Raw genomic sequence first — 72089 nt, forward strand, 5'->3', positions numbered from 1 at the left:
GTGAGATTTCTTCCCTGTGGGTTTCTGCTGCTGTTTCTTGAGGTGTTCTGATGTGGAAAGACTCTTCTCTGCCTTGTCAGCTTCATGATGTTGTTGAGGCTCCCCAGAGGATCCACGATAGTCACGTCTCTCTTCTGTGTGAACAACAAAGTCAGACAGATGGTTAAAGTCCCACAACAGCAGAAATCCACTGTTTATTTGAGCTAAAAAGGTGATGTCCATGATGTTGTACATCAATTTACGTCTGTAATTCACGTTTAAATGCTTTTACAAACTTATTTGACAATTGTCTTAATAAGACATCAAGTGAGCAACAACAGCCATATTCTGTCTTATTTTTTCACTAGTATAGTGAATGATTCTAGGCTAGAAATGAGTTATTAAAGTTTCTGAAACCCTAAGCACTTTGCCAGATGACTTTTGATCACCAATATAGGCCCATTTCTGTGATTGCAAGAATTGCAGCATTAAGATCTGTGTCGGTATTCCCAATTTCACCACCGTGGGGTAAACTCAAGGAGTTCTCAGAGGCTGCCAGCAAAAATAGCCTACATTTACAGAGTGCATTTCACACTACTTTTGGATTATAATTGTAAGGCTCGTTTGAACGTCCTGTTTAATATAATGTTTGTGCCATCGTCTCAAATCAACTGCTTTATACTTTAAAAAACACTTCAACTTCAACCAGTAAAATGCTCTTCGGCTAGCTTTGCTACCAGCCTGTTAATGAGCGTTAGCATTCAAGCTAACAAGTGCTGCATCCAAAATACATATTTTGCAACTATCACAACCAAATATGTGACCCACCGTCCCTTTTCAGTCTCATGTAGTTACATATATTTAGAAAATGAATACTTTCACCAAATTGCCAAAATGGATTCTCTGAACATTATCTCACCAGGTTACCTGATTAGGCAAACCATTAACATTATTACATTGTCTACTGTTGTATAGCTACAGTACTGCTCTTTGTTAGGGTTAGATCATCAGATCCTTCTACTGTTGTATAGCTACAGTACTGCTCTTTGTTAGGGTTAGATCATCAGATCCTTCTGCTGTTGTATAGCTACAGTACTGCTCTTTGTTAGGGTTAGATCATCAGATCCTTCTACTGTTGTATAGCTACAGTACTGCTCTTTGTTAGGGTTAGATCATCAGATCCTTCTACTGTTGTATAGCTACAGTACTGCTCTTTGTTAGGGTTAGATCATCAGATCCTTCTACTGTTGTATAGCTACAGTACTGCTCTTTGTTAGGGTTAGATCATCAGATCCTTCTACAGTACTGCTCTTTGTTAGGGTTAGATCATCAGATCCTTCTACTGTTGTATAGCTACAGTACTGCTCTTTGTTAGGGTTAGATCATCAGATCCTTCTACTGTTGTATAGCTACAGTGCTGCTCTTTGTTAGGGTTAGATCATCAGATCCTTCTACTGTTGTATAGCTACAGTACTGCTCTTTGTTAGGGTTAGATCATCAGATCCTTCTACTGTTGTATAGCTACAGTACTGCTCTTTGTTAGGGTTAGATCATCAGATCCTTCTACTGTTGTATAGCTACAGTACTGCTCTTTGTTAGGGTTAGATCATCAGATCCTTCTACTGTTGTATAGCTACAGTACTGCTCTTTGTTAGGGTTAGATCATCAGATCCTTCTACTGTTGTATAGCTACAGTACTGCTCTTTGTTAGGGTTAGATCATCAGATCCTTCTACTGTTGTATAGCTACAGTACTGCTCTTTGTTAGGGTTAGATCATCAGATCCTTCTACTGTTGTATAGCTACAGTACTGCTCTTTGTTAGGGTTAGATCATCAGATCCTTCTACAGTACTGCTCTTTGTTAGGGTTAGATCATCAGATCCTTCTACTGTTGTATAGCTACAGTACTGCTCTTTGTTAGGGTTAGATCATCAGATCCTTCTACTGTTGTATAGCTACAGTACTGCTCTTTGTTAGGGTTAGATCATCAGATCCTTCTACTGTTGTATAGCTACAGTACTGCTCTTTGTTAGGGTTAGATCATCAGATCCTTCTACTGTTGTATAGCTACAGTACTGCTCTTTGTTAGGGTTAGATCATCAGATCCTTCTACTGTTGTATAGCTACAGTACTGCTCTTTGTTAGGGTTAGATCATCAGATCCTTCTACTGTTGTATAGCTACAGTACTGCTCTTTGTTAGGGTTAGATCATCAGATCCTTCTACTGTTGTATAGCTACAGTACTGCTCTTTGTTAGGGTTAGATCATCAGATCCTTCTACTGTTGTATAGCTACAGTACTGCTCTTTGTTAGGGTTAGATCATCAGATCCTTCTACTGTTGTGTAGCTACAGTACTGCTCTTTGTTAGGGTTAGATCATCAGATCCTTCTACTGTTGTATAGCTACAGTACTGCTCTTTGTTAGGGTTAGATCATCAGATCCTTCTACTGTTGTATAGCTACAGTACTGCTCTTTGTTAGGGTTAGATCATCAGATCCTTCTACTGTTGTATAGCTACAGTACTGCTCTTTGTTAGGGTTAGTGTAACCCTAAGCCAGGACATGTAATTTCCACGGCCTTTTCATTGCAAAAGTCCTGCTCTTCTCAGAAATATATGTTTGCTGGGTTGTGTCTAGTCCGGGGGATGCTTTCACGGCAGAATGCACTGGCCAGCTCAGCTATCTGTCTTAACGTTGCTTCATCCCGCAACGAGACATCTGTAAACAATGGCTTGTTGCTATAGGAACTTAGAAGACTTCTGTTAACAATGGCTTGTTGCTATAGGAACTTAGAAGACTTCTGTTAACAATGGCTTGTTGCTATAGGGACTTAGAAGACTTCTGTAAACAATGGCAAGCTATAACGGTACCTGTATGCAACTGTCTAGCTAGCTAGCTATATAGCTAATATGAAAATGACTTTATGATACAGTTGAGACAATAACGTATGTACATGTAGCTATTTTAGCATTTTACCTGTAGACTCTTACCGGTGTATGGATTATGATAATTCATGGCAGACAAACACTTTCTAAATAATCCTTCCCACTCAGCTTCAACCAGTTCAGACTGCTTTAGCCACAGTAGACAGAACTGTGTCGATACCAGCGGCTGTATTCAGGACAACACTGGTATTGAAAGCTGTAGATACACTTTGCATGTAGTCCATGATGAAAATATTAGTAAATCCAATGGATCTTTGAAATATCTACGGTAGCAGAGAGCAGGACGTGCCATTTGACAGAGAAGCCTTGAGTCACAGAATAGACTCTCTTTCACCTGAATGTCCCACATCCTCATTATCTCAACCAATCATGGCTAGGCAAGATTCTGTAATTTCTCCATGTCTAATCAGCTTAGAGAGTTCACATTTTATTTATATTTCCAGATTACATAAGAGTTTGTTATTAAGGCACATGAAAGTTCTAGTTTTTCAGCAAAAAAAAATAGGCTTTTTGATGTTGATGTTTTTTTTTGTTTATGTTCAAATGCCTCTCCTGTGAAGTAGTGACGCGTGACACCCAGCTTTCGGATCACATATCTTAGCGACTGTTCAAGCAATAATCAAGACAACAATTGTAAGTCTACGAGAACGCAAAAAAAGTGTCTATTGTTTAGAAGTAATAACCTGGTAAATCTAGGATGTTGAATGGTCCCAGATGATGAACAGCAGTTTGTTTAGAAGTAATAACCTGGTAAATCTAGGATGTTGAATGGTCCCAGATGATGAACAGCAGTTTATTTAGAAGTAATAACCTGGTAAATCTAGGATTTTGAATGGTCCCACATGGTGAACAGCAGTTTATTTAGAAGTAATAACCTGGTAAATCTAGGATGTTGAATGGTCCCAGATGATGAACAGCAGTTTATTTAGAAGTAATAACCTGGTAAATCTGTATGGTTGAGAGGCATGACGCAAAAGGAATGGCATATAAGTCTGGCTGCATAACCGATTAGCATATGTACTGAAAAAAAAAAAAAATTATGCACTCTGGATAAGAGCGTCTGCTAAATGACTAAAATGTAAATGTAAAAAAATGTACTGCAAATTGAGAAATCATGTGAATAAACTGAATAAAAATAAGAAGAAACTAGCTTAAATGACGTTTTAGACAAAAATACAAACTCGGCTCCATCATTCATTGAATCAGTTGGCTCATTCATCACAAAACCCACTGATATTGCCAATTACGTTAATGTTTTTTTTCATTGGCTAGATTAGCTAATTTATGCATGACGTGCCAGCAACAAACGCTGACACTACACATCCAAGTATAACTGATCAAATTATGAAAGACAAGCAATTGTAATTTTGAATTCCGTAAAGTGAGTGTGGAAGAGGTGAAAAAAGTATTGTTGTCTATTAACAATGACAAGCCACCGGGGTCTGACAACTTGGATGGAAAACTACTGAGGATAACAGCGGACGATATTGCCATTCCTATTTGCCATATCTTCAATCTACGCCTACTAGAAAGTGTGTGCCCTCAGGCCTGGAGGGAAGCAAAAGTCATTCCGCTACCTAAGAATAGTAAAGCCTCCTTTACTGCCTCAAATAGCCGACCAATCAGCCTGTTACCAACCCGTAGTAAACTTTTGGAGAAAAAAATGGTTTGACCAGATACAATGCTATTTTACTGTAAACAAATTGACAACAGACTTTCAGCATGCTTATAGGGAAGGACATTCAACAAGCACAGCACTTACACAAATGACTGATTGGCTAAGATAAATGAATTATAAAAAGATTGTGGGTGCTGTTTTGTTATACTTCAGTGCGGCTTTTGACATTATCGATCATAGTCTGCTGATGGAAACACGTATGTGTTATGGCTTTACACCCCCCTGCTATATTGTGGATAAAGAGTTACCTGTCTAACAGAACACAGAGGGTGTTCTTTAATGGAAGCCTCTCCAACATAATCCAGGTAGAATCAGGAATTCCCCAGGGCAGCTGTCTAGGCCCCTTACTTTTTTCAATCTTTACTAACGACATGCCACTGGCTTTGAGAAAAGCCAGTGTGTATGTATGCGGATGAAATCACTGCAACACTTAACAAACAAAGAGCTGCAGATAGTTTCAGAATGGGTGGCAAGAAATACGTTTTTTTTAAAAACTAAAAGCATTGTATTTGGGACAAATCATTCACTAAACCCTAAACCTCAACTAATTCTTGTAATGAATAATGTGGAAATTGAGCAAGTTGAGGTGACTAAACTGCTTGTAGTAACCCTGGATTGTAAACTGCCATGGTCAAAACATGTTGCTACAACAGTAGCTAAGATGGGGAGAAGTCTGTCCATAATAAAGCGCTGTTCTGCCTTCTTAACAGCACTATCAACAAGGCAGGTCCTACAGGCCCTGGTTACAAATACATGGGACCAACACTTTACATGTTGCGCTTATATATTTGTTCAGTGTAGTTCAATGTCGAGACCTAATTTAACTGTTAAATGCTTAATACATCATATGACAAGCGTAACGGTATGACTATAACTACTGTTCCCTGAAGGAGGGAAACTAGGTGCAACATACTATTAAATCCACGCCTCGCTGGAAGCCCCGCCTTCCACAGGTGATGAGCGTGAGGCTTGGATTAATTCCTTCAATTTAATACCGTTGGGGGGGACTAAATGGACATATGGAATCGTTTTAAGATGGTCGTACTATGGATTACTTAGGTTACTTAGACTGAAGCAAATTTGCGTCAATCGACTCTAAGGGGTTAATGATATGATCACGTATGATCATGCTCTCCTTAGCCGATGGGAGTAAGACCTTTAAACAGGTTAACATTCACAAAGCCGCAGGGACAAACGGATTACCAGTCTTCACTGACATTTTCAACGTCTCCCTGACTCAGTACCTACATGTTTCAAGCAAACCACCATAGTGTTCCACACCATAGTGCCCTCAAAGCTCATCACTAAGCTAAGGACCCTGGGACTGAACACCTCCATCTGCAACTGGATGCTGAACATCCTGACAGGCTGCCCCCAGGTGGTGAGGGTTGGCAACAGTTGAACTAAGCTCATGAGGCATGTGTTATATTCTTCAAGAATCAATGGCTATACATAAATCATTTAAATAATTTAAAAGTCAAAATATGGATGTAGCGACTACAGATTCCCCCTTTAACACCACACATCAGTTCAACAACTGCAGAGGTTGTGCCTCTGTTTTTAAGACAGTACTTACTAGTGTTAATCAGGGCCCGGTTTCTCAAAACCATCTTACTGCTAAGTTCATCATTAGAACCATTGGATGCCTTAAGATGCCTTTGGGAACCCGGAACCAGATATCCAGTTTCCTCCTCTTCTTCCTCCTCCATTTTCGATGTGACAGTCATCTCCCCCTCCTCCTCTTTCACTCCAAAAACGGGAGCCTCCTCTTCTTTCACTGCAACATCCTCCTCCTCTTTCACTCTGAACGCGTCTTCCTCTTCTTTCACTGTAACATCCTCCTCCTCTTTCACTCTGAACGCGTCTTCCTCTTCTTTCACTGTAACATCTTTCTCTTCTTCTTTCACGGTAACAGCTTCACCCTCTACTTGTTTTTGTATTGTAACATCCTCCTCTTCCTCCTCCTCTTTCACTAGAGCTTCTTTCTCCGTCCAGCAGACCTCCTCTTCTTTAGCAGGAGGAGAGTAGCTTAGTGAGCTCATGGTCGGGGATGTTAGCTAGCTAGGCTAGTGCTAACTTAACCAGCCAGCTAGCTGACCAATAACAACAATATGAAATTAAATGGGATAACTAACTAGACGACTGAAGTGGGTTTAAAACACAGTGGCTAATATACACGAAAGCGTCTAAAGAGCTTTATTGGTTCGGCTATTTTGTCTAGCAAGCTACCGAGGTGTCTGACTAACTGTTGCTGCTGTTGAAAGAAGCGTCCCGTCCACTAGATTATACGTCACACTAGCAGCATAGCCTTAAAGTCCCACATCGCCATCTGCTGACTGGAGTGGGTAACGAAGTTGAGTAAAATGTAGATTTTATTTTCAGACAAAAAGTTAAAGGGTAGGAAGCATGAGTTTTTACTCACCAATGTAACAACACAGTGTGGTTAAAGACTTAGGAACTTAGCTGTAGTCACGATCTGGTTACCTTTTAAATTCAAACAGTTATGTTTTTGCGTTATTTCATATTTATTAACTTATTTCCGGATATCTTCTAAACTACCCACAATGCACTATTTCTCAACGTCATATGGAGGATCTACTCTTTGCTACCGAGTTTGTATGCTAGCTCGGTAGCTAGCTCAAGCTTGCAAACGTTAGCCACACCTCATGTTTTTCATGCACTGTGTGGATGTGTTATCTAGTGTGAACCTGTTAACACAATAGGCTCTGGTGCCTTCTTGCTGTGGGCTCAAAACCAAAGAGAAAATCAGACCTGGCAATGACATTTTAGACCCTGGCTGTAAATCTAATACTTAGGTGCTTTAAGTCATGCATGAAAGGTCTGGGGTGGTTCCGTGGTTATAAGTTACTGACCTAAAACTCACTAGTTTCTATAACTCTCGTCTTGCTAAAACTCACTAGCTTCTAGAACTCTGGTCTTCCTAAAACTCACTAGCTTCTAGAACTCTGGTCTTCCTAAAACTCACTAGCTTCTAGAACTATGGTCTTCCTAAAACTCATTAGCTTCTAGAACTCTCGTCTTCCTAAAACTCATTAGCTTCTAGAACTCTGGTCTTCCTAAAACTCACTAGCTTCTAGAACTCTGGTCTTCCTAAAACTCACTAGCTTCTAGAACTCTGGTCGTCCTAAAACCCATTAGCTTCTAGAACTCTGGTCGTCCTAAAACCCATTAGCTTCTAGAACTCTGGTCTTCCTAAAACTCACTAGCTTCTAGAACTCTGGTCTTCCTAAAACTCATTAGCTTCTAGAACTCTTGTCTTCCTAAAACTCATTAGCTTCTAGAACTCTGGTCTTCCTAAAACTCACTAGCTTCTAGAACTCTGGTCGTCCTAAAACTCATTAGCTTCTAGAACTCTCGTCTTCCTAAAACTCATTAGCTTCTAGAACTCTGGTCGTCCTAAAACTCATTAGCTTCTAGAACTCTCGTCTTCCTAAAACTCATTAGCTTCTAGAACTCTGGTCTTCCTAAAACTCACTGGCTTCTAGAACTCTCGTCCCCTTGGAACGAGCCCAAACAAAACTCATCTCCAATACAGAAAAACGTGCAGTCAAAATAAATTGTGATCCATGTCAACGCACTGGCTAAATGCAAAACACAAATCCTTTTGACTGCCCACCCTTGAGACAATCAGCAACCAAGTTGTCCTTACCACGGACATGTCTGATTTCAAGAGGAAACTCCTGCAATATCCTCAGTAACTTTACACCACACTGCAGAGCTTCTCTCTCTTTTCAGGGTTCACTCGATAGGCATGTTGTTGGATCGGGGCCGAGTCCCCAATGTCATGCTCTAGTACATTTGGGTTGGCACATCTGAGAATGAACCCTGATATTCTACAAGCAGTGCAACAATGTCAATATAATTGTACCCCAAAATGGTCAGTTCGTTGCATAAATTATGATTACTAAATGTTGCATGAATTGTAAATATAAAATATCAAAACCAAATGATCACCCCTTTGTTAATATGTATTGGCAATAATTCACTTAAAGGTGAGGCATTGAATAATTAAAAATGTATATTTTGTCAGGCTGGATGTTTGAAATATGAGTAGGTGATTTGAGTCATGCTTCTTCAGTAGTGGAATAAAGACAAGTAGCACTTGAACGTTGTAAAGAAATACTGGAGTGATGTAAGATTGTTAATAAAACTGATTATAGACCAATTTATTATACTGCGTCCATGTGTAAGCTGCAAGTACGTTGAAATTAAGTTGTTTTCAAGTCGTTGAAAAAACGACCTGAAAATACATATTTTCAACTAAAACCGAATGTAAACTCAGCAACAAAAAAAGTCCTCTCACTGTCAACTGCGTTTATTTTCAGCAAACTTAACATGTGTAAATATTTGTATGAACATAACAAGATTCAACAACTGAGACATAAACTGAACAAGTTCCACACACAAATAATGTGTCCCTGGGGGGGGGGGTCAAAATCAAAAGTAACAGTCAGTATCTGGTGTGGCCACCAGCTGCATTAAGTACTGCAGTGCATCTCCTCCTCATGGACTGCACCAGATTTGCCAGTTCTTGCTGTGAGATGTTACCCCACTCTTCCACCAAGGCACATACAAGTTCCCGGACATTTCTGGGGGGAATTGCCCTAGCCCTCACCCTCCGATCCAACAGGTCCCAGACGTGCTCAATGGGATTGAGATCCGGGTTCTTCACTGGCCATGACAGAATACTGACATTCCTGTCTTGCAGGAAATCACGCACAGAATGAGCCATATGGCTGGTGGCATTGTCATGTCAGGATGAGCCTGCAGGAAGGGTACCACATGAGGGAGGATGCCTCCTTAGAGCATGCATAAGGCACGTTCACGCAGATGAGCAGGGACCCTGGGCATATTTCTTTTGGTGTTTTCCAGAGTCAATAGTAGGCCTCTTTTGTGTCCTAAGTTTTCATAACTGTGACCTTAATTGCCTACCATCTGTAAGTCTTAACGACCGTTCCACAGGTGCATGTTCATTAATTATTTATGGTTCATTGAACAAGCATGGGAAACAGTGTTTAAACCCTTTACAATGAAGATCTGTGAAGTTATTTTGGATTTTTACAAATTATCTTTGAAAGACAGGGTCCTGGAAAAGGGACGTTTCTTTTTTTGCTGAGTTTATATTGGACATCAGGCATAGTCTTCTTTTCAATGACTTTTCAATGACATTTTGCAACGTGGGAAACCTCAATGTCAAAACACAGTTTTAACATGTCCAAATCAATAACCAATATGCAAAAACAGTTTGTGATATATTGAAAACCGAAACCGAAACTGTACTATCTACACAAATGTGCCACAATAATCATATTAAAACAAGCACCTTATAAACTGCACAAGCACCAACAATAAGTCAATGATATCGATTATGGGGGAGATCAGGTTGTACCTGCTGTTGAAACTAACACAACTAAAAAAATACATGGAAATGGGAGATAACTTTTACCTCACTGGTTAGAGGACAACCTGCAGAAGACAGTCAGCTACATTTTGGAGTGATGTATTTACATGGGTCGCTAAACAAAGGAACGCAACACTTATTTCATCGATATCATGTTGAAATCAATTGCGCAAGAGGGGGGAGATGAGGTTGCACGTCCTGTTAAAACGAATAGCTCAAACACCACATGGAATCTGGGAATAATGTGTACATCACTGGTCAGAGGACAATTGGTAGAAAACAGCTAGATACATTTTGATTAAGGTGTAACACAACTTATTTTTTTATTTTTTTTTTACTTTTTGTTAAATCACATAAATACTCTTTCAATTCAGAGCCTGGATTTTTCCCAGAGGCTAAAATCCATATCACGCTGAAATAAATTGAACAGGGGGAAATGTTTAGGGTTCTACATTGTGACATTATTAATTAAAGTACTCCTACAATGTTAAAACATTCTACATTGTGACATTATTTCATTGATATCATGAAACAACTCATGTATGTATTTTCTGATGTTTGATCAGAGATCTTTTATCAAAGTATCTCTTGTCACATGATCACAGCTTTATTATTTATCTCCTGCTATAGAGTTTCTCTCCTGTGTGTGTTCTCTGGTGTCTCCTCAGATGGCTAGATCTAACAAAACTCTTCCCACATTGAGTACAGCTATAAGGTTTCTCTCCTGTGTGTGTTCTCTGGTGCACTATCAGGGAGTTTGACTGAGTAAAACTCTTCCCACATTGATCACAGCTATAAGGTTTCTCTCCTGTGTGTGTTCTCTGGTGTATCATCAGATAGCAAGATGCAACAAAACTCTTCCCACATTGAGTACAGCTATAAGGTTTTTCTCCTGTGTGTGTTCTCTGGTGCACTATCAGGGTGCTTGACCGAGTAAAAATCTTCCCACATTGATCACAGCAATAAAGTTTTTCTCCTGTGTGTGTTCTCTGGTGTATCGTCAGATCGCAAGATGCAACAAAACTCTTCCCACATTGAGTACCGCTATAAGGTTTTTCTCCTGTGTGTGTTCTCTGGTGCACTATCAGGGAGCTTGACTGAGTAAAACTCTTCCCACATTGATCACAGCTATAAAGTTTCTCTCCTGTGTGTGTTCTCTGGTGCACTATCAGGGAGCTTGACCGAGTAAAACTCTTCCCACATTGAGTACAGCTATATGGTGATTTCTCTCCTGTGTGTGTTCTCTGGTGTGATTTTAAATCTCTTAAACTAACAAAAGTCTTTCCGCAGTCAGAGCAGTTGTAAGGTTTCTCTCCTGTGTGTGTTCTCTGGTGCAATATCAGGGAGCTTGACCGAGTAAAACTCCTCCCACATTGAGTACAGCTATAAGATTTCTCTCCTGTGTGTGTTCTCTGGTGCACTATCAGGGCGTTTGGCCGAGTAAAACTCTTCCCACATTGAGTACAACTATATGGTGATTTCTCTCCTGTGTGTGTTCTCTGGTGTGATTTTAAATCTATTAAATTAACAAAAGTCTTTCCGCAGTCAGAGCAGTCGTAAGGTTTCTCTCCTGTGTGTCTTCTCAGATGTACTATCAGGTAGCTTGACCGAGTAAAACTCTTCCCACATTGATCACAGCTATAAGGTTTCTCTCCTGTGTGTACTCGCTGGTGTATTTTAAGTTCTGATGAAAACTTGCAACGTTTCCCACAGTCAGAGCAGCAGTGAGATTTCTTCCCAGTGGGTATCAGATGGTTTTTCTTAAGGTGTTCTGATCTGGAGAGAGACCTTTCTGCCTCGTCAGCATCATGTTGTTGAGGCTCCCCAGAGGATCCACGATAGCCACGTCTCTCTCCTGTGTGAACGACAGTCAGACAGATGGTTAAAGAACCACAACAGCAGAAATACACTGTTTATTTGAGGTAAAAGGTGATACCCAGAGCGTACCCATTAAATTGTACAACAATTGATGCCTTAAATTATTTGACAATTGTCTTTTATACAGTCAAGTGAGCAACAATAGTCATATTTTGTCTTGTTTTCACATTAGTAGTAACATCGATGACTGTAGGCTAGAAATAAGTTAAAGTTTAAAGTTGTTGAAATCCTAAGCAGAGTGCCAGACGACTTTTACTCTCCAATATAGGACCCTTTCTGTGTTTGCTGTTTGTTGCTATGCAACACAATTTGTCTGCAGAAACTCCTCCATGCTAATAACCGATAGATATGGATGTAGTATATCTGAACTCCTCCATGCTAATAACCTCTAGTTATGGATGTAGTATATCTGAACTCCTCCATGCTAATAACCTCTAGTTATGGATGTAGTATATCTGAACTCCTCCATGCTAATAACCTCTAGTTATGGATGTAGTATATCTGAACTCCTCCATGCTAATAACCTCTAGTTATGGATGTAGTATATCTGAACTCCTCCATGCTAATAACCTCTAGTTATGGATGTAGTATATCTGAACTCCTCCATGCTAATAACCTCTAGTTATGGATGTAGTATATCTGAACTCCTCCATGCTAATAACCTCTAGTTATGGATGTAGTATATCTGCATGGAGCAACAATGGTGAGCGAAGATTTTAGTTTTTCACAACGTATTCTGAATATTACAGCGCACTATCAGTGGAAGATCAGGAGTGCTACTCAAGGAAACTCACATTAAGCTCTGTGTCGCTATTCACTAATTCACCACCGTGGGGGAAAACTCAGGGGAGTTCTCAGAGGCTGCCAGCAACAATAGCCTCCATTTACAGGTTGGCTTATGACTGCATTTCACACTACTTTAGGATTATAATTGTAAGGCTCGTTTGAATGTCCGGCTTAATATAATGTTTGTGGCATCGTCACAAAACAACTGATTTATACTTAAAAAACATTTAAACTTCAACCAGTAAAATGCTCTTTGGCTAGCTTTGCTACCAGCCTGTTAATGAGCTTTAGCATTCAAGCTAACAAGAGCTGCATCCAAAATAGGTATTTATATAACATAGACCTACTGTAGGACCCATAACTTCACCTAACAACATAGACCTACTGTAGGACCCATAACTTCACCTAACAACATAGACCTACTGTAGGACCCATAACTTCACCTAACAACATAGACCTACTGTAGGACCCATAACTTCACCTAACAACATAGACCTACTGTAGGACCCATAACATCACCTAACAACATAGACCTACTGTAGGACCCATAACTTCACCTAACAATAACATAGACCCACTGTAGGACCCATAACACCTTATAACTGTTATACCAAGATGTCTGAACTTCTTGATGAGGTCGCTAGGTTTTGGGTTAAGGTTGCTACAATAGCTTTCTCTATGAATTTGAGAGTGGTTACATTTCTCCAGCCCCCAATTTTGCTGCTGTTTAAAACCTAGGTTGCCCCTTTAAAAAAGCCACACATCAATCAATCAACCAATCTGCAATTCAAACAATAACAAAGATGTCATTCCACCACTGTTTTGGTAATACGATGATGGATGTGACTGGAGAAATGTAACTACACTCAAAATCATAGACAGACCTATGGATGCAAGGAATGACCATCAATGACATCAATTTTATAGTTTTAACCATGTTGAGGCGATACAGTGTTGGTTTACATTTACATTGTTTCTAAACATTGGAGTAGAAAAAGCTTATTTTGGAATCTGATGGGGTACGACAGTTGAACTAAGCTCATGAGGCATGTGTTATATTCTTCAAGAATCAATGGCTATATATAAATAATTTAAAAGTCCAAATACGGATGTAGCAACTGCAGATTTCCCCTTTAACACCACACATCAGTTCAACAACTGCAGAGTTTGTGCCTCTGTTTTTAAGACAGTACTTACTAGTGTTAATCAGGGCCCGGTTTCTCAAAACCATCTTACTGCTTAGTTCATCATTAGAACCATTGGATGCCTTAAGGTGCCTTTGGGAAACCGGAACCAGATATCCAGTTTCCTCCTCTTCTTCCTCCTCCTTTTTCGATGTGACAGTCATCTCCTCCTCCTCCTCTTTCACTCCAAACACGGGAGCCTCCTCTTCTTTCACTGTAACATCCTCCTCCTCTTTCACTCTGAACGCGTCTTCCTCTTCTTTCACTGTAACATCCTCCTCCTCTTTCACTCTGAACGCGTCTTCCTCTTCTTTCACTGTAACATCCTCCTCCTCTTTCACTCTGAACGCGTCTTCCTCTTCTTTCACTGTAACGTCTTTCTCTTCTTCTTTCACGGTAACAGCTTCACCCTCTACTTGTTTTTGTATTGTAACATCCTCCTCTTCCTCCTCCTCTTTCACTAGAGCTTCTTTCTCCGTCCAGCAGACCTCCTCTTCTTTAGCAGGAGGAGAGTAGCTTAGTGACCTCATGGTCGGGGATGTTAGCTAGCTAGGCTAGTGCTAACTTAACCAGCCAGCTAGCTGACCAATAACAATAACAACAACACCGTAAATATGAAATTAAATAGGATAACTAACTAGACGACAGAAGTAGGTTTAAAACACAGTGGCTAATATACACGAAAGCGTCTAAAGAGCTTTATTGGTTGGGCTATTTTGTCTAGCAAGCTACCGAGGTGTCTGACTAACTGTTGCTGCTGTTGAAAGAAGCGTCCCGTCCACTAGATTATACGTCACACTAGCAGCATAGCCTTAAAGTCCCACATCGCCATCTGCTGACTGGAGTGGGTAACGAAGTTGAGTAAAATGTAGATTATATTTTCAGACAAAAAGTTAAAGGGTAGGAAGCATGTGTTTTTACTCACCAATGTAACAACACAGTGTGGTTAAAGACTTAGTAAATTAGTTGTAGTCACGATCTGGTTACCTATTAAGTTCAAACAGTTATGTTTTTGCGTTATTTCATATTTATTAACTTATTTCCGGATATCTTCTAAACTACCCATAGTGCACTATTTCTCAACGTCATATGGGGGATCTACTCTGTGCTACCGAGTTCATATGCTAGCTCAAACTGACTAATCTCAGCCACACCTCATGCTCTTCTCAGACTGTGTGGCCAAAGACTTTTATAACTAACCCAAGATAGACCAGAGCCTGTCGTTTCCAATGGGAGCAAATTAATCATAGTGGGCAGAACAAGCAAGGAGGTGGGCAGAGCCAAGCAGGAGCAAGAGAGGTCCTATTGGTGCGTTCTAGAATCTATTTGCATATTTCCTTTAGGGAACGCCTACTTTGTGAAGATTGCCCATGTGCAATAACTCAATTCGCCCTTGCACTCCTTCTAAACAACGCAATTTTTTACAACTTTGGCAAAGGGTAAAGTCTACAAAACGTAGTCCACTCTGTTTGTTACAGATTCTAGTGATGGAAACAGAAAACTGTGTTGAGATCAAATGTTTCATAGATAAAAATAAATAAATAGCAGAATATCGTCCAAAATCCATCTCGCTCCATCTTCTCCCACTGCCGGCCACTGGGCTTCCTCTCATCACCATATTTGGTATTGAGTTGAAACGCCAACCGGATGTTTCACATTTATACATCAGGTGAAATATCTGAGGTGAGCTTGATACCAAAAGAGGCAATCTGCAGTTGCTACATCCATTTGTGGACTTATAAATGAATGATATATACCCATTTGATTCTTGAAGAATATAATTTATAAATGCCTCATGAGCTTAGTTCAACTGTCGTACCCCGTCAGCACCCAAAATATAAGCTTGTTTTATACCAATGTTTGTAAACAAAGTAAATGTAAACAAACACTGTAAAACCTTAAAACATGGTTAAAACCAATCATTGTGATATCATGGATGGTCAATCCTTGCATCTGTCTATGAATTTGAGTGGTTCCATTTCTCCAGGGTTGTCCCTGAGCTTTTCACCGAAACAGTGTCGGGGAACTTGTTTTTGCTGCTGATTGCCCCTTTTAAGGTACCATTCCATTGGTTCCAAAAGGAGAGAATAATATATTTATAAGTATTGGACATAAACAATAATAAATAAACTCAACTGCGTTACCCACTCCAGCCAGCAGATGGCGATGTGCGTCTTTCAGGCGATGCTGTCAGAGTGTGACGTATAATCTAGTGGACGGAACGCTTCTTCAACAACAGCTAGTCAGCCACCTCGGTAGCTTGTTAGCTTCAAGCTCTTAGACGTTTTCGTGTATATTATCCAGTGTGTTTTAAAAGCACTCCTGTCACCTTATGTCGTATAGCTAGCTAGTTACCCCTTGAATGTAATATTTATGTTGCTATAGCTAGCTAATGCTAACATCCCCGACCATGAGCTCACTAAGCTACTATCCTCCTGCTAAACAAGAGGAGGTCTGCTGGACGGAGAAAGAGGGTCTTTGGCTGAACATTGTCGTGAAAGAGGAGAAGGATGAGGAGGATGTCACAGTAAAACAAGAAGTAGAGGGTGAAGCTGTTACCGTGAAAGAAGAAGTGAAAGAAGTTACAGTGAAAGAAGAGGAAGAAGCGTTAAGAGTGAAAAGAGAAGAGAATATTACCGTGAAAGAAGAGGATGCCGTTTTTGGAGTGAAGAGGGAGGGAGAGATAACTGTCACATTGAAGGAGGAGGAGGAGGAGGAAGAGACTGAAGGTCTAATTAACACCAGTAAGTGCTGTCTTAAAAATAGTATCACTAACTGTTGTTGAACTGAGACGTGGTTTTAAAACGGCATTCAACTGAAGTGATACATGTGATTATGTTATTTTTTAATGTAGAAATTGTAAAAACTATATTAAGTAGCCTAATAATGGACTGAAGGAGCTGTTTGAACCAGAATCTGGGCTTACAGGAGACGTTCAATATGGAGATCCTCCTTTTCAAGCTTAATAATGTCAAAATACGTTCTGGACTAAGCAAAGAATGGAGTTTCGCTGAGCAACTATGATCAGTACTGCTGTCCCACCGGTATGTACTCCCAAAAAAAGGTTTAAATAAAAAGTTACAAGCAACCAAAATAATACCTTAAATACATTGTCTGGAAATAAGTGTTGTTTTTGAGCCCCTAATCCACCTCTTCTGCACCCAGGAGGATCCAATTGAGATCTTCCCTGTATGTAGCCTCTGCTTCCAGGCTGATGAGGTGAAAGCCTGGTGGACACTTTACTCAGTACTTTGTTGAAGCACCTTTGGCAGCGATTACAGCCTCAAGTCTTCTTGGGTATGACGCTACAAGCTTGGCACACCTGTATTTGGGGAGTTTCTCCCATTCTTCTCTGCAGATCCTCTCAAGCTCTGTCAGGTTGGATGGGGAGTGTCGCTGCACAGCTATTTTCAGGTCTCTCCAGAGATATTAGATCGGGTTCAAGTCCGGGCTCTGGCTGGGCCACTCAAGGACATTCAGAGACTTGTCCCAAAGCCACTCCTGCGTTGTCTTGGCTGTGTGCTTAGGGTCGTTGTCCTGCTGGAAGGTGAACCTTTGCCCCAGTCTGAGGTCCTGAGCGCTCTAGAGAAGGTTTTCATCGAGGATCTCTCTGTACTTTGCTCTGTTCATCTTTCCCTCGATCCTGATAGTCTCCCAGTCCCTGCCGCTGAAAAACATCCCCACAGCATGATACTGCCACCACCAAGTTTCGCCGTAGGAATGGTGCCAGGTTTCCTCCAGACATGACACTTGGCATTCAGGCCAAAGAGTTCAATCTTGTTTCTCATAGTCTGAGAGTCCTTAAGGTGCCTTTTGGCAAACTCCAAGCGGGCTGTCATGTGCCTTTGACTGAGGAGTGGCTTCTGTCTGGCCACTCTACCGCAAAGGCCTGATTGGTGGAATGCTGCAGAGATGGTTGTCCTTCTGGAAGGTTCTTCCATCTCCACAGAGGAGCTCAGTCAGAGTGACCATCGGGTTCTTGGTCACCTCCCTGACCAAGGCCCTTCTTCCCCGATTGCTCAGTTTGGCCAGGCGGCCAGCTCTAGGAAGAGTCTTGGTGGTTCCAAACTTCTTCCATTTAAGAATGATGGAGGCCACTCTGTTCTTGGGGACCTTCAATGCTGCAGACATTTTTTGGTAACCTTCCCCAGATCTGTGCCTTGACATTATCCTGTCTCGGAGCTCTACGGACAATTCCTTCGACCTCATGGCTTGGTTTTTGCTCTGACATGCACTGTCAACTGTGGGATCTTATATAGACAGGATGTGTGCCTTTCCAAATCATGTCAAATCAATGGAATTTACCACAGGTGGACTCCAATCAAGTTGTAGAAACATCTCAAGGATGATCAATGGAAGCAGGATGCACCTGAGCTCAATTTCGAGTCTCATAGAAAGGGTCTGAATACTTATGTAAATAAGGTATCTCTGTTTTTTTTTGTTTTTTTATAAGTTTGCAAAACCTTCTAACAACCTGTTTTTGCTTTGTCATTATGGGATATTGTGTTTAGATTTATCAGAATAAACAAATCAAAAAATGCATTTTAAAATAAGGCTGTAACAAAATGTGGAAAAAGTCAAGGGGTCTGAATACTTTCCGAATGCACTGTATTATTATCAGCCTAAAAACATGACATTATCTATTATTATAGAGCTCTGATCAGCCTATAAACATGACATTATCTATTATTATAGAGCTCTGATCAGCCTATAAACATGACATTATCTATTATTATAGAGCTCTGATCAGCCTATAAACATGACATTATCTATTATTATAGAGCTCTGATCAGCTTATAAACATGATCTATTATTATAGAGCTCTGCTCAGCCTATAAACATGACATTATCTATTATTATAGAGCTCTGCTCAGCCTATAAACATGACATTATATATTATTATAGAGCTCTGATCAGCCTATAAACATGACATTATCTATTATTATAGAGCTCTGCTCAGCCTAAAAACATGACATTATCTATTATTATAGAGCTCTGCTCAGCCTAAAAACATGACATTATCTATTATTATAGAGCTCTGCTCAGCCTAAAAACATGACATTATCTATTATTATAGAGCTCTGCTCAGCCTATAAACATGATCTATTATTATAGAGCTCTGCTCAGCCTAAAAACATGACATTATCTATTATTATAGAGCTCTGATCAGCCTAAAACATGACATTCCATGAGAGCAAGATTAGATTTGAAGCTCTACATCATCTCAAGTTTATTTTTTATTGTGTTGTGAAGACTGACCTCAGGCTATTGTGGGATATAGTCTGGATTAAACCTCATAGGAAGACGGTTTTATCATGTGGAGGTTTCATTCAGGTCGCTGTTTAGCTAAATGATATGTCTGTCTTTGGCAGGAGAGAGACCAGACTCTCACTCTGACAGCGGGAAGAGTCCTTCAGGGGAACCAGACCCAGAGACGGCCAAACCAGAGAGACGACATCAGTGCTCCCACTGTGAAAAGAGTTTTACTCATTTAGGGAGTCTGAAAATGCACGAGAGAATACATACAGGAGAAAGGCCTTACCACTGCTCCCACTGTGGAAAGAGTTTTACTCAGTTAGGGGCCCTGGTTGGGCATGAGAGAACACACACAGGAGAGAAGCCTTATCACTGTTCCCACTGTGGAAAGAGTTTTACTCATTTAGGGAGTGTGAAAATGCACGAGAGAATACATACAGGAGAAAAGCCTTACCACTGCTCCCACTGTGGAAAGAGTTTTACTCAGTTAGGGGCCCTGGTTGGGCATGAGAGAACACACACAGGAGAGAAGCCTTATCACTGTTCCCACTGTGGAAAGAGTTTTATGTGGTATGGGAGCCTGAATGAGCATGAGAGGACACACACAGGAGAAAAGCCCTACCAATGTTCCCAGTGTGAAAAGAGTTTTACCCATCAAGGGAGCCTGAAAGTGCATGAAAGAATACACACAGGAGAAAAGCCCTACCAATGTTCCCAGTGTGAAAAGAGTTTTACCCGATCATGGGGCCTGAAAAAGCATGAGAGAACACACACAGGAGAAAAGCCCTACCAACATACTAAAACACAGGAGGAGAAGACATACCACTGCTCTCATTGTGGAAATACATTTTCCCAGTCAGAGGACCTGAAATCCCATGAGAGAATAGAGAGGCTGTGTTCTGACTTATGTTTTTGATAAAAAAAATGCTAGCTAGTTTCGTCAACAACAACAACAGCTAGTCAGCCACTTTGGTAGCTTGCTAGACAACATAGCCAAAACATTATAGCTCTTGGGATTATTTCGGTGTATATTACTCACTGTGTTTAAGAAAATATATGTTGTATAGATAGTTCCCCCATTTATTTAATATGTAAGTTACTAATCAGCTGGCTGAATAGCTAGAATAGCCTACCACTAGGCTAGTAGCTCATCTTAACTAGCTAACATCCTCCTATCTGGCTAAGGAACACTAGGCTAATGCTAACAAGCTAGCTAACATCCTCCTATCTGGCTAAGTAACACTAGGCTAATGCTAACAAGCTAGCTAACATCCTCCTATCTGGCTAAGGAACACTAGGCTAATGCTAACAAGCTAGCTAACATCCTCCTATCTGGCTAAGTAACACTAGGCTAATGCTAACAAGCTAGCTAACATCCTCCTATCTGGCTAAGTAACACTAGGCTAATGCTAACAAGCTAGCTAACATCCTCCTATCTGGCTAAGTAACACTAGGCTAATGCTAACAAGCTAGCGAACATCCTCCTATCTGGCTAAGGAACACTAGGCTAATGCTAACTAGCTAGCTAACATCCTCCTATCTGGCTAAGGAACACTAGGCTAATGCTAACAAGCTAGCTAACATCCTCCTATCTGGCTAAGTAACACTAGGCTAATGCTAACAAGCTAGCTAACATCCTCCTATCTGGCTAAGTAACACTAGGCTAATGCTAACAAGCTAGCTAACATCCTCCTATCTGGCTAAGTAACACTAGGCTAATGCTAACAAGCTAGCTAACATCCTCCTATCTGGCTAAGTAACACTAGGCTAATGCTAACATCCTCCTATCTGGCTAAGTAACACTAGGCTAATGCTAACTAGCTAGCTAACATCCTCCTATCTGGCTAAGTAACACTAGGCTAATGCTAACAAGCTAGCTAACATCCTCCTATCTGGCTAAGTAACACTAGGCTAATGCTAACAAGCTAGCTAACATCCTCCTATCTGGCTAAGTAACACTAGGCTAATGCTAACTAGCTAGCTAACATCCTCCTATCTGGCTAAGTAACACTAGGCTAATGCTAACTAGCTAGCTAACATCCTCCTATCTGGCTAAGTAACACTAGGCTAATGCTAACTAGCTAGCGAACATCCTCCTATCTGGCTAAGTAACACTAGGCTAATGCTAACATCCTCCTATCTGGCTAAGTAACACTAGGCTAATGCTAACTAGCTAGCGAACATCCTCCTATCTGGCTAAGTAACACTAGGCTAATGCTAACTAGCTAGCGAACATCCTCCTATCTGGCTAAGTAACACTAGGCTAATGCTAACAAGCTAGCTAACATCCTCCTATCTGGCTAAGTAACACTAGGCTAATGCTAACAAGCTAGCTAACATCCTCCTATCTGGCTAAGTAACACTAGGCTAATGCTAACTAGCTAGCTAACATCCTCCTATCTGGCTAAGTAACACTAGGCTAATGCTAACTAGCTAGCTAACATCCTCCTATCTGGCTAAGTAACACTAGGCTAATGCTAACTAGCTAGCGAACATCCTCCTATCTGGCTAAGTAACACTAGGCTAATGCTAACATCCTCCTATCTGGCTAAGTAACACTAGGCTAATGCTAACTAGCTAGCGAACATCCTCCTATCTGGCTAAGTAACACTAGGCTAATGCTAACTAGCTAGCGAACATCCTCCTATCTGGCTAAGTAACACTAGGCTAATGCTAACAAGATAGCTAACATCCTCCTATCTGGCTAAGTAACACTAGGCTAATGCTAACTAGCTAGCGAACATCCTCCTATCTGGCTAAGTAACACTAGGCTAATGCTAACTAGCTAGCTAACATCCCCGACCATGAGCTCACTAAGATACTCCCCTCCTGCTAAAGAAGAGGAGGTCTGCTGGACGGAGAAAGAGGGTCTGTGGCTGAACATTGTTGTGAAAGAGGAGAAGGAAGAGGAGGATGTCACAGTAAAGAAAGAAGATGAGGAAGTTACAGTGAAAGAAGAAGAAGAAGAGAGAGAGGAGGATGCCGTTCTTGGAGTGAAGGAGGAGGGAGAGATAACTGTCATGTTGGAAGAGGAGAAGGAAACAGTACTTACTTGAGGGAGTGTGCTATTGGCATGCTGACTGCAGGAATGTCCACCAGAGCTGTTGCCAGAGAATTTAATGTCAATTTCTCTACCATAAGCCGATCCCACAGACCACGTGTAACCACACCAGCCCAGGACATCCACATCCGGCTTGTTCACTTAAGGGATCGTCTGAGATCAGCCGCCCGAACAGCTGATGAAACTGAGGAGTATTTCTGTCTGTAATAAAGTCCTTTTGTGTGGAAAAAACTAATTCTGATTGGCTAGGCCTGACTCCCCAGTGGGTGGACCTATGCCCTCCCAGGCCCACCCATAGCTGCACCCCTCCCCAGTGGGTGGACCTATGCCCTCCCAGGCCCACCCATAGCTGCACCCCTCCCCAGTGGGTGGACCTATGCCCTCCCAGGCCCACCCATAGCTGCACCCCTCCCCAGTGGGTGGACCTATGCCCTCCCAGGCCCACCCATAGCTGCACCCCTCCCCAGTGGGTGGACCTATGCCCTCCCAGGCCCACCCATAGCTGCACCCCTCCCCAGTGGGTGGACCTATGCCCTCCCAGGCCCACCCATAGCTGCACCCCTCCCCAGTGGGTGGACCTATGCCCTCCCAGGCCCACCCATAGCTGCACCCCTCCCCAGTGGGTGGACCTATGCCCTCCCAGGCCCACCCATAGCTGCACCCCTCCCCAGTGGGTGGACCTATGCCCTCCCAGGCCCACCCATAGCTGCACCCCTCCCCAGTGGGTGGACCTATGCCCTCCCAGGCCCACCCATAGCTGCACCCCTCCCCAGTGGGTGGACCTATGCCCTCCCAGGCCCACCCATAGCTGCACCCCTCCCCAGTGGGTGGACCTATGCCCTCCCAGGCCCACCCATAGCTGCACCCCTCCCCAGTGGGTGGACCTATGCCCTCCCAGGCCCACCCATAGCTGCACCCCTCCCCAGTGGGTGGACCTATGCCCTCCCAGGCCCACCCATAGCTGCACCCCTCCCCAGTGGGTGGACCTATGCCCTCCCAGGCCCACCCATAGCTGCACCCCTCCCCAGTGGGTGGACCTATGCCCTCCCAGGCCCACCCATAGCTGCACCCCTCCCCAGTGGGTGGACCTATGCCCTCCCAGGCCCACCCATAGCTGCACCCCTCCCCAGTGGGTGGACCTATGCCCTCCCAGGCCCACCCATAGCTGCACCCCTCCCCAGTGGGTGGACCTATGCCCTCCCAGGCCCACCCATAGCTGCACCCCTCCCCAGTGGGTGGACCTATGCCCTCCCAGGCCCACCCATAGCTGCACCCCTCCCCAGTGGGTGGACCTATGCCCTCCCAGGCCCACCCATAGCTGCACCCCTCCCCAGTGGGTGGACCTATGCCCTCCCAGGCCCACCCATAGCTGCACCCCTCCCCAGTGGGTGGACCTATGCCCTCCCAGGCCCACCCATAGCTGCACCCCTCCCCAGTGGGTGGACCTATGCCCTCCCAGGCCCACCCATAGCTGCGCCCCTCCCCAGTGGGTGGACCTATGCCCTCCCAGGCCCACCCATAGCTGCACCCCTCCCCAGTGGGTGGACCTATGCCCTCCCAGGCCCACCCATAGCTGCACCCCTCCCCAGTCATGTGAAATCCATAGATTAGGGCCTTATTCATTTATTTACATTGACTGATTTCCTTATATATATATTAACTGTAACTCAGTAAAATCTTTGAAATTATTGCATGTTGCATTTATATTTTTGTTCAGTATACTTTTTATGAGAAAATGTGCAAGAATTGAAGGTGCCAACAAATGTTATAGTCATCATAAGAGTATTTTGCTGTCATATACAAACAAACCTGCTCCTCCTCGATTAACTTCACTCTTTTCAGCTTCTGCCCACCATTTAATAACACAACCACACCACAGATAGAACAATGAGCCAGATATTTCACCTGATGTATAAATGTTAAGCATCCGGTTGGCGTTTCCACTCACTACCAAATATGGTGATGAGAGGAAGCCCAGTGGCGGGAGAAGATGGAGATCGAGTGAGACATTCTGCACATTTTCTCCTCGATTAAACATTTAATCTCAATACAGTTTTATGTTTCCAAAACTTGAATCTATAATAAACACAGTGGTCTAGGTTTTGTAGACTTTACCCTTTGCCACTGTAAAAAAAAAAAAAAGGGCGAATTGCCTGCCGTTCTGTACTTTTTGGACTCTGATCTGGATTATTGACCTCTGCCTGCCCTAACACTGCCTGCCGTTCTGTACTTTTTGGACTCTGATCTGGATTATTGACCTCTGCCTGCCCTGAGACTGCCTGCCGTTCTGTACTTTTTGGACTCTGATCTGGATTACTGATCTCTGCCTGCCCTGAGACAGCCTGCCGTTCTGTACTTTTTGGACTCTGATCTGGATTACTGATCTCTGCCTGCCCTTGACCTGTTGTTTACCTGCCCCCTGATTTTGTAATAACCTTTTGTTACTTCGACAATGTCAACATCTGGGTCTTCTCCTGAAACGTGATACAGTGAATGGGAGTATATTTAGGTGGTTTAAATCATTAACTTTCCTGCTAACCTTCTAAAAGTTGACAGTGCCAAAATCTTGCCAATGCATTCATTATTCTACTAACTATGACTGAGTGTGAGACATGTTTTCCATAATGTACAGTACCAGTCAAAAGTACCCAAGAAGACTTGAGGCTGTAATCGCTGCCAAAGGTGCTTCAACAAAGTACTGAGTAAAGGGTCTGAATGCTTATGTACATTTCATATTTCACTTTGTATTTTTTATACATTTGCCAAAAATTCTAAAAACCAGTTTTTGCTTTGTCGTTATGGGGTATTGTGTGTGTGTGTGTGTTTATTGATGAGGGATAAAAACAATTTAATCCATTTTAGAACAAGGCTGTAACGTAACAATGTGGAAAAGTGAAGGGGTCTGAATACTTTCCGACTGCACTGTATATGAAGTGCCATGGAGGGCACAATATTACAATGTTGCAGTCCAGAAAAGAGAGCTTTACCATCTCTGCCAAAAGCCTGGGCCTCTGATGGAGATTGTAGAACCATAGGCTCCTCTGGACCGTAAACCCTCCCAGAACCCATAGGCTCCTCTGGACCGTACCTCTCCCAGAACCCATAGGCTCCTCTGGACCGTAAACCCTCCCAGAACCCATAGGCTCCTCTGGACCGTAACTCTCCCAGAACCCATAGGCTCCTCTGGACCGTACCTCTCCCAGAACCCATAGGCTCCTCTGGACCTTACCTCTCCCAGAACCCATAGGCTCCTCTGGACCGTACCTCTCCCAGAACCCATAGGCTCCTCTGGACCGTACCTCTCCCAGAACCCATAGGCTCCTCTGGACCGTACCTCTCCCAGAACCCATAGGCTCCTCTGGACCGTACCTCTCCCAGAAGCCCATAGGCTCCTCTGGACCGTACCTCTCCCAGAACCCATAGGCTCCTCTGGACCGTACCCCTCCCAGAACCCATAGGCTCCTCTGGACCGTACCTCTCCCAGAACCCATAGGCTCCTCTGGACCATACCTCTCCCAGAACCCATAGGCTCCTCTGGACCGTAAACCCTCCCAGAACCCATAGGCTCCTCTGGACCGTACCTCTCCCAGAACCCCATAGGCTCCTCTGGACCGTACCTCTCCCAGAACCCATAGGCTCCTCTGGACCGTAAACCCTCCCAGTCCACCAGGTACTGGAGCCGACTCCCACGAATCGAAAAGATCCCACCCTGCTCACCAATGTAGCTGACCAATGTAGAGAGAGACAAGTGCCTTAGCAGAATGCAATCTAAAATGTGTGTGTGGTCCAGAGATGAGAACTTTTCCAATCTATGGCAACAGCCTGGGCTCCTGACAGGGACAATAGACATGTTCCCCACTGCATGTTACAACAGTAAAATAATCTGTTCCTTGTTCAACTGATTCTACATTGAATTTAGTCTTTGAGATGCTCAGACAAGCACGTGTATCTGTAGTGGGTGTTCTTCAACTCTAAAATGCACTACACTGTGTAAGACAAAACCCACAACGAAAAGACAACAGGCGAATGAATGCATGCAGTGCATTCACAATGTATTCAGACCCCTTGACTTTTTCCACATTTTGTTACGTTACAGCCTTATTCTAAAGTGGATTACATGTATGTTTTTCCTCATCAATCTACACCCAATAACCCATAATGCCAAAAGCGAAAACAGGTTTTTAGAAATGTTTGCAAATGTATAAAAAAAAAAAAAAAAACGAAATACAGTATCAGTCAAAAGTTTGGACACAACTACTCATTCAAGTGTTTTTTTTTTTTTTTAAACTATGTTCTACGTTGTAGAATAATAGTGAAGACATCAAAACTATGAAATAAGCACAAAAAGTCAAGGGGTCTGAATACTTTCCAAAATGCACTGTATGTGGTCCCAATGTCTAAATAGTGACAGCAGGGAGAGTTCAAACTGCAGTAGGATGGTTCTCCTCACAGTGAGTGAATCAGACCATGCTTGGTGAATCTCTGGGAGCAGGACACAGAAGAGCTGAATAGATCATGTGAGCGAGAAGAATTCATAAAATAAATCATCACAGCAAAGGATTGTAATTTGTGAGCTAGAAAATGTACGTCCTGCCAGTCTGAGGCAGGTTCTGCAATCATCTTACTTCTACTATTGACAGGGATAATGTGGCATTTTGTTATTTGTCAGTATAAATGAAATTAGTGGTTCATGCCTTGATGACTGTATTAGCTTCAGATTACTTGTCCTATAGATGTTTGTAGTCTTAAATTATTACTTGGAATAAACGGATAGCTTGTCCTGTAATGACATGCGACTGTAGCTAGTGATACATATATCTGCTTCTGCTAGCTAGCAGCAGATCTACTTGTTGTAACTAGCTAGGTAATATCGCTTACCCAGAAGTAGAATTCTCGCAAAAGTTGTCACTTCCCGTTTTTTTTTTTTACTTCTGGGGGCAACAATTGTGATTTCCGTTGTGTGAAGGAAGCGAAGTCTTCCCCCCTCGCAAAAAGGAAACTCTCGGCCGAATCCCTCCCTTCCACTAATTTCACCTGTTTATGATCTGTGTGGACAGACGCACACCGCAGCTATTTCAAATCTTAGCAGTCCATTCCATCCTGTTGTTTAAGCCCACTGCAACAGTTGTGCTTAAAATGTTGACTGGCAATGGGGATGTTTTAGCATGCTTAGCAACTGGCTATGGCAAAAGGTTTTAATATATATGAAGCGATGTATGTAGAAAAGTTATTCAAGCAACCTTTTTAAGCGAGCGGTTGATTGGACTGGCAGTGGACGAAGTGCACACTGTTGTTCACCGGTTAGTCTATATTTCAGTCTACATGTTCAGATGAACTCCTGGCTAGCTATTGCCGCTAGCTAGCTGTATAAATCATCCTACTTTACTATCAACTGGCCAGCTGCAGCTATCATTCATCCTACTTTACTATCAACTGGCCAGCTGTATCATTCATCCTACTTTACTATCAACTGGCTAGCTGTATCTTTCATCCTACTTTACTATCAACTGGCTAGCTGTATCATTCATCCTACTTTGCTATCAACTGGTTAGCTGTATCATTCATCCTACTTTACTATCAACTGGCTAGCTGTATCATTCATCCTACTTTACTATCAACTGGCCAGCTGTATCAAATCATCCTACTTTACTATCAACTGGCTAGCTGTATCATTCATCCTACTTTACTATCAACTGGCCAGCTGTATCATTCATCCTACTTTACTATCAACTGGCTAGCTGTATCATTCATCCTACTTTACTATCAACTGGCCAGCTGTATCATTCATCCTACTTTACTATCAACTGGCTAGCTGTATCATTCATCCTACTTTACTATCAACTGGCTAGCTGTATCTATCATTCATCCTACTTTACTATCAACTGGCCAGCTGCATCTATCATTCATCCTACTTTACTATCAACTGGCCAGCTGCATCTATCATTCATCCTACTTTACTATCAACTGGCCAACTGCATCTATCATTCATCCTACTTTACTATCAACTGGCCAGCTGCATCTATCATTCATCCTACTTTACTATCAACTGGCCAGCTGCATCTATCATTCATCCTACTTTACTATCAACTGGCCAACTGCATCTATCATTCATCCTACTTTACTATCAACTGGCCAGTTGCATCTATCATTCATCCTACTTCACTATCAACTGGCCAGCTGCATCTATCATTCATCCTACTTTACTATCAACTGGCCAGCTGCATCTATCATTCATCCTACTTTACTATCAACTGGCCAACTGCATCTATCATTCATCCTACTTCACTATCAACTGGCCAGCTGCATCTATCATTCATCCTACTTTACTATCAACTGGCTAGCTGTATCATTCATCCTACTTTACTATCAACTGGCCAGCTGTATCATTCATCCTACTTTACTATCAACTGGCTAGCTGTATCATTCATCCTACTTTACTATCAACTGGCTAGCTGTATCTATCATTCATCCTACTTTACTATCAACTGGCCAGCTGCATCTATCATTCATCCTACTTTACTATCAACTGGCCAGCTGCATCTATCATTCATCCTACTTTACTATCAACTGGCCAACTGCATCTATCATTCATCCTACTTTACTATCAACTGGCCAGTTGCATCTATCATTCATCCTACTTCACTATCAACTGGCCAGCTGCATCTATCATTCATCCTACTTTACTATCAACTGGCCAGCTGCATCTATCATTCATCCTACTTTACTATCAACTGGCTAGCTGTATCTATCATTCATCCTACTTTACTATCAACTGGCCAACTGTATCTATCATTCATCCTACTTCACTATCAACTGGCCAGCTGCATCTATCATTCATCCTACTTTACTATCAACTGGCCAGCTGCATCTATCATTCATCCTACTTTACTATCAACTGGCCAACTGTATCTATCATTCATCCTACTTCACTATCAACTGGCCAACTGCATCTATCATTCATCCTACTTTACTATCAACTGGCCAGCTGTATCATTCATCCTACTTGGCCTGGCACAGCGACCGCAGCACCTGGACACATACAGCCACTGTAAACTATTGAGATGCCCCCCTACAGTAGACTAACTTGTTATGAGTCCTGTGTAGGACACAGGGAAGGGTGTGTTCAGTGTTACTCTCCCTCAGGATGAGGAGACCAAGGAGCTCCTGTCACTGATGACTCCACTGTCTGGTGAAGAAACAGAGCCGCTTGGTGACAGATTGGATCTTCCTCAAGAGGTCAAAGGGCAGGCTGCACCATCCCAGGCTGCTTCAGTGACCCAGAAATCAGGAGCTGACCTCTTGGATAGAGAGAGATAGCAGGAACATAATCAAACCAGACTCAGAGCTGGATAGGTAAGAGATAGCAGGAACATAATCAAACCAGACTCAGAGCTGGATAGGTAAGAGATAGCAGGAACATAATCAAACCAGACTCAGAGCTGGATAGGTAAGAGATAGCAGGAACATAATCAAACCAGACTCAGCGCTGGATAGGTAAGAGATAGCAGGAACATAATCAAACCAGACTCAGCGCTGGATAGGTAAGAGATAACAGGAACATAATCAAACCAGAACTCAGAGCTGGATAGGTAAGAGATAGCAGGAACATAATCAAACCAGACTCAGAGCTGGATAGGTAAGAGATAGCAAGAACATAATCAAACCAGACTCAGCGCTGGATAGGTAAGAGATAGCAGGAACATAATCAAACCAGACTCAGAGCTGGATAGGTAAGAGATAGCAGGAACATAATCATACCAGACTCAGCGCTGGATAGGTAAGAGATAGCAGGAACATAATCAAACCAGACTCAGGGCTGGATAGAATAAGTGTTCTTCCTAACCAGTCCCTCAACAGCTCTCTGACTGAGCTCCACCCTCACTGGGTATTCAGAGGAGAGGAAGGCTGAGGAGGGATGGAAGGATGAATGGATCACACAGGACATCAGATAAGACCCCTCCCCAGTTCTTTAGCCAGAGAGGTGTTGAGGGACTGGTTAGGAAGAACACTTCTACAGCCAGAGAGGTGTTGAGGGACTGGTTAGGAAGAACACTTCTACAGCCAGAGAGCTGTTGAGGGACTGGTTAGGAAGAACACTTCTACAGCCAGAGAGGTGTTGAGGGACTGGTTAGGAAGAACACTTCTACAGCCAGAGAGGTGTTGAGGGACTGGTTAGGAAGAACACTTCTACAGCCAGAGAGGTGTTGAGGGACTGGTTAGGAAGAACACTTCTACAGCCAGAGAGGTGTTGAGGGACTGGTTAGGAAGTACACTTCTACAGCCAGAGAGGTGTTGAGGGACTGGTTAGGAAGAACACTTCTACAGCCAGAGAGGTGTTGAGGGACTGGTTAGGAAGAACACTTCTACAGTCAGAGAGGTGTTGAGGGACTGGTTAGGAAGAACACTTCTACAGCCAGAGAGCTGTTGAGGGACTGGTTAGGAAGAACACTTCTACAGTCAGAGAGCTGTTGAGGGACTGGTTAGGAAGAACACTTCTACAGCCAGAGAGGTGTTGAGGGACTGGTTAGGAAGAACACTTCTACAGCCAGAGAGCTGTTGAGGGACTGGTTAGGAAGAACACTTCTACAGCCAGAGAGCTGTTGAGGGACTGGTTAGGAATAACACTTCTACAGCCAGAGAGGGGTCTTATCTGGTGTCCTGTGTGAATTTAAGTATAATCCCTCTAATTCTCCTCTCTCTCTCTCTCTCTTTCGGAGGACCTGAGCCCTAGGACCATGCCTCAGGACTACCTGGCCTGATGACTCCTTGCTGTCCCCAGTCCACCTGGTCGTGCTGCCGCTCCAGTTTCAACTCTTCTGCCTGCGGCTATAGAACCCTGACCTGTTCACCAGACGTGATCCTTTGTCCCGGACCTGCTGATATCGACCCTCTCTCTACCGCACCTGCTGTTTTGATCTCAGAATGCTCAGCTATGAAAAGCCAACTCCTGAGGTACTAACCTGTTGCACCCTCTACAACCACTGTGATTATCATTTGACCCTGCTGGTCATCTATGAACGTTTTAACATCAAAGGCATGGAATAATTACAAATGTATATTTTGTCAGGCTGGATGTTTGAAATATGAGTAGGTATTTTGAGTCATGCTTCTTCAGCAGTGGAATAAAGACAATTAGCACTTGAATGTTGTAAAGAAATACTGGAGTGATGTAAGATTGTTAATAAAACAGTTCATAGACGCATGTGTTATCCTGCGTCCATGTTTATAGGCTGCAAGTACCTTGAATGAAGTTGTTTTCAAGTCGTTGAAACAATGACCTAAAAAATACATATTTTTAACTTTAACTTTCAACCAAAACCAAACGTAGATTGGACCTCGAGCATAGTCTTATTTTCAACAACATTTTGCTCGGTGGGATACTGCCCAATGTCAAAACACAGTTTTAACGTGTCCAAATCAATAACCAATATGCAGAAACAGTTTGTGATAAATTGAAAACCTAAACATAAAATGTACTATCTACACAAACATGTTCCACAATAGTAATCATAATACTTGATTTTTTTTTTACGAGCACCTTATTAACTGCACAAGCACCAAAAACACTGTTGTTTTGACAAGTGGCAATAAATCACTAATATCGATTAGGGGGGGAAATCAGGTTGTACATGCTGTTGAAACTAACACAACAAAAAAATACACATGGAAACGGGCGATACCTTTTACTTCACTAGTTAGAGGACAACCTGCAGAAGACAGTCAGCTACATTTTGGAGTGATGCATGTAAATTTAGCGGTCCCCAAAACGAAGAGAAACGCAACACTTATTTGTCATCACTCATATCGATATCATGTTGAAATAAATTGCGCGCAAGGGGGGAGATGAAGTTGCACGTCCTGTTAAAACTAACAGCTCAAAAACCACACGGAATCTGGGAATAATGTGTACATCACTGGTCAGAGGACAATTTGTAGAAAACAGCTAGCTACATTTAGAAGTGTTGCATTTTGATTCAAGTGGGTCGCCAACGTGGTAAGTGTAACACAACTCATTTCAGAGCCTGGATTTTCCCCCTGATGAGGCTAATATCCATATCACGCTGAAATCTATAGAACAGGGGGAAAACGGTTGGGGCGGCGCACAATTGGCCCAGCGTCGTCCAGGGTAGGGGAGGGAATAGCCAGCAGGGATGTAGCTCAGTTGGTAGAGCATGGCGTTTGCAACGCCAGGGTTGTGGGTTCGTTTCCCACGGGGGGCCAGTATGAAAAATAAAAAAATGATGTATGCACTCACTAACTGTAAGTCGCTCTGGATAAGAGCGTCTGCTAAATGACTAAAAATGTAAATGGTTCTACATTGTGAAATTCATTAAAATACTCATACAACAATGTTAAAACATTGTGACATTATTGATCATGAAACAACTCCTTCATGTATGTACTTTCTGATGTTTAATCAGAGTTATTTTACCAGCGTAGCTCTTCCCACATTGCTCACAGCTATAAGATTTCTCTCTAGTGTGTGTTCTCAAATGTATCATCAGGCTGCTTGATCGACTAAAACTCTTCCCACATTGATCACAGCTATAAGGTTTCTCTCCAGTGTGCGTTCTCAAATGTGCCATCAGGTTGCTTGAATCACTAAAACTCTTCCCACATTGATCACAGCTATAAGGTTTCTCTCCAGTGTGCGTTCTCAAATGTGCCATCAGGTTGCTTGAATCACTAAAACTCTTCCCACATTGATCACAGCTATAAGATTTCTCTCTAGTGTGTGTTCTCTGGTGCCTAGTCAGATGGCTAGATGTAGTAAAACTCTTCCCGCATTGATTACAGCTATAAGATTTCTCTCCTGTGTGTGTTCTCTGATGTTCTATCAGGCAGCTTGATTGAGTAAAACTCTTCCCGCATTGATCACAGCTATAAGGTTTCTCTCCTGTGTGTGTTCTCTGGTGCCTAGTCAGATGGCTAGATGTAGTAAAACTCTTCCCGCATTGATTACAGCTATAAGGTTTCTCTCCTGTATGGATTCTCGTATGTCTTTTAAGGTCTGCTGAAGAGTTGAATATCTTCCCACAGTCAGAGCAGCAGTGAGATTTCTCCCCTGTGGGTTTCCGCTGGTGTTTCTTGAGATGTTCTGATCTGGAGGGACTCTTCTCTGACTCCTCAGCTTCATGATGTTGAGGCTCCCCAGAGGATCCACGATAGTCACGTCTCTCTTCTGTGTGAACGACAAAGTCAGACAGATGGTTAAAGGCCCACAACAGCAGAAATACTGTTTATTTGAGGTAAAAGGTGATGCCCAGAGCGTACCCATGAAGCTGTACAACAATTGACATCTGTTAAATTATTTGACAATTGTCTTAAGACAGTCAAGTGAGCAATAATAGTAATATCTTGTCTTGTTTTCACATTAGTAGTAACATCGATGATTGTAGGCTAGAAATATTAAATGCACAAAACATATGAACAAAATCATCCACTGTGAAAGTTGATACTTGCAGGCCCTTCATATGTAGGCTATGAGCAGCACTTCGTTAAATTGATCAAATCAGTTATTGTTTTCTTGATCAAACCGTGAGCAACACCTGTCAAACTCATTTCTCTCAAAACACAGGGATGTCGATTCACACGGGACTAGTATTACCAGAGGACCTTGGAGTTCGCCAAAAAACAGTAGGTTATTCTGGCTTGAATTGTTACTCTCCTGCCATGTAAAAATGACTGCCATGGCAGATTCACACGGGACTAAAATTGCAGATGTGGTGTTTTTGTGCTTGTGCATATAATTACATTCAGAACCGCGGACAGCGACAGTATCCAAAGCGGGAGAAAGTACATTTGTTATAAAATAATATTAGATTTATTAGTGTTGCATCATTATTTTGTACATAATATAACCATATACAATTTATGTATCACATGTCTTAGAGCGATGGACTGTGCCATCTCCGTGGCCTCCACAAAGTCTTGTGCACCAGCTGTTCCGGACGACTGTATGATCACTCTCTCCTTAGCCGATGTGAGTATGACCTTTAACCCCTGTAAATGTAAGCCGTTGGGGGAGGGGGGCTAAACTGACATATGGAATTGTTTTAAGATGGTCGTACTATGGATTACTTAAATTACTTAGATTGAAGCAAATTTGCGTCAATTGACTCCAAGGGGTTAAACAGGTTAATCTTCACAGACAGATTACCAGGACGCGTACTCAGAGCATGCACTGACCAGCTGGCAAGAGTCTTCACTGACATTTTAAAACGTCTCCCTGACCGCGTCTGTAATACCTACATGTTTCAAGCAGAGGCATTAATATGGAGTTGGTCCCCCCTTTTCTGCTATAACAGCCTCCACTCTTCTAGGAAGGCTTTCCACTAGATGTTGGAACATTGCTGTGGGGACTTGCTTCCATTCAGCCACAAGAGCTTTAGTGAGGTCGGGGCACTGACGTTGGGCGATTAGGCCTGGCTCGAAGTCGGCCTTCCAATTCATCCCAAAGGTGTTCGATGGGGTTGAGGTCAGGGCTCTGTGCAGGCAAGTCAAGTTCTTCCACACCGATCTCGACAAACCATTTCTGTTTGGACTTTGCTTTACGCACAGGGGCATTGTCATGCTGAAACAGGAAAGGGCCTTCCCCAAACTGTTGCCACAAAGTTGGAAGCACAGAATCGTCTAGAATGTCACTGTATGCTGTAGCGTTAAGATTTCCCTTCACTGGAACTAAGGGGACCGAACCATGAATAACAGCCCCAGGCCATTATTCCTCCTCCACCAAACATTACAGTTGGCACTATGCATTGGGGCAAGTAGTGTTCTCCGGGCGTCCGCTAAACCCAGATTCGTCCGTCGGATTGATCACTCCAGAGAACGCCTTTCTACTGCTCCAGAGTCCAATGGCAGCGAGCTTTACACCACTCCAGCCGACACTTGGCATTGCGCATGGTTATCTGGGGCTTGTGTGCGGCTGCTCGGCCATGGAAACCCATTTCATGAAGCTCCCGACTAACAGTTATTCTGCTGACGTTGCTTCCAGAGGCAGTTTGGAACGCGCTTCAGCACTCGGCGGGCCCGTTCTGTGAGCTTGTGTGGCCTACCACTTCGCGGTTCAGCCGTTGTTGCTCCTAGACATTTCCACTTCACAATCACAGCACTTACAGTTGACCGGGGCAGCTCTGGCAGGGCAGAAATTTGACGAACTGACTTGTTGGAAAGGTGGCATCCTATGACGGTGCTACGTTTAAAGTCACTGAGCGCTTCAGTAAGGCCATTCTACTGCCAATGTTTGTCTATGGAAATTGCATGGCTGTGTGCTCGATTTTATACACCTGTCAGCAACGGTTGTGGCTGAAACAGCTGAATCGACTAATTTGAAGGGGTGTCCACATACTTTTGTATATATAGTGTATTTGCGACTGCTCGACTAAAAAAATCTCTGTCGACAAAACAGCCTATCGACCAAACAATCGACCAGTTGACTAGGGTCAGCCCTAATAAAAATGAAAATACATTTGCAGAATATTATACAATGACTTATCAACAGCTCCAACAATTTGACCCCCACAGGAAAGCCTCACTGGCAGATATAGAAAGACCCATAAACTGGATAGTCATTGATTCTTGAAGAATATAACTTTTAAATGCCTCATATGTTTCAACTGTCTTACCCCATCAGAAACCAAAACATGAGCTCATATAACGCCACTGTTTGTAAACAAACACTGTATAGTCTCAATTTGGTTAAAACTGTGATTTTGACCTTATGGACGGCCAGTCCTTGTATTCATAGTGTAGTCAATTCCAGGGGTATCCCTGAGCTGGACTCAAACCTGGGTCCAGAGACTGTCAAGCCAACATCTTATAACTGTTATACCAAGATGTCTGAACTTCTTGATGAGGTCGCTAGGTTTTGGGTTAAGGTTGCTTCAATAGCTTTCTCTATGAATTTGAGAGTGGTTACATTTCTCCAGCCCCCATCCCTCAGCTGTTTACCAAACCAAGTCTAAGAGCAGCCATTTTGTTTCTGTTTAAATCCTAGGTTGTCCCTTTAAAAAAGCCACACATCAATCAATCAACCAATCTGCAGTTCAAACAATAACAAAGCTGTCATTCCGCCACTGTTTTGGTAATAAGATGATGATGGGGCTGGAGAAATGTAACTACTCTCACATTCATAGACAGACCTATGGATCCAAGGACTGACCATCCATGATTTCAACATTATAGTTTTAACCATGTTGAGGCGATACAGTGTTGGTTTACATTTACATTGTTTCTAAACATTGGAGTAAAAAAAGCTTATTTTGGGATCTGATGGGGTAAGACAGTTGAACTAAGCTTATGAGGCATGTGTTATATTCTTCAAGAATATAAATAATTTAAAAGTCCAAATATGGATGTAGCAACTGCATATTTCCCCTTTAACACCACACATCAGATCAACAACTGCAGAGTTTGTGCCTCTGTTTTTAAGACAGTACTTACTAGTGTTAATCAGGGCCCGGTTTCTCAAAACCATCTTACTGCTAAGTTCATCATTAGAACCATTGGATGCCTTAAGATGCCTTTGGGAAACCGGAACCAGATATCCAGTTTCCTCCTCTTCTTCCTCCTCCTTTTTCGATGTGACAGTCATCTCCCACTCCTCCTCTTTCACTCCAAAAACTGCATCTTCCTCCTCTTTCACTCTGAACGCGTCTTCCTCTTCTTTCACTGTAACGTCTTCCTCCTCTTTCACTCTGAACGCGTCTTCCTCTTCTTTCACTGTAACATCCTCCTCCTCTTTCACTCTGAACGCGTCTTCCTCTTCTTTCACTGTAACATCCTCCTCCTCTTTCACTCTGAACGCGTCTTCCTCTTCTTTCACTGTAACATCCTCCTCCTCTTTCACTCTGAACGCGTCTTCCTCTTCTTTCACTGTAACATCCTCCTCCTCTTTCACTCTGAACGCGTCTTCCTCTTCTTTCACTGTAACATCCTCCTCCTCTTTCACTCTGAACGCGTCTTCCTCTTCTTTCACTGTAACATCATCCTCCTCTTTCACTCTGAACGCGTCTTCCTCTTCTTTCACTGTAACGTCTTTCTCTTCTTCTTTCACGGTAACAGCTTCACCCTCTACTTGTTTTTGTATTGTAACATCCTCCTCTTCCTCCTCCTCTTTCACTAGAGCTTCTTTCTCCGTCCAGCAGACCTCCTCTTCTTTAGCAGGAGGAGAGTAGCTTAGTGAGCTCATGGTCGGGGATGTTAGCTAGCTAGGCTAGTGCTAACTTAACCAGCCAGCTAGCTGACCAATAACAACAACACCGTAAATATGAAATTAAATGGGATAACTAACTAGACGACAGAAGTGGGTTTAAAACACAGTGGCTCATATACACGAAAGCGTCTAAAGAGCTTTATTGGTTGGGCTATTTTGCTAGCAAGCTACCGAGGTGTCTGACTAACTGTTGCTGCTGTTGAAAGAAGCGTCCCGTCCACTAGATTATACGTCACACTAGCAGCATAGCCTTAAAGCCCCACATCGCCATCTGCTGACTGGAGTGGGTAACGAAGTTGAGTAAAATGTAGATTTTATTTTCAGACAAAAAGTTAAAGGGTAGGAAGCATGAGTTTTTACTCACCAATGTAACAACACAGTGTGGTTAAAGACTTAGGAACTTAGTTGTAGTCACGATCTGGTTACCTATTAAGTTCAAACAGTTATGTTTTTGCGTTATTTCATATTTATTAACTTATTTCCGGATATCTTCTAAACTACCCACAATGCACTATTTCTCAACGTCATATGGAGAATCTACTCTGTGCTACCGAGTTTGTATGCTAGCTCGGTAGCTAGCTCAAGCTTGCAAACGTTAGCCACACCTCATGTTTTTTATGCACTGTGTGGTTGTGTTATCTAGTGTGAACCTGTTACCACAATAGGCTCTGGTGCCTTCTTGCCGTGGGCTCAAAACCAAAGAGAAAATCAGACCTGGCAGTGACATACTAGGCCCTGGCAGTAAATCTAATACTCAGGTGCTTTAAGACATGCATGAAAGGTCTGGGGTGGTTCCGTGGTTATAAGTTACTGACCTAAAACTCACTAGTTTCTATAACTCTGGTCTTCCTAAAACTCACTAGCTTCTAGAACTCTGGTCTTCCTAAAACTCACTAGCTTCTAGAACTCTGGTCTTCCTAAAACTCATTAGCTTCTAGAACTCACTGGCTTCTAGAACTCTGGTCTTCCTAAAACTCACTAGCTTCTAGAACTCTGGTCGTCCTAAAACTCACTAGCTTCTAGAACTCTGGTCTTCCTAAAACCCACTAGCTTCTAGAACTCTGGTCTTCCTAAAACCCACTAGTTTCTAGAACTCTGGTCTTCCTAAAACTCACTAGCTTCTAGAACTCTGGTCGTCCTAAAACTCACTAGCTTCTAGAACTCTTGTCTTCCTAAAACTCATTAGCTTCTAGAACTCTCGTCTTCCTAAAACTCATTAGCTTCTAGAACTCTCGTCCCCTTGGAACGAGCCCAAACAAAACTAATCTCCAATACAGAAAAACGTGCAGTCAAAATAAATTGTGATCCATGACAACGCACTGGCTAAATGCAAAACACAAATCGTTTTGACTGCCCACCCTTGAGACAATCAGCAACGAAGTTGTCCTTACCACGGACATGTCTGATTTCAAGAGGAAACTCCTGCAATATCCGTAGTAACTTTCCACCTCACTGCGGAGCTTCTCTCTCTTTTCAGGGTTCACTCGATAGGCATGTTGTTGGATCGGGGCCGAGTCCCCAATGTCATACTCTAGTACATTTGGGTTGGCACATCTGAGAATGAACCCTGATATTCTACAAGCAGTGCAACAATGTTAATATAATTGTACCCCAAAATGGTCAGTTGGTTGCATAAATTATGATTACTAAATGTTGCATGAATTGTAAATATAAAATATCAAAACCAAATGATCACCCCTTTGTTAATATGTATTGGCAATAATTCACTTAATGGTGAGGCATTGAATAATAAAACATATATATTTTGTCAGGCTGGATGTTTGAAATATGAGTAGGTGATTTGAGTCATGCTTCTTCAGTAGTGGAATAAAGACAAGTAGCACTTGAATGTTGTAAAGAAATACTGGAGTGATGTAAGATTGTTAATAAAACTGATTATAGACCAATTTATTATACTGCGTCCATGTTTATAGGCTGCAAGTACGTTGAAATTAAGTTGTCAAGTCGTTGAAAAAACGACCTGAAAATACATATTTTCAACTAAAACCGAATGTAAACTCAGCAACAAAAAAAGTCCTCTCACTGTCAACTGCGTTTATTTTCAGCAAACTTAACATGTGTAAATATTTGTATGAACATAACAAGATTCAACAACTGAGACATAAACTGAACAAGGGGGGTCAAAATCAAAAGTAACAGTCAGTATCTGGTGTGGCCACCGGCTGCATTAAGTACTGCAGTGCATCTCCTCCTCATGGACTGCACCAGATTTGCCAGTTCTTGCTGTGAGATGTTACCCCACTCTTCCACCAAGGCACATACAAGTTCCCGGACATTTCTGGGGGGAATTGCCCTAGCCCTCACCCTCCGATCCAACAGGTCCCAGACGTGCTCAATGGGATTGAGATCCGGGTTCTTCACTGGCCATGTGTCATGTGAATTTTTATCTCTAATTCAACCTAAGCTTGAATCATTACCAGAGGTTGTAAAGCTCTGGTTTTAATCATCAATGATTCAAGGTCCACAATCCACGAGTAATTATCAGTAAATTTATTTAAGGAGAGTTCTGCTCAAAAACACAAATATCCTGTTTTTATACTCCTTGACAAACAAAGACACTATGCTCCTCCCACCTTTCTTAAACAGTTCCTGCCTTCCCCCGTGAATGGTTAGTAACGCCCCCTCTGTTAGTGGGTTGACACTACATGATAATTCTAACATTTATACTGTGTTTGGGGTGAAATTCTTTAGTCATTATTCTTAAAATCCAAATTAATCTAACACCATGACAGAACACTGACATTCCTGTCTTGCAGGAAATCACGCACAGAATGAGCAGTATGGCTGGTGGCATTGTCATGTCAGGATGAGCCTGCAGGAAGGGTACCACATGAGGGAGGATGCCTCCTTGCAGCATGCATAAGGCACGTTCACGCAGATGAGCAGGGATCCTGGGCATATTTCTTTTGGTGTTTTCCAGAGTCAAGAGAAAGGCCTCTTTTGTGTCCTAAGTTTTCATAACTGTGACCTTAATTGCCTACCGACCGTTCCACAGGTGCATGTTCATTAATTATTTATGGTTCATTGAACAAGCATGGGAAACAGTGTTTAAACCCTTTACAATGAAGATCTGTGAAGTTATTTGGATTTTTACAGAGTTTATATTGGACATCAGGCATAGTCTTCTTTTCAATGTCTTTTCAATGACATTTTGCTACGTGGGAAACCTCAATGTCAAAACACAGTTTTAACATGTCCAAATCAATAACCAATATGCAAAAACAGTTTGTGATATATTGAAAACCTAAACCTAAACTGTACTATCTACACAAATGTGCCACAATAATCATATTAAAACAAGCACCTTATAAACTGCACAAGCACCAACAATAAGTCACTGATATCGATTATGGGGGAGATCAGGTTGTACCTGCTGTTGAAACTAACACAACTAAAACAACACATGGAAACGGGCGATATCTTTTACCTCACTGGTTAGAGGACAACCTGCAGAAGACAGTCAGCTACATTTTGGAGTGATTCATTTACATTTATGGGTCGCTAAACAAAGGAACGCAACACTTATTTCATCGATATCATGTTGAAATCAATTGCGCAAGAGGGGGGAGATGAGGTTGCACATCCTGTTAAAACGAATAGCTCAAACACCACATGGAATCTGGGAATAATGTGTACATCTCTGGTCAGAGGACAATTTGTAGAAAACAGCTAGCTACGTTTTGATTAACGTGTAACACAACTTTTTTTTATTTATTTTTTTACTTTTTGTTAAATCACATAAATAATCTTTCAATTCATAGCCTGGGTTTTTCCCAGAGGCTAATATCCATATCACGCTGAAATAAATTGAACAGGGGGAAATGTTTAGGGTTCTACATTGGGACATTATTAATTAAAGTACTCCTTCTACACCCCAATGGTGGAACAAGCTCCCTCACGACGCCAGGACAGCGGAGTCACTCACCACCTTCCGGAGACATTTGAAACCCCACCTCTTTAAGGAATACCTGGGATAGGATAAAGTAATCCTTCTACCCCCCCCAAAAAAAAAAATTGTAAAGTGGTTATCCCACTGGCTATAGGGTGAACGCACCAATTTGTGAGTCGCTCTGGATAAGAGCGTCTGCTAAATGACGTAAATGTGCCCTTGAGCAAGGCACTTAACCCTAATTGCTCCTGTAAGTCGCTCTGGATAAGAGCGTCTGCTAAATGACTAAAATGTAAATGTAAATGTACAATGTTAAAACATTCTACATTGTGACATTATTTCATTGATATCATGAAACAACTCATGTATGTATTTTCTGATGTTTGATCAGAGATCTTTTATCAAAGTATCTCTTGTCACATGATCACAGCTATATCATTTATCTCCAGCTACATCATTTATCTCCTGCTAAATTGTTTCTCTCCTGTGTGTGTTCTCTGGTGTGATTTTAAATCTCTTAACCTAACAAAATTCTTTCTGCAGTCAGAGCAGTGATAAGGTTTCTCTCCTGTGTGTGTTCTCTGGTGTACTACCAGGCTGATTGACTGAGTAAAACTCTTCCCACATTGAGTACAGCTATATGGTTTCTCTCCTGTGTGTGTTCTCTGGTGTACTACCAGGGAGCTTAAATGAGTAAAACTCTTCCCACATTGAGTACAGCTATAAGGTTTCTCTCCTGTGTGTGTTCTCTGGTGTACTACCAGGGAGCTTAAATGAGCAAAACTCTTCCCACATTGATTACAGCCATAAGATTTCTCTCCTGTGTGTGTTCTCTGGTGTATCGTCAGATACACAGATGTACCAAAACTCTTCCCACATTGATCACAGCTATAAGGTTTCTCTCCTGTGTGTGTTCTCTGGTGTACTATCAGGGAGCTTAAATGAGTAAAACTCTTCCCACATTGAGTACAGCTATAAGGTTTCTCTCCTGTGTGTGTTCTCTGGTGTGATTTTAAATCTCTTAAACTAACAAAAGTCTTTCCGCAGTCAGAGCAGTCGTAAGGTTTCTCTCCTGTGTGTGTTCTCTGGTGCACTATCAGGGAGCTTGACCGAGTAAAACTCTTCCCACATTGATCACAGCTATAAGGTTTCTCTCCTGTGTGTGTTCTCTGGTGTACTATCAGGGAGCTTAAATGAGTAAAATTCTTCCCACATTGATCACAGCTATAAGGTTTCTCTCCTGTGTGTACTCGCTGGTGTATTTTAAGTTCTGATGAAAACCTGCAACGTTTCCCACAGTCAGAGCAGCAGTGAGATTTCTTCCCAGTGGGTCTCAGATGGTTTTTCTTAAGGTGTTCTGATCTGGAGAGAGACCTTTCTGCCTCGTCAGCATCATGTTGTTGAGGCTCCCCAGAGGATCCACGATAGCCACGTCTCTCTCTCCTGTGTGAACGACAAAGTCAGACAGATGGTTAAAGAAACACAACAGCAGAAATACACTGTTTATTTGAGGTAAAAGGTGATACCCAGAGCGTACCCATGAAATTGTACAACAATTGATGCCTTAAATTATTTGACAATTGTCTTTTATACAGTCAAGTGAGCAACAATAGTCATATTTTGTCTTGTTTTCACATTAGTAGTAACATCGATGACTGTAGGCTAGAAATAATTTAAAGTTTAAAGTTGTTGAAATCCTAAGCAGAGTGCCAGACGACTTTTACTCTCCAATATAGGACCCTTTCTGTGTTTGCTGTTTGTTGCTATGCAACACAATTTGGCTGCAGAAACACCTCCATGCTAATAACCTCTAGTTATGGATGTAGTATATCTGAACTCCTCCATGCTAATAACCTCTAGTTATGGATGTAGTATATCTGAACTCCTCCATGCTAATAACCTCTAGTTATGGATGTAGTATATCTGTACTCCTCCATGCTAATAACCTCTAGTTATGGATGTAGTATATCTGAACTCCTCCATGCTAATAACCTCTAGTTATGGATGTAGTATATCTGAACTCCTCCATGCTAATAACCTCTAGTTATGGATGTAGTATATCTGAACTCCTCCATGCTAATAACCTCTAGTTATGGATGTAGTATATCTGAACTCCTCCATGCTAATAACCTCTAGTTATGGATGTAGTATATCTGAACTCCTCCATGCTAATAACCTCTAGTTATGGATGTAGTATATCTGAACTCCTCCATGCTAATAACCTCTAGTTATGGATGTAGTATATCTGAACTCCTCCATGCTAATAACCTCTAGTTATGGATGTAGTATATCTGAACTCCTCCATGCTAATAACCTCTAGTTATGGATGTAGTATATCTGAACTCCTCCATGCTAATAACCTCTAGTTATGGATGTAGTATATCTGAACTCCTCCATGCTAATAACCTCTAGTTATGGATGTAGTATATCTGCATGGAGGAACAATGGTGAGCAAAGATTTCACAATGTATTCTGAACATTACCACACATTATCAGAGCAAGATCGGGAGTGTTACTCAAGGAAACTCACATTAAGCTCTGTGTCGCTATTCACTAATTCACCACTAATTCAGTAAAATGCTCTTTGGCTACCTTTACACAAATCAAATCAAATCAAATTTTATTGGTCACATGCGCCGAATACAACAGGTGCAGACATTACAGTGAAATGCTTACTTACAGCCCTTAACCAACAGTGCATTTATTTTAAACAAAAAAGTAAGAATAAAACAACAACAAAAAAGTGTTGAGAAAAAAAGAGCAGAAGTAAAAATAAAGTGACAGTAGGGAGGCTATATATACAATAGAATAAAGTGACAGTAGGGAGGCTATATATACAGGGGGGTACCGTTGCATAGTCAATGTGCGGGGGCACCGGCTAGTTGAGGTAGTTGAGGTAATATGTACATGTGGGTAGAGTTAAAGTGACTATGCATAAATACTTAACAGAGTAGCAGCAGCGTAAAAAGTATGGGGTGGGGGGGCAGTGCAAATAGTCCGGGTAGACATGATTAGCTGTTCAGGAGTCTTATGGCTTGGGGGTAGAAGCTGTTGAGAAGTCTTTTGGACCTAGACTTGGCACTCCGGTACCGCTTGCCGTGTGGTAGCAGAGAGAACAGTCTATGACTAGGGTGACTGGAGTCTTTGACAATTTTGAGGGCCTTCCTCTGACACCGCCTGGTATAGAGGTCCTGGATGGCAGGGAGCTTTGCCCCTGTGATGTACTGGGCCGTACGCACTACCCTCTGTAGTGCCTTGCGGTCAGAGGCCAAGCAGTTGCCATACCAGGCGGTGATGCAACCAGTCAGGATGCTCTCGATGGTGCAGCTGTAGAATTTTTTGAGGATCTGAGGACCCATGCCAAATCTTTTTAGTCTCCTGAGGGGGAATAGGCTTTGTCGTGCCCTCTTCACGGCTGTCTTGGTGTGTTTGGACCATGATAGTTCGTTGGTGATGTGGACACCAAGGAACTTGAAGCTCTCAACCTGTTCCACTACAGCCCCGTCGATGAGAATGGGGGCGTGCTCAGTCCTCTTTTTTTTCCTGTAGTCCACAATCATCTCCTTTGTCTTGGTCACGTTGAGGGAGAGGTTGTTGTCCTGGCACCACACGGCCAGATCTCTGACCTCCTCCCTATAGGCTGTCTCATCGTTGTCGGTGATCAGGCCTACCACTGTTGTGTCGTCGGCAAACTTAATGATGGTGTTGGAGTCGTGCCTGGCCATGCAGTCATGGGTGAACAGAGAGTACAGGAGGGGACTGAGCACGCACCCCTGAGGGGCCCCCGTGTTGAGGATCAGTGTGGCAGATGTGTTGTTACCTACCCTTACCACCTGGGGGCGGCCCGTCAGGAAGTCCAGGATCCAGTTGCAGAGGGAGGTGTTTAGTCCCAGGATCCTTAGCTTAGTGATGAGCTTTGAGGGCACTATGGTGTTGAATGCTGAGCTGTAGTCAATGAATAGCATTCTCACGTAGGTGTTCCTCTTGTCCAGGTGGGAAAGGGCAGTGTGGAGTGCGATAGAGATTGCATCATCTGTGGATCTGTTGGGGCGGTATGCAAATTGGAGTGGGTCTAGGGTTTCTGGGATTATGCTGTTGATGTGAGCCATGACCAGTCTTTCAAAGCACTTCATGGCTACAGACGTCAGTGCCACGGGTCGGTAGTCATTTAGGCAGGTTATCTTAGAGTTCTTGGGCACGGGGACTATGGTGGTCTGCTTGAAACATGTTGGTATTACAGACTCAGTCAGGGACATGTTGAAAATGTCAGTGAAGACACTTGCCAGTTGGTCAGTACATGCTCGGAGTACACGTCCTGGTAATCCGTCTGGCCCTGCGGCCTTGTGAATGTTGACCTGCTTAAAAGTCTTACTCACATCGGCTACGGAGAGCGTGATCACATAGTCGTCCGGAACAGCTGGTGCTCTCATGCATGCTTCAGTGTTGCTTGCCTCGAAGCGAGCATAGAAGTGGTTTAGCTCGTCTGGTAGGCTTGTGTCACTGGGCAGCTCGCGGCTGTGCTTCCCTTTGTAGTCTGTAATAGTTTTCAAGCCCTGCCACATCCGACGAGCGTCAGAGCCAGTGTAGTATGATTCAATCTTAGACCTGTATTGACTCTTTGCCTGTTTGATGGTTCGTCGGAGGTCATAGCGGGATTTCTTATAAGCGTCCGGGTTAGAGTCCCGTTCCTTGAAAGCGGCAGCTCTACCCTTTAGCTCAGTGCGGATGTTTCCTGTAATCCATGGCTTCTGGTTGGGGTATGTACGTACGGTCACTGTGGGGACGAGTGTATGCCAAATTGGCCCATAACTTCATCTAACAATAACATACAGTACCAGTCAAAAGTTTGGACACAACTACTCATTCAAGGGTTGTTCTTTATTTTTACTATTTTCTACATTGTAGAACAATAGTGAAGACATCAAAACTATGAAATAACACATATGGAATCATGTAGTAACCAAAATAGTGTTAAACTAATCAAAATATTTTAGATTTTAGATTCTTCAAAGTAGCCACCGTTTGCCTTGATGACAACTTTGCACACTTGGCATTCTCTCAAGCAGCTTCATCTGGAATGCTTTTCCAACAGTCTTGAAGGAGTTCCCACATATGCTGAGCACTTGTTGGCTGCTTTTCCTTCACTCTGCGGTTCAACTCATCCCAAACTATCTCAATTGGTGTGAGGTCGAGGGATTGTGGAGGCCAGGTCATCTGATGCAGCACTCCATCACTCTCCTTCTTGGTAAAATAGCCCTTACACAGCCTGGAGGAGTGTTGGGTCATTGTCCTGTTGAAAAGCAAAATGATAGTCCCACTAAGCCCAAACCAGATGGGATGGCGTATCACTGCAGAATGCTGTGGTAGCCATGCTGGATAAGTGTGCCTTGAATTCTAAATAAATCACAGACAGTGTCACCATCACCACACCTCCTCCTCCATGCTTCACGGTGGGAACTACACACGCGGAAATCATCCGTTCACCCACATCGCGTCGCACAAAGACATGGCGGTTGGAACCAAAAATCTCAATTTCCACCGGTCTAATGTCCATTGCTCGTGTTTCTTGGCCCAAGCAGATCTCTTCTTATTATTGGTGTCCTTTAGTAGTTGTTTCTTTGCAGCAATTCAACCATGAAGGCCTGATTTACCCAGTCCCCTCTGAACAGTTGATGTTGAGATACGTCTGTGACTTGAAATCTGTGAAGTCTTTATTTGGGCAGCAATTTCTGAGGCTGGTAACTCTAATGAACTTATCCTCTGCAGCAGAGCTAACTCTGGGTCTTCCATTCCTGTGGCGGTCCTCATGAGAGCCAGTTTCATCATGGCGCTTGATGGTTTTTGCGACTGCACTTGAAGAAACTTTCAATGTTCTTGAAATGTTCCGTATTGTCTGACCTTCATGTCTTAAAGTAATGATGGACTGTCGTTTCTCTTTGCTTATTTGAGCTGTTCTTGCCATAATATGGACTTGGTCTTTCACCAAATAGGGCTATCTTCTGTATACCAACCCTACCTTGTCACAACACAACTGATTGGCTCAAATGTATTAAGAAGGAAATTAATTCCACAAATTAACTTAAGGCACACCTGTTAATTGAAATGCATTCCTGTCACGGTTTCGGCCGAGGCTGCTCCTCCTCCTTGTTCGGGCAGGTTTCGGCGGTCGTCGTCCCCGGAGTACTAGCTGCCACCGATCTATGTTTCATGTTCGTTTGGTTTTGTCTTGATGTTGTACACCTGTGTCTAGTTAGTCCTCATTAGTGTTCTATTTAGTTCTCGTTGTGTGTTTTGGTGTTGTGTGTGATTGCTCCTCTGTTTGGTGTTCTGAGCTACGTATTCTTCCCTCCGTGTTTGGAGAGGTTTTCGCACATGTTAGTGCGCCGTTTGTTTGACGCCTGTGTGCGCCGTAATTTCGCCTTCGGGCTTATTGTTCTCGTGTACTACGTGAATAACTCACTAAAGTCTTTTGGACTTAGCTTCTGCGTCCTGCGCTTGATTCCTGCACCACACCCACCTTCAGCACCCCTTGACAGAATCACACACCATTTATAATGGAATCAGCAGGAGCAACAATCACGCCTGAGTCGTTGGAGGAGCATGTCCGCGGCCAGGATGACCAGATACGACAACTGGGGACCGCTCTACAGGACGTCATCAACACCCTGCACCGATGGGAGTCCAGAGGGGTACCCACACCTCCACCTACCCTGCCACCCCCATCGGCCGGTCCACCAGTCCCAGGTCCGGAACCCAGTGGGATTCGGCTCTCGCTCCCGAGGGCGTATGACGGAACAGCTGCCGGGTGTCAGGGGTTCCTCCTGCAGGTGGAGCTCTACCTGGCCACTGTACACCCGGTGCCCTCGGGACACGAGAGCGTTTCCGCCCTCATCTCCTGTCTCACGGGCAAGGCGTTGGAATGGGCCAACGCCGAGTGGAGGAGGATGGACGCCACCACCATCTCCTACGCCGAGTTCTCCCGTCGCTTCAAGGCCGTGTTCGACCATCCACCAGAGGGCAAAGCGGCGGGGGAGCGTCTAGTCCACCTGAGACAGGGGAGGAGGAGCGCACAGGCGTTCGCGCTGGAGTTCCGGACTCTAGCGGCAGACGCAGGGTAGAATGAACGGGCCCTCATCGACCATTTTCGATATAGCCTACGGGAGGACGTTCAACGTGAGTTGGCCTGCAGGGATACCAATTTCACTTTCGACCAGTTGGTCGATATGTCCATCCGTCTGGACACCCTGCTGGCCACCCGTGGACGTCCCGAGTGGGGTCCGTCCATTCCACCCTCCGGCACCTCCGAGCCGAGCCCTATGGAGCTCGGGGGTGCTGGCGCTAGAGAGAGGAGGAGGAGAAGCCCGAGGGGGCCTGTCCCCTGCACCAAGTGCGGTCGTGGAGGGCACACTGCGGCCAGGTGCTGGGGAGGGTTCCCCGAGGGAGGAGACAACAGGCCACGCACTGGGGAGCCCTCCCAGGTGAGTAGACGCCCCACTTACCCAGAGCTCTCTGTTGCGCACTTTTGTATACCTGTTTTTTTTTCCCCACAGGTTGCACCTCATTCCCAGCATAAGGCGCTAGTAGATTCAGGCGCAGCTGGGAATTTTGTTGATCGGAAGTTTTGTTTAGATTTAGGGATCCCTCTCCTACCTGTTGGGGTCGGGGTTGATTAGGGAAGTCACAGCGCCACTTAGGATGTGTGCGCAGGGGGGTCATGAAGAGACTATACAGTTGTATCTGATCGACTCTCCTGCGTACCCGGTGGTGCTGGGAATTCCTTGGTTAAGCACCCATAACCCTGCTATTTCGTGGCAACAGAGGGCTCTCAATGGGTGGTCTGCTCAGTGTGAGGGGCGTTGGCTGGGTGTTTCCGTAGGGGCGACTTCGGTGGAAAGTCCAAACCAAGTGCCCGCACTGCACATTCCGCCTGAATATGGGGATTTAGCTCTCGTGTTTAGTAAAGCTAGGGCGACGCAGTTGCCTCCTCATAGACAGGGGGATTGTGCGATTGATCTCCAGGCAGGAGCAGCGCTCCCACGGAGCCACGTGTATCCTTTGTCTCAAGAGGAGAGAAAAGCTATGGAAACGTACATAGCCGAATCCTTGAGACAGGGATACATACGGCCCTCCACTTCTCCCGCCTCCTCGAGCTTCTTTTTTGTGAAGAAAAAAGATGGAGGGTTGCGCCCGTGCATCGATTACCGTGGTCTCAATCAGATTACTGTGAAATACAGTTATCCGCTCCCTCTGATTGCGACCATGACGGAGTCATTGCATGGAGCGTGGTTTTTCACAAAACTGGATCTCAGGAGCGCGTATAACTTGGTGCGCATTAGGGAGGGCGACGAATGGAAAACAGCGTTTAGTACCACGTCAGGTCATTTCGAGTATCTCGTCATGCCATATGGGTTGATGAATGCTCCATCAGTCTTCCAATCCTTCGTAGATGACATTTTCCGGGATATGCAGGGGCAAGGGGTGGTCGTGTACATTGATGACATTCTAGTGTACTCGTCTACCCGAGCCGAGCATATAGCCTTGGTGCGTCGTGTATTGAGGAGGCTGTTGGAGCACGACCTATATGTCAAGGCAGAGAAATGTCTGTTTTTCCAGGAGTCGGTCTCCTTTTTGGGTTATCGGTTGTCGGAAGTACGTTCCGCTCGAGATTCGGGATCGACTCATTTACTGGGCTCACACGTCACCCTCCTCTGGACATCCGGGTATTGGCCGGACAGTGCATTGTCTTAGCACTAAATACTGGTGGCCCACGTTAGCCAGGGATGTGAGGGTTTATGTCTCCTCCTGCTCGGTGTGCGCCCAGTGTAAGGCGCCCAGACACCTGCCCAGGGGTAAGTTACAACCCCTGCCCGTTCCACAACGACCATGGTCCCACCTCTCAGTGGATTTTGTGACAGACCTTCCCCTCTCTCAGGGGAATACCACCATCCTGGTCGTTGTGGACCGGTTCTCTAAGGCCTGTCGTCTTCTCCCTATGTCGGGTCTTCCTACTGCCCTACAAACCGCAGAGGCCCTATTTACCCACGTCTTCCGGCATTACGGGGTACCCGAGGATATAGTGTCTGATCGAGGCCCCCAGTTTACCTCCCGAGTATGGAGAGCGTTCATGGAGCGTTTGGGGGTCTCGGTGAGCCTTACCTCAGGGTACCACCCGGAGAGTAATGGGCAGGTAGAACGAGTCAACCAGGATGTGGGTAGGTTTCTGAGGTCGTATTGCCAGGACCGGCCTGAGGAGTGGGCTCGGTACATTCCCTGGGCCGAGATGGCCCAGAACTCTCTCCGCCACTCCTCTACCAACCTAACCCACTTCCAATGTGTATTAGGTTACCAGCCGGTTCTGGCACCTTGGCAGCAGAGCCAGATCGAGGCCCTTGCGGTGGATGATTGGATAAGGCGCTCGGAGGAGATGTGGAACGCTGCACACGTCCACCTGCAGCGGGCCATCCGTTGTCACAAGGCGAGCGCCGATCTCCACCGCAGTGAGGGGCCGGTGTACGCACCCGGAGATCGAGTCTGGCTCTCTACCAGAAACCTACCCCTCCGCCTGCCCTGCCGGAAGCTGGGTCGGCGGTTTGTGGGGCCTTTTAAAGTCCTGAGAAGATTGAACGAGGTGTGTTATAGGTTACATCTGCCTGTTGAATACAAGAATATTAACCCCTCGTTCCATGTGTCTCTTCTCAGGCCGGTGGTAGCTGGTCCACTCCAGGAAGGTGAGATAGGAGAGACTCCTCCGCCCCCACTGGACATCGAGGGGGATCCGGCGTACACCGTTCGGTCCATCTTGGACTCGAGACGCCGGATGGGGGGTCTCCAGTATCTCGTGGAGTGGGAGGGGTACGGCCCGGAGGAGCGGTGCTGGGTGCCGCGGAGGGACATCCTAGACCCATCTCTCCTGTCGGAGTTCCACCGGGACCATCCCGCGCGCCCTGCTCCGCGTCCTCCTGGTCGTCCCCGAGGCCGGGGTCGGCGCACGGCTGGAGCCGCGCGTCAAGGGGGGGGGTACTGTCACGGTTTCGGCCGAGGCTGCTCCTCCTCCTTGTTCGGGCAGGTTTCGGCGGTCGTCGTCCCCGGAGTACTAGCTGCCACCGATCTATGTTTCATGTTCGTTTGGTTTTGTCTTGATGTTGTACACCTGTGTCTAGTTAGTCCTCATTAGTGTCCTATTTAGTTCTCGTTGTGTGTGTATGGTGTTGTGTGTGATTGCTCCTCTGTTTGGTGTTCTGAGCTACGTATTCTTCCCTCGGTGTTTGGAGAGGTTTTCGCACATGTTAGTGCGCCGTTTGTTTGACGCCTGTGTGTGCCGTTATTTCGCCTCCGGGCTTATTGTTCTCGTGTACTACGTGAATAACTCACTAAAGTCTTTTGGACTTAGCTTCTGCGTCCTGCGCTTGATTCCTGCACCACACCCACCTTCAGCACCCCTTGACAATTCCAGGTGACTACCTCATGAAGCTGGTTGAGAGAATGCCAAGAGTGCAAAGCTGCCATCAAGGCAAAGGGTGGCTACTTTACAGAATCTCAAATAAAAAATATATTTTGATTTGTTTAACACTTTTTTGGTTACTACATGATTCCATATGTGTTATTTCATAGTTTTGATGTCTTCACTATTATTCTACAATGTAGAAAATAGTAAAAAATAAAGAAAAACCCTTGAATGAGTAGGTGTGTCCAAACTTTTGACTGGTAGTGTACATAGTGTACACTAACTGTAAGTCGCTCTGGATAAGAGCGTCTGCTAAATGACTCAAATGTAAATATACACATATAAATATACACAGACATATATATATATATCTTTTAAAAATATATTTTCCTTTATTATGGCGGCAGGTAGCTTAGTGGTTAAGAGCGGTGTGCCAGTAACCGAAAGGTCGCTGGTTCTAATCCCCGAGCCGACTAGGTGAAAAATCTGTCGATGTGCCCTTAAGCAAGGCACTTAACCCTAATTGCTCCTGTAAGTCGCTCTGGATAAGAGCGTCTGCTAAATGACTTAAATGTAAATGTATTATTTTCCACTAACCCTACCACCTCTCCCCTAATTGCAGCAAACTAATGAACAACAACACTTAGGCTTCTATTTCCAACATTTTACGGACACAATCTATTTTACAATAGTTATATATATATTTTTTTTTTACATCACTGGGGTCAAGCTTCCTGCCATCCAGGACCTAGATACTAGGCATGTCAAAGGAAAATCGTCAAAGACTCCAGTCACCCAAGTCATAGACTGTTCTCTCTGCTACCGCACAGCAAGCGGTACCGGAGCGCCAAGTCTAGGACCAAAAGGCTCCTTAACAGCTTCTACCCCCAAGCCATAAGACTGCTGAACAATTAATCCCCTCCCTCCTTTGTTTTTACACTGCTGCTACTCGCTGTTTATCATCTAAGCACAGTCACTTTACCCCTACCGACATGTACAAATTACCTGAACTAACCTGTACCCCAGCCCATTACCTGGGTACCGGTACCCCCTGTATATAGCCTCATTATTACCTGGACTAACCTGTACCCCAGCCCATTACCTCGGTACCGGTACCCCCTGTATATAGCCTCATTATTACCTGGACTAACCTGTACCCAGGCACATTACCTCGGTACCGGTACCCCCTGTATATAGCCTCATTATTACCTGGACTAACCTGTACCCAGGCACATTACCTCGGTACCGGTACCCCCTGTATATAGCCCCCAGCCCATTACCTCGGTATCGGTACCACCTGTATATAGCCTCGAAGTCGCGAGAGTGTGACTCCCCATAGTATGTTGTACCAAAGTTGACTGACCCTTAAGGGAACCACACTGCCATAAATGCAAGGAAATCCTCACTGGCAGTTATAGAAAGACCCATATACTGTATAGCCATTGATTCTTGAAGAATATAACTTATAAATGCCTCAAATGTATTTCCCCATCAAAAACCAAAACATAAGCTTGTACAGTGGGGTAAAAAAGTATTTAGTCAGCCACCAATTGTGCAGGTTCTCCCACTTAAAAAGATGAGAAAGGCCTGTACTTTTCATCATAGGTACACGTCAACTATGACAGACTAATTGAGGAAAAAAATTCCAGAAAATCACATTGTAGGATTTTTAATGAATTTATTTGCAAATTATGGTGGAAAATAAGTATTGGAAGGAGGTTTCACCTTTAACTGATGGGGTGAACTAAGGTCATGAGGCATGTGTTATATTCTTCAAGAATCAATGGCTATATATAAATAATTTAAAAGTCCAAATATGGATGTAGCAACTACAGATGTCACCTTTAACACCACACATCAGTTCAACAACTGCAGAGGTTGTGCCTCTGTTTTTAAGACAGTACTTACTAGTGTTAATCAGGGCCCAGTTTCTCAAAAGCATCTTACTGCTAAGTTCATCATTAGAATCATTGGATGCCTTAAGATGCCTTTGGGAAACCGGAACCAGATATCCAGTTTCCTCCTCTTCTTCCTCCTCCTTTTTCGATGTGACAGTCATCTCCTCCTCCTCCTCTTTCACTCCAAACACGGGAGCCTCCTCTTCTTTCACTGTAACATCCTCCTCCTCTTTCACTCTGAACACGTCTTCCTCTTCTTTCACTGTAACATCCTCCTCCTCTTTCACTCTGAACGCGTCTTCCTCTTCTTTCACTGTAACATCCTCCTCCTCTTTCACTCTGAACGCGTCTTCCTCTTCTTTCACTGTAACGTCTTTCTCTTCTTCTTTCACGGTAACAGCTTCACCCTCTACTTGTTTTTGTATTGTAACATCCTCCTCTTCCTCCTCCTCTTTCACTAGAGCTTCTTTCTCCGTCCAGCAGACCTCCTCTTCTTTAGCAGGAGGAGAGTAGCTTAGTGAGCTCATGGTCGGGGATGTTAGCTATCTAGGCTAGTGCTAACTTAACAAGCCAGCTAGCTGACTAATAACAACTTAATATTAAATTAAATAGGTTAACAAGTACATACGACGGAAGTGTGTTCAAAACACAGTAGCTAATATACACCGAAAGCGTCTAGAGCTTGAATCTTTCGGCTGTTGGCTAACCAGCTACGGAGGTGGTTGACTGTTGCCTCCCGTCCACTAGATTATACGTCACGCTTTCAGCATCGCCTGAAAGACACACATCGCCATCTGCTGACTGGAGTGGGTAACGCAGTTGAGGATCTTTTTTTTATTGACAAAGTATATTTTAAATGTATTTAATTATATAATACCATTATATTGAGACATACAAAGACAGGGATGTGCTGATTGATTAGTGCAGATTTTTAATGAGTAAGAATAAAAACAATTATACTACAGCACATCTGCATTTAAGGCAGTTTCATTAAGTCAAACAAAATCTAAATAAGTAACTATCTAACATGTTGCTCCAACATGGTGTAACAATACATAAAGTAGATGTATATAATGAACAGACTAGGTCTATACTGCTCCTACATGGTGTAACAATACATCATATAGATGTATATAATGAACAGACTAGGTCTATACTGCTCCAACATGGTGTAACAATACATCATATAGATGTATATAATGAACAGACTAGATCTATACTGCGCCAACATGGTGTAACAATACATCATATAGATGTATATAATGAACAGACTAGATCTATACTGCTCCTACATGGTGTAACAATACATCATATAGATGTATATAATGAACAGACTAGGTCTATCCTGCTCCTACATGGTGTAACAATACATCATATAGATGTATATAATGAACAGACTAGGTCTATACTGCTCCTACATGGTGCAACAATACAGTGCATTCGGAAAGTGTTCAGACCCATTGGCTTTTCCCACATTTTGTTACGTTACAGCCTCATTCTAAAATAGACTAAAATAAAATAAAAATCCTCATCAATACATAATTACATAATGACGAAGCAAAAACACATTTTTGTTTTTGTTGCTAATTTATATAAATAAAGAAATAATGAAGTATCACATTTACATAAATATTAATATTAACATTAATTAATTAATTAATAAAAACGTTAATATATAATTTACATATGTATTCAGACCCTTTACTATGTACTTTGTTGAAGCACCTTTGGCAGCGATTACAGCATCGAGTCTTCTTGGGTGTGATGCTACAAGCTTGGCACACCTGTATTTGGGGAGTTTCTCCCATTCTTACATTTACATTTTAGTCATTTAGCAGACGCTCTTATCCAGAGCGACTTGCAGTTAGTGAAAACATATATATATATTTTTATACTGGCCCCCCGTGGGAATCGAACCCACAACCCTGGCGTTTCAAACGCCATACTCTATCAACTGAGCTACATCCCTGCCGGCCATTCCCTCCCCTACCCTGGACGACGCTGGGCCAATTGTGCGCCACCCATGAGTCTCCCGGTCGCGGCCTGCTGCGACAGAGCCTGGATTCGAACCAGGATCTCTAGTGGCACAGTTAGCACTGCGATGCGGCGCCTTAGACCACTGCGCCACTCAGGAGACATGCTTCTCTGCAGATCCTCTCAAGCTCTGTCAGGTTGGATGGGGAGCGTCGCTGCACAGCTATTTTCAGGTCTCTACAGAGATGTTTGATCGGGTTCAAGTCGGGCTCTGGCTGGTCCACTCAAGGTTATTCAGAGACTTGTCCCGAAGCCACTCCTGCGTTGTCTTGGCTGTGTGCTTAGGGTCGTTGTCCTATTGGAAGGTGAACCTTCACCCCAGTCTGAGGTCCTGAGAGCTCTGGAGCAGGTTTTCATCTGTACTTTGCTCCATTCATCTTTCCCTCGATCCTGACTAGTCCCTACCACTGAAAAACATCTCCACAGCATGATGCTGCCACCACCATGCTTCACCGTAGGGAGGATGCCAGGTTTACGCCACCCGTGACGCTTGGCGTTCAGGCCAAAGAGTTCAATCTTGGTTTCATCAGACCAGAGAATCTTCTTTCTCATGGTCTGAGAGTCTTTAGGTACCTTTTGGCAAACTCCAAGCAGGCTGTCATGTGCCTTTTACTGAGGAGTGGCTTCCGTCTGGCCACTCTACCGTAAAGGCTTGATTTGTAGAGTGCTACAGAGATTGTTGTCCTTCTGGAAGGTTCTCCCATCCCAACTGAGGAACTCTGGAACTCTGTCAGTGGCCATCGGGTTCTTGGTCACCTCCCTGACCAAGGCCCTTCTCCCCCGATTGCTCAGTTTGGCCGGGCGGCCAGCTCTAGGAAGAGTCTTGGTGGTTCCAAATTTCTTCCATTTAAAGAATGATGGATGCCACTGTGTTCTTGGGACCCTTCAATATTGCAGACATGTTTTGGTACCCTTCCCCAGACACAATCCTGTCTCAGAGCGCTACGGACAACTCCTTCGACCTCATGGCTTGGTTTTTGCTCTGACATGCGTTGTCAACTGTGGGACCTTATATAGACAGGTATAATCGTAAACAATATGATGTAATGTGCCATGAACAAAAACACAAAATTCTCAGTCAAAAACATAAGTCAGAACACAGCCTCACTATTCTCTAAAAAATATTTTCACGTTGTAGCTTGGACTCTACTTTACATCATCTGAGGTTTTTTGGGTTGTGCTGCCATCGGCTGCCATCGGTTGAGACAGCATTCTCTTGAATACAGGGCGGGTGTCATTTCAAATTATAGAAATATAATTAATAGAATGGACCTATCCCTTCAGACCGCTGCAATTTAGCTGATACACCTTAATGACATTTTAATTGGATTGAAATGTTTACTTCTAATTACTACAACACAAAAAAGACCACCGGTCCACCCACCGTCCAATGTCAAGTTAAATGGTAATGTCTAATCTATTATCCATATAGGTTTCCTATGGAGGATTGACAGTCCTCCCGGGGGGCCTGATTGGTGTCACTTATGCCCCCAGCCCCCAGCTAACAAACCTGACTCCAACAATCAACTAATCTGTGATCTTCAGTTTAGAATGCAATTAGTTTAAAATCAGCTGTGTTTCCTAGGGATGGGGGAAAAGTGTGACACCACTCCGTCCCCGAGGACTGGAGCTGCCCGTCCCGGATTTTAAAAACAACACATATTTTCAAGTGTATGCACGCACGACTGTAAGTCGCTTTGGATAAAAGCGTCTGCTAAATGGCATATTATTATTATTATTATTATTATTCAAGTCAACATTCTCTGTGGACCTCCAACGATCTTTGTGGTTCCATTTGAAAGTTGAAATGTTTTCCCCATTTTAGTAAAATGTATCAGCCAAAACATGACACCACCTTTTATTCTCAACAGACGGCACAACACAGGAACCTGTAAAATAGGGTCTAAGCTACAACATACTGTATGCGAATATGAAAAAAAATCAGAGTTTACAAGTTTAAGATAATTGACTTTAAAGGTGCAAATATTACAGATTTTATTTGATTTTTTCCCAGAAATGATGAAATAGTTTGATAACCCTGTTTGTTTTAAATGATATCGATCTGAACCGTTTTATCTTTTCCAGTGATGAAGACATGGATGTCTCATGGTATGATGGGTAATGATCTGGCTGTGTCAAAACTAGTCAGAATTTAGAGCTATGCGGGAATCCCTTGCTGATTTAAAACGTGTGCTTAATACAAGTAAAACTAAATACATGTTGTTTTCAAACTCTCGTAAGAATGTTTCAGATGAACTACATGTTCACTCATTAGATGGTTCTCCAATCGAACGTGTGCCCCGCATATAAATACTTAATCATTTGGATTGACATGGATTTTATGTTTAAAATATATATAGATGAGCTGGTTAAGAAGCTAAGATTTAAAGTTGGCTTTTTCTAAAGAAACAGATGGTGCCTTTCTCTAAGCAGTAGGAAGCAGATTATTCAGTCAGCCTTTTTATCTGTTCTTGATTATGGTGATATTATTTATCAAAAGTCCAGCTGCTACTACTCCTAAACCTTTGGATGCCGTCTACCATAGTGCCCTTCGTTTTGTTACAGGCGACAGTTTTGATACTCATCACTGCGTCCTGTATCAAAAAGTTGTCTGGACTTCGCTAAAGATTTCTACATTACCCCCTTTCTGTTTCCAAGGCCCTACTTCATAACCTTCTGTCTTATCTAACTTTGCTGTTGAAGTATAGACACCTGAGTTGATTAACCCGTTCACAGGATTGGTTATCTCGAAGGTTCCTAGGGTCTCCACCGAGCTAAAAGGTAAATCTGCTTTTAGTTTAAATTCACCACTAAAGGACTCAAATTCAAAAGTAAATGAAGCAATCTTTATTATCACGGAGAGGTTCACAAACTCAATACAAGCCCGATGAAACTCTGAAAAGGGACGTTCCCTTTTCAGTCCCTTTATACTGCTACACAAACAAGTCATTATAACCATGGTTGGTTCCTGCATGAGACTGACTGATACCACACCAGGTTTCTTACCTTGAAACTGTGATACTCCTTATAGTTCCCAGAGCAATGTTCTGGGCGTACTGCCAATGCTTATCAGGTGATAGAAGGGATTCCTCGATGTACAATCAGTCAGTCACTCGCAAGTTGGATATTAGAAAAGCAGCATTGTGCTAAATATAAAATAAAATGTCCATCACACACCGTGTTGCTGGAATAAAATTCTAAATACATTTTATCTTGATGTTCTGGCGCTGTTCAGGCAATTTAAAGTATTGATTGGGGAATTATTTGTGGAGGAATGTAACTGTTTTTCTGGGAGATTTTGCGATGTTTTATTTTTGCTTCCCATGACTGTGTTTTTGTATTTTAATTAGTATATGTTTGGGTATAATGTGTATATTGATGTTGTATGTACATGTGTAAAAGAGACCTAGGACTCAATATATTTTCCCATGACTGTGTTTGTACATGTGTAAAATATATTTTCCCATGACTGTGTTTGTACATGTGTAAAATATAATTTCCCTGCTAAAGTAAAGGTTCAATAAAAAAAAGGCTGTATATTTGCAGCTCAAATCAATTTAAACTTGCGCCCATCTCTGTGTTCTAATCCAATGCGGAGTCCTAGACTTGAAAAAATGCTTTATCCAAAAATGTGGTCAGAGGCTCCATATTAAGACGCAATTGCACAGCCTCCAGAGGCCAAATCGACGCACTGTACCGCATCGCCGTGCGCCTCCCAAAATGTTTGTAACAATGAACTGCTCCGTGAAGAGCAAGAAGTGTGAATGCCCTAACTTCTGCTGAGGCCGTATCACCGTAAATACTGCATGGCCAATGGAGACGTTGGGATTGACCATGCACTCAGATGCACAATGCACTTCTCTCTCCAGAATGCACTCTCTCCCACCAATTTGTGCACATTCATTGTTTCATAACTTCATTGTGTGAATTGTTTGTGTTTGATTGTCAGTGTCTATCAATTCCCCATTACATACATCACCAGAAGTACATTTACCGTAATTTCTATAATTTCTAATCTACAATGTTTGTTACGGTAACTTCTGTTAATGCATTCAATATATTATTATTACAGCATTTTAAACATTCTCATTGTCAGAGTGGACACGTTGTTTGAGGACCACAACAACCTGCTACACTTGTGAGAAACAAGTTATGGTTTATTTCATTGCATTTATGAGTTTTGTCAATTTATTAATTGTCCCCATTTGGGGATCTGATAGTATTTCTGATTGGCTTAACGCACCACCACTAATGAGCTGTAGAGCTTCTCAAATTATTTTTTTTCTTCACCTCAAACAGCAAGTAAACAAAGTCTGTTTTTACATTAATTGAGAATTACAATAGTTCCTCAAATCTTTCCAGCTCTCTCCCTTTCGATAATCACTCACCGTGAAAGGAAATAAATGGTCTTGCTCTGATCCAGTGGAAACATCATAAAATAGGGCCTTACCTGATTACTTCTTATCCCGCAAATAGCTTACAGCTGTGTCTGTTCGGAGCTCACTGGCATCGAAAAGTCTGAGGGCCCAGAATATTTTATACAATGTTGCAAGTTTGCCAGCATGAGCTTCAGGCCGGACCCAGTTGATACCATGTTTCAAGTTCGATGCAGACAGGCCATTCGTAGTCAATGTGATTTATAGGATATTTATTTTGATCAGGAGATTTTCTACCTGCAGGCTGCAAAGATTTTTTTTGGTTAGCTTTATGTTGGCTATTTTTAAATAGTTGACCATGGCAATAGAAGTTACTTTTAGATTTGTATAATCTTCATTTAGATTTAGATAGAATTTTGATTAACCTAAATTAACATTTACGAGTTTTGTCTTTTGTTTGGAGCGCTCCTGTCAATGTTGAGTAATGGACACTCACCTGATTACGCATAGAAGTAGGACTATAGGCTACCTGGCCTGAAAAAAATCTTTCCAGCTCTCTCCCTTTCGATAACCACTCAGCGTGAAAGCGAAAAATGTCATGCTCTGATCCAGTGGAAACATCATAAAACAGGCCTAGCCGATTCCTTCTTATCAGTGCTTGACTTGGACTGAAATAGGTTCCGGTACTCATTTTGGGTGCTGGTACTGTTTATATTTAGGTGCAGGAGCTCCACAATTCTTTTGAGCTAATAATTCTATAAAAGGAAGGAACAGGAGCTCAAGCAGTAGAACATCTGAGGTGCTGGTACTCAGCTAGTCAACCACCGCTTCTTATCCCTTGGCGCAAAATCGCCTACAGCTGTGTCTGTCCCGAGCTCACTGGATACTTTCCGAATGTAAAATGTAGTCTGAACACTTCCATGTTCCTTCACTGCTTCACATGGTGTGCATGTAAACATCAGCCTTTTGCTGAGAGTTTCCATTGGTGAGGGTGGAAAAATCTCAATTTCTAACATGTATGCCCCCAGAATTAAATAGAGCATCTGACCAAATTTAGAAAATATTTTAGTTCTGAGTTACATTGAGACTGTCTCTTTTACAAGGGTAGCATAAAATACAAAGAACAGAATTGAGTATTTATTTTATTTTACCTGGATCCATTACGTTGTCATTGGTAAAAATAGAAAAGAGTTGAGGGCCTAGATAGCTGCCCTGCGGTACACCACACTTTACATGTTAAACATTAGAGAAGCTTCCATTAAAGAAAACCCTCTGTGTTCTTTTACATAGATAGCTCTGAATCCACGATATGGCGGAGGTTGAAAAGCCATCACAATTTTTTTTTCAACAACAGGTTATGGTCAATCATATCAAAGGCTGCACTGAAATCTAACAGTATAGCTCCCACAATTTTCTAATGATCAATTTCTTTCAACCAATCATCAGTAATTTGCGTCAGTGCAGTACATGTTGAGTGCCTTTCTCTATAAGCATGCTGAAAAGTCTGTTGTTTCCAGAGAAAATGTATTTGGTCCAACAGTTTACTAAGAGCTGGCAGCAAGCTGATAGGTTGGTCAAACAGTTTACTAAGAGCTGGCAGCAAGCTGATAGGTCGGCTGGTGGAACCAGTAAAGGCTGCTTTACCATTCTTGGGTAGCGGAATGACTTTGGCTTCCCTCCAGGCCTGAGGACAAAGACTTTCCTCTAGGCTCAGATTAAAGATATGACCGATAGGAGTGGCTATAGAGTCAGCTAACATCCTCAGTAGCTTTCCATCTAAGTTGTCAATGCCAGGAGGTTTGTCATTATTGATTGATAACAATCATTTTCACTAGGGAGCATAATTTTAAAGCCCATTCCATGCGGTAAAAACTAAAGATAAAAAGTGATTTAATAACCCATGAGTGTGAATAAAAACACCTCCAACACAAACACACTTTTTTGCATTTTCTAAATGTCTGACATATAACGCTCTGCGCATGTGCTATATAAAAACAATATGCAATGATGATTGTTCTGCTACCCAGGTCTGGTATTGGAGATCATTCCACACTCTGTGTTCTACTACCCAGGTCTGGTATTGGAGATCATTCCACACTCTGTGTTCTACTACCCAGGTCTGGTATTGGAGATCAATCCACACTCTGTGTTCTACTACCCATGTCTGGTGTTGGAGATCATTCCACACTCTGTGTTCTACTACCCAGGTCTGGTGTTGGAGATCATTCCACACTCTGTGTTCTACTACCCAGGTCTGGTGTTGGAGATCATTCCACACTCTGTGTTCTACTACCCAGGTCTGGTGTTGGAGATCATTCCACACTCTGTGTTCTACTACCCAGGTCTGGTGTTGGAGATCATTCCACACTCTGTGTTCTACTACCCAGGTCTGGTGTTGGAGGTCATTCCACACTCTGTGTTCTACTACCCAGGTCTGGTGTTGGAGATCATTCCACACTGTGTTCTACTACCCAGGTCTGGTGTTGGAGATCATTCCACACTGTGTTCTACTACCCAGGTCTGGTATTGGAGATCATTCCACACTCTGTGTTCTACTACCCAGGTCTGGTGTTGGAGATCATTCCACACTCTGTGGATCTCCCGCATGTATTTTCTGATGTTTAATCAGAGAACTTGAATGAGAGTATCTCTTGTCACATTGATCACAGCTATAAGGTTTCTCTCCTGTGTGTGTTCTCTGGTGTTGTGTCAGGTTTCTTAGGGAAGCAAAGCTCTTCCCACAGTCAGAGCAGTGGTAAGGTTTGTCTCCTGTGTGTGTTTGCTTATGTTCAGTCAGATAATAAGCTCTACCAAAGCTTTTCCCACACCGATCACAGCTATAAGGTTTCTCTCCTGTGTGTGTTCTCTGGTGTTCTTTAAGGTGTTCTATACGAGAAAAACTTTTCCCACACCGATCACAGCTATAAGGATTCACTCCCGTGTGGATTCTCTGGTGTACAGTCAGGTGTGCTGACTGAGTGAATCTCTTCCCACATTGATCACAGCTATAAGGCTTCTCTCCTGTGTGGGTTCTCTGGTGTTCTTTAAGGTGTTCTATACGAGAAAAACTTTTCCCACACCGATCACAGCTATAAGGCTTCTCTCCTGTGTGGGTTCTCTGGTGCAGCATCAAAGTCTGTGATGTTGAAAAGCTTTTCCCACAATCTGAACAGTGGTGAAGCTTCTCTCCTGTGTGTGTCCGCTGGTGTGTTTTCAGGTTACTTGAATGAGTAAAACTCTTGTCACATTGATCACAGCTAAAAGGTTTCTCTCCTGTGTGTATCCGCTGATGTGTTTTCATATTTTTTGAATGAGCAAAACACTTCCCACATTGATCACAGCTATAAGATTTCTCTCCTGTGTGTACTTGCTGGTGTATTTCATGTTTTGATGAAGATTTGCAATGTTTCCCACAGTGAGGTTTCTTCCCTGTGGGTCTCCGCTGGTGTTTCTTGAGGTGTTCTGATCTGGAGAGACTCTTCTCTGCCTCGTCAGCATCATGATGTTGTTGAGGCTCCCCAGAGGATCCACAACAGTCACGTCTCTCTCCTGTGTGAACGACAAAGTCACACAGTCACTAACCAGGTTTCCATCCAACCATTTCATTCAGATGAACACATGAAAAAGGTCACGACTGGGCTGATGGAAACAGGAAATGCAGGTACAATTTTATAAATGCCGACAGACATTTGTTCATTCAACATGGTGGGAACTTTTTCTGTCAGTAAAATTAATTATTCGAGAAATGGCAGCGGAAACGCTTTTATGTTTATTAGGCTACAGATTAAATAAGTTACGATGAACTTCACAGGGTTGGTGAAAGTGCCAAGGTGATGAGCTTGACGCTCCAATTCCAATAAGTATCGACGGTCTTAGTCTGGTGACATGATGATCGATGCTTGGCTGCCGAATCCCATTGAACTGGTTGTTTCTTTATTCGGTAGATGGGAATTTAACCGCAGGAGTTATTCTGATACTACGTCATCACGCACTGACCTTTATCTGAAAACAGGTTGGATGGAAACATGTGCATATATTTGTATGAATATATTTTGAATATTCACATGAAAATCTGTCACAAATTGGAAGGAAACCTAGCTAATCTAGTGAATTTTAAAAATGTCTTTCACAAACTTTGACAATTGTCTTCTAAGTCTTGTTTTGGTTCGTTTTTGGTCCACCAGCCACTGTGGCAGAAAGATTAAAGAATATACCAGCCACTGTGGCAGGCAGATTAAAGAATATACCAGCCATTCAGTTTTTTGTTACCAGCCAAAATATTGTTTTTGCCATGATTACACCAAAAATCACAAAAATGAATGACCATGCTTTGTTTCTAAAACCAGAAATATATTAGTAGTAACAAGTAATGAATGACCATGCTTTGTTTCTAAAACCAGAAATATATTAGTAGTAACAAGTAATGAATGACCATGCTTTGTTTCTAAAACCAGAAATATATTAGTAGTAACAAGTAATGAATGACCATGCTTTGTTTCTAAAACCAGAAATATATTAGTAGTAACAAGTAATGAATGACCGTGCTTTGTTTCTAAAACCAGAAATATATTAGTAGTAACAAGTAATGAATGACCATGCTTTGTTTCTAAAACCAGAAATATATTAGTAGTAACAAGTAATGAATGACCATGCTTTGTTTCTAAAACCAGAAATATATTAGTAGTAACAAGTAATGAATGACCATGCTTTGTTTCTAAAACCAGAAATATATTAGTAGTAACAAGTAATGTGCTCAATGTCATTACATTTTTGTGACCCGAGTTTTTTTAACCACTGTGTGTTAAAACCATTAAACTTAGACACAATAGTAATGAACAGTTTATTATTTTATTTATTTAATTGTTTACTTCAGTTTATTTAGTAAATACTTGAACACTTATTTTGTATTTTTGTTATTAAAACTGCATTGTTGGTTAAGGGCCTCTATTGGATCAGTGTCCCGAAATCGGGACGGTTGTTGCTCGATATGCGATAATGTGACTAGAATGACGTTGTAAACAACAGCCAACCTTCCGGGACATAGACATGTCTTATATGGGCAGAAAAGCTTAAATTCTCGATAATCTAACTGCACTGTCCAATTTACAGTAGCTATTACAGTGAAAAAATACCATGCTATTGTTTGAGGAGAGTGCACAACAACAAAAAAGTTATCACGGCAACTGGTTTGATACATTCACCTCTGAAGGTAAATAATGTACTTACATTCAGTAATCTTGCTCTGATTTGACATCTTGAGGGTCCCAGAGATAAAATGTAGCGTAGTTTTGTTTGATAAAATCCATTTTTATATCCTAACACGAACCATGTTGTATACAGTGTTTCGCATGAATTCCGACTCTCTCAACTTGCAACAAAACAATCGATGAAATCTAAACGCTAAACCTGGTTTCACCCAGTCAAGTTCGGTTTCTGTGCAATCCTCACACTCTAGAAGGCAACCAATCTTGTTTCATCATTCTACATTACGTATTGGCTAAAACAACACGTATATTAGCCCACGACGGACAGAGCTCTCCAGCAGGTTTACCAAAACATTCAAGGGCCATTTTCTAAAAAGTGAGGTTAAAAGTTTATCAACTTTGAAAGCAAGAATTACTTTCCCATTGTTCCTCAACTGTAGTGTATTTATATACAATTTTCTAGCTCTGAGTCTCTACTTTTATCCAATGTAAAAAACACAATTTCAAATTGAGCTACATAAGACCGAATTGAGCCGGTCGGTCACAAATGTCCAAAGGTGAATCTGCTGGTCATTGCAAAGCACCATGACATCAAGGTGCCATCTGGCGATCCAAAAGCAGTAGTCAAAGAGTTGATTGGTACTGCTTTGGTGGAGGAGGAAATCCTTCTGGAAGGAGGTTGAAAAGGGTCCTACAGGTAGTAGGGTGAGTCCTGTAGACGGGCGACTGCCAGAGTTAGAACTGAAGGCAAAGTTGGATCCTGTAGACGGGCGACTGCCAGAGTTAGAACTGAAGGCAAAGTTGGATCCTGTAGACGGGCGACTGCCAGAGTTAGAACTGAAGGCAAAGTTGGATCCTGTAGACGGGCGACTGCCAGAGTTAGAACTGAAGGCAAAGTTGGATCCTGTAGACGGGCGACTGCCAGAGTTAGAACTGAAGGCAAAGTTGGATCCTGTAGACGGGCGACTGCCAGAGTTAGAACTGAAGGCAAAGTTGGATCCTGTAGACGGGCGACTGCCAGAGTTAGAACTGAAGGCAAAGTTGGATCCTGTAGACGGGCGACTGCCAGAGTTAGAACTGAAGGCAAAGTTGGAGCAACAGAAATTAGAGTTGGAGTACAGGGAAAGAGAACATGAGGAGAGACTGGAGCAACATAAATTAGAGTTGGAGTACAGGGAAAGACATCAGGAACACGCCATTCGACTAAAAGAGAGAGATCTGGAAACGCTCCGAATCCAGTCAGGCCGTCCTGCACCCTTCAGAGTTTCATCTTGGTTGGAACAGCCGGCTTGTCCCGCCTCTCAACGTAAAGGAGGTGGATGTATATTTTATTCTGTTTGAGCCACTTTGCCACATCCCTAAAATGGCGGCGGGATATTTGGTCCCTGCCCCTCCAAAGTGTTCTGGTTGGAAAGGCTCAGGAAGTGAAACGCCGCTTTCTTTCTTGACCAGAGTTCAGATTAAGACACTGTTAAAGCTGCTATCCTTCAGGCTTACGAGTTGGTCCCCAGAGGCATACAGACAACAGTTCCCTAAAATTACGAAAGACAGAATAACAAAGCCATATTGAGTTGGCAAGGGAACAAGCATGTCTTTTTGGCTTGGTGGTGTGGTTCTCAAGAGGTCAAGGACCTTGAGGATTTAAAAGACTCGTACTTCTCGAGCAATTCAAAAAATTGACTTCACGAAAAGGGGTTGCTACCTACATTTATGAGCACAAGGATCTCACTTGAGAAAAGCTGCAGTTCTGGCAGATGAGTTTGAGTTGACACATAAAAGTTACTTCCCAAACAAAGCACCCAGTAGTTCTCCCTACGCAAAAAATCAATCCAGAGAATTCACCTCCTACTGCGAGATTTTAGTCCTTTTCTCCAGAAGCCAAAAGATAAAGATTGGCAGAAAGTTTATTGTCTCCACCCGTTAGTAATCAGTGTCCTTTGAAACAATGTCTTTTTTCCACCATAATTTGCAAATAAATTCATAAAAAATCCTACAATGTGATTTTCTGGATTATTTTTTCTTAATTTGTCTGTCCTAGTTGATGTGTACCTATGATGTAAATTACAGGCCTCTCTCATCTTTTTAAGTGGGAGAACTTGCACAATTGGTGGCTGACTAAATACTTTTTTTCCCCACTGTATATTAGCATCCCATCCTAGTCATATTAGCATCCCATCCTAGTCATATTAGCATCCCATCCTAGTCATATTAGCATCCCATCCTAGTCATTAGCATCCCATCCTAGTCATATTAGCATCCCATCCTAGTCATATTAGCATCCCATCCTAGTCATATTAGCATCCCATCCTAGTCATATTAGCATCCCATCCTAGTTGTTGCATCTTTAGATTCCCCCTCTTTCTAAGTTTCTAACAGAGATTTTTTATCTCTGTCATATTTGGAACCACTATTAGGTGTGCTGGTTAGAACAGTGTTTTCCCGTGAATTACGTTTTGGAAAATATTTTGAAAATTACACTACCGTTCAAAAGTTTGGGGTCACTTAGAAATGTCCTTGTTTTCCATGAAAACATACATGAAATGAGTTTAAATAGGAAATATAGCAAAATGCATAGGAAATGTAGTCATTGACAAGGTTAGAAATAATGATTTTTAATAGAAATAATAATTGTCCCCTTCAAACTTTGCTTTCGTCAAAGAATCCTCCATTTGCAGCAATTACAGCCTTGCAGACCTTTGGCATTCTAGTTGTCAATTTGTTGAGGTAATCTGAAGAGATTTCACCTCATGCTTCCTGAAGCACCTCCCATAAATTGGATTGGCTTGATGGGCACTTCTTACGTACCATACGGTCAAGCTGCTCCCACAACAGCTCAATAGGGTTGAGATCCGGTGACTGTGCTGGCCACTCCATTATAGACAGAATACCAGCTGACTGCTTCTTCCCTAAGTATTTCTTGCATAGTTTGAAGCTGTGCTTTGGGTCATTGTCCTGTTGTAGGAGGAAATTGGCTCCAATCAAGCGCCGTCCACAGGGTATGGCATGGCGTTGCAAAATGGAGTGATAGCCTTCCTTCTTCAAGATCCCTTTTACCCTGTACACATCTCCCACTTTACCACCACCAAAGCACCCCCAGACCATCACATTGCCTCCACCATGCTTGACAGATGGCATCAAGCACTCCTCCAGCATCTTTTCATTTGGTCTGCGTCTCACAAATGTTCTTCTTTGTGATCCGAAAACCTCAAACTTTGATTTGTCTGTCCATAATACTTTTTTCCAATCTTCCTCTGTCCAGTGTCTGTGTTATTTTGCCCATCTTAATCTTTTATTTTTATTGGCCAGTCTGAGATATGGCTTTTTCTTTGCAACTCTGCCTAGAAGGTCAGCATCCCGGAGTCGCGTCTTCACTGTTGACGTCGAGACTGGTGTTTTGCGGGTACTATTTAATGAAGCTGCCAGTTGAGGACCTGTGAGGCGCCTGTTTCTCAAACTAGACACTAATGTATTTGTCCTCTTGCTCAGTTGTGCACCGGGGCCTCCCACTCCTCTTTCTATTCTGGTTAGAGCCAGTTTGCGCTGTTCTGTGAAGGGAGTAGTACACAGCGTTGTACGAGATCTTCCGTTTCTTGGCAATTTCTCGCATGGAATAGCCTTAATTTCTCAGAACAAGAATAGACTGACGAGTTTCAGAAGAAAGTTCTTTGTTTCTGGACGTTTTAAGCCTGTAATCGAACCCACAATTGCTGATGCTCCAGATCCTCAACTAGTCTCAAGAAGGCCAGTTGTATTGCTTCTTTAATCAGCACAACAGTTTTCAGCTATGCTAACATAATTGCAAAAGGGTTTTAAAATGATAAACTTGGATTAGGAAACACAACGTGCCATTGGAACACAGGACTGATGGTTGCTGATAATGAGCCTCTTTACGCCTATGTAGATATTCCATTTTAAAAAATCAGCCGTTTCCAGCTACAATAGCCATTCACAACATTAACAATGTCTACACTCAATTTCTGATCAATTTGATGTTATTTTAAAATGGACAAAAAAAAAGATTTTCTTTCGAAAACAAGGACATTTCTAAGTGACCCCCAAACTTTTGAACGGTGGTGTATGTTTTATTGGCTGCTTCATTACATGAGTTGCATGTCCTGTTAAGATTCATTACCATAATCTAAATGTGATTTCTGTCATTCTGAGCACCGTGGGTCAAGCACCGTGGGTCGAGCACCGTGGGTCGACGAGCCTAATGGGTTATGCACCCAATACCGGTGGGTCCGGTAAAGTTCTCAAATGGCCGGTAAATTAATATCTTCCCGGTCACTTTGTCCGACGCCACATCTTCCTAACAGAAACCCTGGTAGCATTATTTAGCATTTAGCATTGTTAGCATGTAATGTGTATATATTATATTATACATTATAATGGGTGTAGCATTACTGAGCGAGATCAGTGCCATCACCCAAACTGGTTGTAGATCTCAATGTGATGTGGATAGGAAGCTTTTTTGAAATGTAGTAAATAAAACATATAAGTATCTCAACTGAATATTTTAAAGAAATCAAAGGAGAGGAATATGTGTAGAGTGGATGACAAAGGAGAGGGAACCCACAGTAGTTGTCTGTTATTGGAGAGGGAACCCACAGTAGTTGTCTGTTATTGGAGAGGGAACCCACAGTAGTTGTCTGTTATTGGAGAGGGAACCCACAGTAGTGGTCTGTTATTGGAGAGGGAACCCACAGTAGTTATTGGAGAGGGAACCCACAGTAGTGGTCTGTTATTGGAGAGGGAACCCACAGTAGTGGTCTGTTATTGGAGAGGGAACCCACAGTAGTTGTCTGTTATTGGAGAGGGAACCCACAGTAGTTGTCTGTTATTGGAGAGGGAACCCACAGTAGTGGTCTGTTATTGGAGAGGGAACCCACAGTAGTTATTGGAGAGGGAACCCACAGTAGTTGTCTGTTATTGGAGAGGGAACCCACAGTAGTGGTCTGTTATTGGAGAGGGAACCCACAGTAGTGGTCTGTTATTGGAGAGGGAACCCACAGTAGTTATTGGAGAGGGAACCCACAGTAGTTATTGGAGAGGGAACCCACAGTAGTTGTCTGTTATTGGAGAGGGAACCGACAGTAGTTGTCTGTTATTGGAGAGGGAACCCACAGTAGTTGTCTGTTATTGGAGAGGGAACCGACAGTAGTTGTCTGTTATTGGAGAGGGAACCGACAGTAGTTGTCTGTTATTGGAGAGGGAACCCACAGTAGTGGTCTGTTATTGGAGAGGGAACCCACAGTAGTGGTCTGTTATTGGAGAGGGAACCCACAGTAGTTATTGGAGAGGGAACCCACAGTAGTTGTCTGTTATTGGAGAGGGAACCCACAGTAGTTGTCTGTTATTGGAGAGGGAACCCACAGTAGTTGTCTGTTATTGGAGAGGGAACCCACAGTAGTTGTCTGTTATTGGAGAGGGAACCCACAGTAGTTCTCTGTTATTGGAGAGGGAACCCACAGTAGTTGTCTGTTATTGGAGAGGGAACCCACAGTAGTTCTCTGTTATTGGAGAGGGAACCCACAGTAGTTGTCTGTTATTGGAGAGGGAACCCACAGTAGTTGTCTGTTATTGGAGAGGGAACCCACAGTAGTTGTCTGTTATTGGAGAGGGAAGTAGTTGTCTGTTATTGGAGAGGGAACCCACAGTAGTTGTCTGTTATTGGAGAGGGAACCCACAGTAGTTGCCTGTTATTGGAGAGGGAACCCACAGTAGTTGTCTGTTATTGGAGAGGGAACCCACAGTAGTTGTCTGTTATTGGAGAGGGAACCCACAGTAGTTGCCTGTTATTGGAGAGGGAACCCACAGTAGTTGTCTGTTATTGGAGAGGGAACCCACAGTAGTTGTCTGTTATTGGAGAGGGAACCCACAGTAGTTGTCTGTTATTGGAGAGGGAACCCACAGTAGTTGTCTGTTATTGGAGAGGGAACCCACAGTAGTTGTCTGTTGGGCGGCAGGTAGCTTAGTGGCTAAGAGCGTTGTGCCAGTAACCGAAAGGTCGCTGGTTCTAATCCCAGAGCCAACTAGGTGAAAAATCTGTCGATGTGTCCTTGAGCAAGGCACTTAACCCTAATTGCTCCTGTAATTCGCTCTGGATAAGAGCGTCTGCTAAATGACAAAAAAAAAAAGAATAAATAAATAAATAAAAACATTGGAGAGGGAACCCACAGTAGTTGTCTGTTATTTGAGAGGGAACCCACAGTAGTTGCCTGTTATTGGAGAGGGAACCCACAGTAGTGGTCTGTTATTGGAGAGGGAACCCACAGTAGTTGCCTGTTATTGGAGAGGGAACCCACAGTAGCTGTCTGTTATTGGAGAGGGAACCCACAGTAGTTGTCTGTTATTGGAGAGGGAACCCACAGTAGTTGTCTGTTATTGGAGAGGGAACCCACAGTAGTTGTCTGTTATTGGAGAGGGAACCCACAGTTGTTATTGGAGAGGGAACCCACAGTAGTTGTCTGTTATTGGAGAGGGAACCCACAGTAGTTGTCTGTTATTGGAAAGGGAACCCACAGTAGTGGTCTGTAGATCTCTAGGACGTGTGGATAGGAAGACACAACTTATTATTATTACTGGAAAATATTCATTTAAAATCCGGGAACTTTAAAACTTTAGCTCTCCAGGTCAGTAGGGTGGATGTTGCTATGGTGACCAGTAGGTTACAGTAGTACACGTGACATACCGACAACTTTGAGAAAAAACAAAATAGGAGATGGCTTTGCAAATTCATGACATGAGGCTAATATAATAGCATCTCTCTCAATTGAATTGACGAGCGAACTCCAAATATCCAAAGTGAAAAACACATTTA

The 72089-nt window shown here is 43.0% G+C and overlaps 2 protein-coding genes across 2 annotated transcripts; one reads left to right on the forward strand and one right to left on the reverse strand.

Moving 5' to 3' along the window:
- Positions 1–16178: 16178 nt before the first annotated feature.
- Positions 16179–20044, forward strand: LOC311124284 (uncharacterized protein; the record flags this gene model as incomplete). Its single annotated transcript, XM_084198452.1, has 2 exons — positions 16179–16616; positions 19245–20044. Exons 1-2 carry the CDS (start codon positions 16265–16267, stop codon positions 20042–20044), a joined length of 1152 nt encoding a protein of 383 aa, XP_084054578.1. The 5' UTR covers positions 16179–16264.
- A 19385-nt stretch (positions 20045–39429) lies between these two features.
- On the reverse strand, positions 39430–54182 carry LOC311124289 (uncharacterized protein; the record flags this gene model as incomplete). Its single annotated transcript, XM_084198457.1, has 2 exons — positions 39430–42756; positions 53666–54182. The coding sequence occupies 2 exons, from the start codon at positions 54180–54182 to the stop codon at positions 42647–42649; spliced, it is 627 nt and encodes a 208-aa protein (XP_084054583.1). The 3' UTR covers positions 39430–42646.
- Between the last annotated feature and the right edge of the window lie 17907 nt (positions 54183–72089).

This window comes from Coregonus lavaretus, assembly GCF_964263955.1.
Source record: "Coregonus lavaretus genome assembly, contig: HAP1_SCAFFOLD_69, whole genome shotgun sequence".
Lineage (NCBI taxonomy): Eukaryota > Metazoa > Chordata > Actinopteri > Salmoniformes > Salmonidae > Coregonus > Coregonus lavaretus.